The sequence below is a fragment of the Rhinopithecus bieti genome, unplaced genomic scaffold (assembly GCF_001698545.2).
Source record: "Rhinopithecus bieti isolate Rb0 unplaced genomic scaffold, ASM169854v2 scaffold_27006, whole genome shotgun sequence".
Lineage (NCBI taxonomy): Eukaryota > Metazoa > Chordata > Mammalia > Primates > Cercopithecidae > Rhinopithecus > Rhinopithecus bieti.
Genome location: NW_016813373.1, coordinates 1352757 through 1423724, shown reverse-complemented (window position 1 = coordinate 1423724; position 70968 = coordinate 1352757). Strand labels below are relative to the sequence as shown.

Below are 70968 nucleotides of genomic sequence, written 5' to 3'. Positions count from 1 at the left end.
TTCTTTGCCTCAAGAGTCCCTGAAAGGCTCAGGTACTGGAGGAATCAGCAGGAAGGTGGGCAAGAGGGATGCTGATGGAGGCATGACTGTTTCAGAGCCTACTGAGAAGTGTTCACTTCACCCTTCCCTCCACTTCCCTAAGATACCATCTGTACGAACCCACAGATTCCTTCTCCTTTTCCTTTTCTGTAAACCTGAACTCTTCTAAAGGCTTTAGGTCTGGGAAATCCAAAGCCAGGGAAATCTGCAGGCTACTTTTGCTTTTCTACTGTGTACAATCCTTGCCTGACAAAATCAGGTGCAGAATCAGCTATTTGCTTGAATGAAAGGAAATAGGAAATTTTAGGTAGAACACACACACACACACACACACACACACACACACACACACACACACATTAATATTGCCAAATATCATCTAGCTACTTACACATAAATACTTTATGGCTTGTGCATTATCCATTTTTTAGTATTATACCTTATGCAGTATTTCCACCTTAAATAAATCTGGGGGGTAGAGCAGACACAATTATTCCCTACCATAGTGCAGATAAGGGGAATTGAGTCACAGAAAGGTTATATGACTTGTCCAAGGTCAAACAACATGTTGCTCTCTAACCAGAACAACAGTCCTGGACTCTGGGCTCCAAGATCAGTATTTCAGCATTCTGTGATGAATGCTTACTGCTCTTCAAAAATATGAGCAGACAGACAGAAAAAAAGAGGGAATATACTATATGATGCCATTTATATACAACTCTAAATAATGCAAACTAATCCATAGTGACAGAAAGCAGATCAGTTGTTGCCTGGGGCTAGGAGGGTGGGGAGGAGGGGAGCAGGGATTACACAGAGGCATGAGAGACTTTCGGGGTAGTGGATGTGTCCACTCTTTTGATTGTGATGATTTCACTAGGTGTTTGCCTATGTCAAAACTTGTCAAGTTGTCCATTTCAACCATGTTTACTGTATGTTGATTATCCCTCACTAAAGCTATTTTTAAAAATATGGGCATAAATGACTCACTTGCTGGGCCTTCCTGCCATAGTCATTTCCACCTTTTTAACATTTACAGAACATCCAAATACATACTAGACGTATAGAGGGAATATATGCAGAGGGGTACAATATCCCCCTGCCTTCATGGGAAAATGCTTAAAAGAGAGGGTTTCAAACAGGGAAGTAAAGAGAACAGACATTTACCGAACATCAAACATATTATCTTTTTCTATCTTCACTAAGCTGCACATAATGGATATTATCATCATATCCATTTTCCTGGTAAGGACATTCTCAAGCCAGTAATAGCTGGGGTTTGAGGGAGCCAATAACTAACACCTCTGCTTTTCACTCACTTCCTGAGTTCAGAACCTTTTGACACAGGAGTCAGACATCTGATGATGAAAACATCATCTTTATTACAGAAAAAGCTGGTTTTGAGGACTTGGTTAAGAGCTACATGCTGCCAAATGGGTCTGCTAATAGATTCTCCTGAATTGAACTTAATTCTTAAATTGCAGACTTCCTCTCAGGCTCCACTAAACTTACCGTAGAGTAGGAACTGTGGGTCTCCTGGGGACAGGCTACTCCTGAAGAGAAGTGGGTATGTCTGGTTCCTTTTTCTCAACTCACCAAGCAATGAGTTGCTACTTGTATGGGTAGGGCTTACTAAATTTAGGGGGAAAGTTGGGGAGAGAGGCCACAATTATAACTTTAGGGCAACCCCTTCTCATGAAAACACAGGAATCAAAAAGAAGTGTTCCCTTGAACGGTTAAGTGAGATTCAGACCCAGATTCATGTGCCAAAGCATTTATTACATCCATGGTTTTCATTCTAAAAATTTTGTGCAAACTAATTCATGTGCACCGAGTCCTAAATTAAATGGACTAAGGGATATTGGATTTGAAGGAACACAGTGGTGAACTTTTTGCTAATGGGTAACTTTTTATATTCTTTCATTCATTTAAATAGTTTTCGTGCACCTACCCTGCAATAGGCCCTGAGCCCATCACTAGGCAGGCCAGGATAAATGTTCTGGCCTCTCCCTGTCCTCCGGGAGTTGGAGGACTCGTCAGCCATCTCCAAGTTTCAGCTCTGGTCTCAGCTTTCTTTTTCAGCACATATTCCGTTGACTGATTCCTTTTGTGCCTGCTGTAACCAACAAATAGGATTTCTCCTTGAGGCCTCGATACATGTACCCCACTCCCTTTCTCATCCCTTGACTTTACTTATACTGTTTCCTATACCTGGAATCCAATTCAATTAAGCAAACATTTTTGAGCATCTGCTGTGTTAGAACTGTGAGAGATAGAACTACAAACAGGAATAATATCTAGCTACAGGATTCTGTAAAGCTTGGCCTTTAACTGTCTAAATCCTACCCATCCTTCAAGGTCCATTTCCTCCATGAAGTCTTCTTAGATTTCTCAATCAGCTGTAATCACTGGTATTTGCCTCAATTGTAGCTTTGAATGATGCTTTCACCTGCTGACTGAGGACTTCTCAGCCACATTTGCCCAAGGGAGCACAATGGGAACATCCCATAATTCCATGACTCACCTCTATAGCCAGGTCCCTGAAAATCAAGTATTTCGTTCCCTTCCCTAAAATGTTGCTGCCCAGCATACAATGTGCAGGAAAGGACACAATACATGGATGACAAAGACCGCCACCTACTTGACCTCTCCCTACACCTTGCTTGGCTACCTCCCCCCAAGTTCACCTTTGCCTCAGTGGCAAAGGAAGACCCTCCTGTTGCCATGGCTATTGGTCCTCTCTCTGTACCACTCTCCTGCCCTCCCACCACAGCCTCTGCACTTCAAGCTTGAATGAGCCTCAGCTGCAAATGCTCTCACCTCCCACTCCAACCCAGGACCTCAACTTTTCCGGTCCTTCCTTTCATCTCTTCCCATAGTCCTAACCCTTCCCTAGGAAGCCAGAGCTGCTCTGTCCTGGGCCCAGAGCCAGGTTATATTTTGATGCAACCCTAGGGACTCTTCGGGGTTTTTTCCAGGCTTAGACTTATCAAATGTCTTGCCAGACCAGGGAATATAGTCAGATCTATTTTTCTGCTGCCTATACAGGAGGGAGAAGTGGGGGAGGCCCCTTCTATTATTAGAGAAATTTTGGTTTGCAACAGAATTCAACTCAAACCAGCATGAATAAAAGGAAGTTTTGGTGAGAATATTGGAACACCCCATGGAATCTGTGAGCAGAAACAGTGAGCAGAACCCTAAGGAACACAGAAGCCCCATCTTTCCTCCTTTTTTCAGTTTCTCTCTGTGCACTACCTTTCTCTTTTCTTGCAGATAGTTCTCCGTTTACCAGTTCACATTCCAAAAAATGGTCAATAGTTCCCACATTTACATCATCAGTCTTAACACAAAGACACCGAGAGGGAAACGAATCTATCCCTCAGCCTGGGATCCAAAATTCCCAGGTAAGAGACGGATTGGCCCAGGTTAATCTGAACGTGCCCACTCTGGTCAAGGAGGCAAGATCGCATTATCAGAGCACAGCATTTCTGCTGCAACCACGTGGATGCAAGAGGGGAAGAGAAACTTTCTAGAGAGGGGTACTGGGGCCAAAATCCAAAAGGTGTCTCCCAGACCCTCTCATGGAGCAAATTTTAACAGCCACTTCTGTAGGAAACTGGCCCCCCTCATTCTACATCTAGCCACCTAGACGATATTGCTGATAATATGCTATTTACAGTTGTATCTTCTGCACCACCCCCCACCCCTCCTTAATCTCCTGGAGGACAGGGGCATGCTTAAGGTTGTTTGTGCCCTCCAGTGCTTATCCAGTGCCTGCACTCAGCAGGTTCATCTCATGTCTGCTGAGAGAACATGTACCAAGAATTGTTCTGGGCCCTTGACACATTAACTCATCTAATCCTTGAAATAACCCTATGAGGTAGGGACATGTGAGGAGGGCGAGGAGGGTATGTAACTTGTCCAAAATCACACTGCTAGTTGATGGCAGAGCCAGGATTCAAACCCAGGTGGTCTGGCACTCTGCTCTTGGCTCCTGGCCAGTAGACTTCGTTGCCTCTCCATCAGCTGTTTGGTGAATTTCTACCTTGATCCTCAGGTTTTCTCAAAAGAGCCAAATCTGTAGATGCACATAGGCAGTGGTGTTTCTGAATAAGAAGGGAAAATAGGAGTCAGGAAGTACTTGGCCCTTCCAAGATGGAATTGGCTACTCTTTCTTTCATACCCATATCTTACCTGTGCACAGGTAGCACCTGGAACTTTTTCCTTCACTGATTTGTTTATGTGTCTGTTTTACATACATAACCAGTAGGGTTTGTTTTTAAACTTTATTTAACATAGTTTTATTTTAAATAAAAGTATTGCTGGGCAAGTGGTTTTAAGTTGTATATGTAGAAAAAAAATAGTAAAATTATCTCTTATTCACCTCCCCTCTGCCCCACCTCCCTTTCCCCAGTGGAAACCACTTTCAACGTTAAGGTATTCATCTGGTACTTCCCCTATATTTCTAACTCACAGAGTATGTGGCTGTCTCTTGAGTCATTAATTTCAGACATTAGTTATAGACTTCCTATTATGGTAATGAAGTTATTAAAATCATGTACATTTTCCTCTTTTCTGTTAGCTCCCTAGTCCCCCAATTTCTGGTTAACAAAGCTTTTGTAACTGTGATTATACAAATATTGTTTACTATTAAGCCGGGTAATATATCATAATTACCTGTACATTCTTGCATATTTCTTTTCTTTTTTCCTGGAGTTAGTAATTGCCTCTAATTTTTATTTGTTTAGTTTTCTATCAGCACCTGACTAAGCCCTCCCATGTGCTCCCACAGCTCTGTGAAACATGGCTCAATAACATTTCCACATTGTCAAGTCTGTCAGATTTTTTTTTTTGCCTCTGAGACATCTTTCCTGGAGCTCTTTGATGTCTTATTCAAGGTTGGCTGCTCTCTAGACCCGTTGTTGTCCTACCCTTCCTTTGCCTACTTCCTGAGAACTCCTTCCACCTTCCTCTTATCTCTCGAGTTCTGTCTTTCACTCCATCCTCTTTCTTGTTTCATGGACTTACATATTTTCTAGTGTAGCTTTCTAAGGCTACATGGCAGATCATTTTCTTGAGACTTTTCTGACTGAAAATCTTCATTCTCTGCTCACTCTTGAATTGGGTGACATAGAATTCCAGGTTGAAAATAATTTTCACCGGGTATGGTGGCATTCACCTGTAATCCCAACTACTCAGGAGGCTGAGGCAGGAGAATCACTTGAACATGAGAGGCAAGGGTTGAAGTGAGCTGAGATCGCGCCACTGCACTCCAACCTGGGCGACAGAACGAGACTCTGTCTCAAAAAAATTATTATTATTATTAAAATATAATAAATAATAATTATTATTAAAAATGTTTTGGATAATAATAATAGATTCATTATTATTTTCACCACTTAGAACCTTGGAAGTGTTCAATGTTACCATTGAGAAGACTGATGTCATTTCAATTCCCGTATATTGTTTGCGGTCTGTTCCCCAATCCCCCTCGATCCCCGGTCTCTAAGTTCTTAGGACCTCCTTTGTATCCTAGGGTTCTAAATTTATAATGATGTCTGTTTTTATATTCAATATAAGCTGAGTGCTTGGTAGCCTGGTCAGTGTGGAGACTGACACTTTGGAGATGGCTTGCTTAGAGCATTTCTTTGATTATTTCCTCCCCACTGTTTTTTTCTGGCATTCCTATTAGTTAGAAATGAAACATCTTGGCTTTATCCTTTAATTTTCTAATTTATTATTTCCTAATGTCCCTTTTTTTCTGACTTTCTGAAAGATTTCCTCAACATTGTTTTTGAACACTTCTGTTGATTTTTTTGGTATCATATTTTAATTTCCAAGAGGTTATAATTTTCTCTGTTTCTTAGAAAACAAAATTCTGTTCTTGTTTTATAGATGCAATATTTTCTCTTATTTCCCTGAAGATATGAATGATGGGTTTTGTTTTGTTTTAATTTGTTTCCCTTCTATTCTGTTTCCTGAATTGTTTCTGTTTCTCTTGGTTCCTTTTTATCGTTTATTTTAGTCTCTTTCTTTGAAGTTCAGGGCTTTGCTCTAAGGTCTGGTGATCCTTGATTGTTCACTCATACTTAAAACCAAGGCAATAAGAGTGTGACCTCTGCGTGTGTAAGCAGGACTTTTACAGCAACTCACTGTTGTTTTCCATGGGGAAGACCAAATGTCAGCATCTGGTCTCTTCTCTGGAGTGGTTTGATCTCTCCATTGGAAAGAGATTCTGTTGGGGCTGGGACATGAAGGAATAAATAGCTTCTGGATTATTAAAGCAGAAGCAACCTGGGTCTGTTTTCCAGGGCATCCCTGGGGACTCAGCGAGAAGCTGGAGAGGAGTGGCTGAGAGGGCAAGGGGTCCATAGACAGCACTGCAAGAGGTTCATACAGACCAAGAGAAATAACGGAGTAGCAGAGAGCCATCAGACCCGAGCAACATGTAGAGAGGGATTGGCTATCTCAGCAGAAACCTGAGTGGACAGAAGACCAAATACCAGAGGATCACTCACACTCACTATTTGGTGCCTTGGCATTGTATAAAGCCTCATAATCTTGGTACCACTCATGGAGAGGTACCTTGGGAAGGTCTGATTTCTTGTTTGTTTGTTTTGTTGCCTAACAGTCTGCACAGGGAAAACTTTGAGAAATCAAGTTAAGCTATAGGAAATAGAAAAAACAGTTTGTGGACTGAGATTCATAATTGGTATGCACCATTTGCATTTAAACAAATGCCAAGTGTATTAAGTAATAGTGACGTTAAATAAATTCCTAGGCTCCAAATGCAGGAGTTCCGAATAGGCTTCTTAGGCTCCCTGACTGGCCCCAGTCTCTACATTCTGGGTCTAGGTTGTATCTCTCATTGGAGGAGGCTGAAGAATGCTTCTCCCTGCATCACTGTAGCCATATATCATCTGGGAATCACCAACTCTACAATGGGAAAGCTAAATAAATGCAGCTGAAGCTGTTGACATTTCTGGAGAGAATTTCAATCTTTTCGTTTAGGAATCACACATGTGATATACATAGGCATGCACACATGAACTGGGTTCTTAATTCTAGCATTCATGGGAAAGATGGGGGAATCAAGCTCACTTTCTTCCCAAACCCTGCCCAGGGGTCTCTAGGCAGGGCCCCACTGCCTCTGGAGATGTAATCACAGTCCCAAACAGGAATCCACGGCAGGAGTCTGTCAGTTCCAGAAAGGCGGGGTGAAAAAGAGAGATGAATTCAGAGCAGTGAGGCACACAGGAAGATGCTGAAAGGGACTGGACTCTCTCCTGAGTGCTAGTGAGCAGCAGCCCTCGCTCCCCTCCTCCATCTCCCTGAAAGCCCCAGCGCTGAGACAGTGTGTCACCATATTTTCAGCAATTCTGCTAAGTTGTGTCTCAGAGAAGGGAAAGAAAAATCTCCAGAGGTTTGCATGTTTGATTCACACCTAACACAGCAGCTGTCTGCTGCCAGGAGAAACACTTCTGTGTAGATTTCCAGCAGCAGCCAGAGACAATGCTCAACCTTATTGTCAGTTTGCCTGTCGTGTTTTCTCAGGTCTTGGGGAAAAGTGTGAATGATGAAATGCCACCCCCCACCACTTGCTAGAAATGACTCAGGCACTGGCACTTTGGGAAAAAAATATGTGCCCAGGGGAGGGCACATAGCAAGAGGGGGCAGCAACCTCTCCACCACACCCAGAGGTGATATGTTTCTCTCTTCATAGTTGCACACAGATTGCAGTTCAATAATAGTTCGTGCTTATCTCACAGGTGCTTAAACAGTGCCTCATTAAAATCTCATGGCAGCCTCATGATGTATACTAAAGACTCTGCTCTATATTGCAATGACAGAAACCTAGTCCTGAAAGGTTGGCTGGGGTAGCCCACATCTAACCAGTAATAGAAAGGCCCAGAAATCCATATTTATTTTTTACTGCTTCTGTCTGTCCTCTTTTTCCTCATTCTTTTTGATCAGATTACCCATTTTAAAGGACTGATATATTACTACACCACTAAGTATATGCATGCAACCTGATTAGTAAAAGCCAAGAAAAAAAATCAAATTCACAATACAAATGTCTTAGGGGATGATCTTTTTTATCAAGCAGTAATTTTTTCACTTTATAAGATGATCCCCTTGGGAATCCATTAATGATGAGCTTCCTTGGTATATTTAAATATTGATTTATAGATTGCTGCTTGCCAAGAAAAGTAAGGAAGTGGGGGCAATAAAACCTTAAGCTAAAGTGCCTGGTTGTCAATGAGAGCTGAAGAGCAGGTGGAGATTAACAATGGTTTTTGAAATGATGATGTAATCCTATCAGTATAGAATCAGTTCACAAACATTCAACTCACATATGCGTTTGTGTAAAGTGAGCCCTACCTGTAGCAGTGTAAACCCATAGAACCTCAGAGGACCTTTATGGAAGCTATGAGGGCTACAGGTCAGCGGGGTGGAGGAGTCTACCTTGACACAGGAGGAACCAAGTGGCCTCACAGAGCTCATCTACCTGGGAGGCTGGGAGGGCTGCAGTGGTCAGGGTGTCAGGAGGGTTTGTAGGTGGTGGGCAGGGTCAGGGGCTGTAGAGCCCATGGTCATGAATTCAGATGGAGTGTCCCCTCTCCTGACGTGTCATGACTGGGATTTTGGAGCAGGGATTACTTCTGTGCTAATTTTTTTTGCCTTTCTCCTTAGGAGGGAGTGTGTGGTCCCCAGAGCATTACAAACCTGAGTTCAAATTTGGGCTCCACCTCTTCTTACTCCAGAGAACCTGAACAAGATTCCTAACCTCTCTAAGCCTTTAGATTCTGCATTTGAAAATGGGGAGAGTAGTAACTACCTTGCAAGGGGTACCATCAGAAATGAAGGCTTACTTCTGTGGTACATTTGCACATAAACAGGCACTCAAAATTAGTAGCTACTATTTTTTATTGGAAGAGAGGCTGAAATGCTATCGGGAGGGGAGAGAAAAGGCTGCACCAGCCAAACTGGGTAGTGTGTGTTTGAGGGGCCTTCAATAGAGTGGATGAATTGTAAGACCCCCTCCCCACCAAGCCCTCCCCCTCCACTGTGTCCAGGTCTGCATGCTCAGCAGCACTGGGAATGGTGCCAGAGGCTGCGCGTTTGCCCAGTACAGCTTGGAATTTTGCATCAGAAGCAGCGGGGTGCCGATTAGGCACACTCAGGAGGTGATGATGCAATGCAAAGAAATGGGGTGGTGGAGAATACGCTGTAGGGTCAGCGGTGGCTGCCGCATCCGGTTTAGGGGCGGCAGAGCCAGCGGGGTGTCTGGGGAGTTCCAGCGTTGGTTGTGGAGTAGGATGTGGTGTCTAGCTTTCAGCAGTATCACCTGTTTTGTCCTCATCAAAGTGGTTTAGTGGAGGGACTTTTGGCTGCCGAACTTCCCTTTGTTCTTGTCTGTATTCTGAGACATCCTGATAATTCCGTGGGTTACCCCAAACTCTTAACATAGTTTTTTCTCTTTAAGTCAGAGAGTCCATTTCTGCCCTTATGAACAGAAACTTCATCCCAAACCATCTTACTGAAAGTAGTTCTTCCTTTTACTCACTTCCTTTATGGCATGAATCTCCACTGACAATTATTTTATCAATTTGAAACTTGTTCACGATCTTTCTTCACTTCCAGAATGCAAGCTACTTGAGGGACCTCGTCTGCTGTTCTCACCATGCCTCTCCCTGCCAGGCTCCTAGGAGCTGCTTGGCTTCGGGTAGCGGTTAAGCCCACAGAGGCTGGAGCCAAGACTGCCTGGCTTTGAATGATGGCTCTGCCTTTGTGAGATTAACAGCCCCTACTTAGGGTTGTGGGAATTAAACTAGTTAATACACGTGAAGAGCGCCAGGCACGTAGTGCTTATGAATGAATGCACTTAGCAGAAATTCAGTTGAAAATAACGGTTGTTTTTCAGGATTTTAAGATCTTTGTCCCATCACCTCCACCCCCACAGTCTGGGAGCGATCCTTTCCCTAGGGTCAGGCTGAAAGTTTGCTAGATCGGAATTTCGGGTCTGCTGGGTCACAGAGCCAAGGGCCCAGTCTTCAAGGTGATGCTCCATTTCGGAGCACTTTATGCAGCCCACGTTTTGTTCTGTAACAATCCCAAACTGGCCCTGCGAGCCTGGGAAGTCGAGTTTCTCCGAAACCACTGAGTCCGGGAGAGCCCCGCGGCCTCCCGCCCTTTCTCCGCAGCCTGAGAGGGCCCTTGGGGCCGCCGCTGCTTCCTGGAAGAGCTGCGCCTTCCGGAGTCGCAGGCCGCGGAGCTCACGGGAGCTTCGGAGCAGAGCATCTCGCGCGGACAGGGCTGGCGATGGGCAGCCGACCAAAACGCCGCGTTCCTGGTGACTGCTTTTCCCTGGTAGGCAGGCGTTCACTGCTCCGCAGCCGCAGCTCTTCCGGGGCCGAGGGCTGCGGCGCGTGAACCGACTTGTGTGTCCTGCGCAAGCTGCTGATGGCGCCACCCAGCCTGGGGCGGCAAGCCGCGAATATTTGCTGCTCTATTTTAAGATTCCCTGTCCTGTCTGTTTCCGAGCAGTTGTCACTTGGTCAGAGGAAAGGGAAAGCGGGGGTGGAGACAGTGAGGCCCAAGCCTCGGGCGCTTATTACTTCCAGCTGAGTGGAAATTCCCATCCCTCGGAGAAAACAAGCGTGGCCCCTCTCCTCCCACTCCTCCGCCCCCTCCCCCAAAACTGAGTGAGTCAATTCTTCGCTGGTCAGGGCAAAGTCTCGCTCATTTTAATAATAAAAATAAGGATAATGCCGCACTATTTGCATAACATCTCAGACTTTTCAGAGCACTTAAGCACTTTTTAAATACTTTCCTTTTTTTTTTTTTTTTTTTTTGGAGACGGAGTCTCGCTCTGGAGTGTAGTGGCGCGAGGCTGGAGTGCAGTGGCGCGATCTGGGCTCACTGCGACCTCCGCCTCCCCAGTTCAAGCGATTCTCCTGCCTCAGCCTCCAGAGTAGCTGGGATTACAGGCGCACGCCACCACGCCCAGCCATTTTTTTGGATTTTAGTAGAGACAGAGTTTCACCATATTGCCCAGGCTGGTTTTGAACTCCGGAGCTCAGGCAGTCCGCCCACCTCGGCTTCCGAAAGTGCTAGGGTTACAGGCTGGAGCCACCGTGCCAGGCCTCAAAACACTTTTCTCCACTTATTGGTCAAGAGACATTATTACTCCCTGTTTGCAAGTGAGAAAACAGAGGCACAGAGAGTTTAGTGATTGGACATGGTCACACAGCCAGTTAATCAGATGACCAGTCACAGAGGCTGGATCTCCTGAGTTTTAAACTGAGCTGTCATTCAGTCCATAGCCATTTATTGTCTTTCCTCCCAGCCACGGTGCCTTTCCTGTGCTCACAAGCTTCTGTGTTATGGAGAATGAAGCATCGAAGGGGTAGTGTATGGTAACTCTGGTGTCTTCCCACTCCGGTGGCTTATTAATTCTCAAGTACAGCCTCGTAGGAGAGGACATTCAGACATGCAAACAGTTATTGAGTGCCTACTGTGTGCAGCTACTGTACTTTTTTTACACAGTTTATGGGAGAAAGTTTCTTAGCACGTAATTACAATGAAATGTAATAAAGTTGTTGATAAATGCACAATATTAGGGAAACAGAGAAAGAGGTAATCCTCATTGTCACGGGGCAGCCTTTAAAGCTTTTCCCCCAACTTTTTATTGTACAGATTTTCAGGCATGAAAGATTGTTACAATGACTACCACTTCGATTCAACCAGTATAGATAGGTAGATAGATAGATAGATATAGATACTGCTTCAGAAGCAAAAGTTTTTCTCTGATCTTCTCTTGCCCTCCTGTGTCAGTCTCATTCTCCCACAAGGCAAGCCATAGGAACTAGGAACTAGAATTCCCCTTCTCCAAGGCAGCCATAGAAACCAGAACCCCTTTTCCCAAAGTCAGCCCTGAAACCTAAAATTATTACTCTATTTTTCTCTTCATCTTTCTGTGTAAAAACTGACCATAAAGAAAAGATCTGATCTACGTTGTTCCAGAGAGGGTCCTGCCCCACACCCAGAAGGAAAGTGTGAAAGGAAAATATCCTGGGCCCCTTCAAGCTGGGAACCACTCAGGGCCTCCCATTCTATTCAGTCATCCCTCTGCTCACAGAGATAACAAAGATAGATGCATATTCTGATTGTCTCCTTTGGAAAGACTTATCAGAAACTCAAACGGGAGAAATGAGAGAAGAGAGACAGACCCTCTCATATTGTTTTATATTGTTTTATACTCAAAAACGAAAAGGAAAGCAAAACAAAAGGCAGGTAGCCCGGCGCCTAGGAACCAGACCCGAAACCAAGGAACCAGATCTGAAACCAGGCCTGGGCCTGCCTGATCTAAGCCTGGTAGTTAAAGATCCAGCCCTGACCTAACCGGTTATGTTATCTATAGATTCCAGACATTGTATGGAAGGACATTGTGAAACCTCCCATTCTGTTCTGTTTCACCTCTGACCACTGGTGCTCGCAGCCCCTGTCACGTATCCCCTGCAGTAAACACAATGACAGTCACTAACAATTGGTGTGCACACTTCCTCTGCGCTCTACATTTATGGCTCTTATAGTCCTCATCTCATTTCATCCTCACAGTAACCTCTGAAGAAGGTCCTCTGACCATTGTTTTACAGATGGGGAAACTGAACATAGAGAGGTTAATGGAGGAAGGGACAGAAGGATGGTGCCATGATTTGGTACTGGGTCGTGTGACTGCAGTGTCCATGCAGTTAGCTACGCATTCTGCAGACTTCCTCCATCCCCAGCTCCCATGTAGCAAGACGAGCCGCTACACGGTATTCCAGAGCAGCATGTACTAGGGAGAACCCAGCTGTGTCAGACAGTAGGACGATTTCAGCCAGCTTGGGACATTGATGTCTGGTCTTCCTCTAGGCCCTATCTTAGAAAAAGGAAGCTACCATTTTTAGGGCCCTCCATGATCCAACACTGGGCTCCGGGCCTTACAGACACCACCTGTACAGATGGGGAAACAGACATTGGTGGGTAAGGAATCTCCCCACATTGACACACCTAGTAAATGGGAGTGCCAGGCTGGAAACCCAGTTCTATTCACAAGGTCCATCCCCCTGGCTTGCTCAATCGATCACGACCCTCTCACATGGACCCCCTTAGAGTTGTGAGTCCTTAAAAGGGACAGACGTTAAGCACCTGACCAGCTCGGATTTTAAGACGCTAGCCTGCCAGTGCTCCCAGCTGATTAAAGCCACTCCCTTCACTATCTCGGTGTCTGAGGGGTTTTGTCTGCAGCTTGTCCTGCCACATGGGAGCTGGGGATGGAGGAAGTCTGCAGAATGCGTAGCTAACTGCATGGACACTGCAGTCAGATGACCCAGTACCAAATCATGGCACCATCCTTCTGTCCCTTCCTCCATTAACCTCTCTATGTTCAGTTTCCCCATCTGTAAAACAATGGTCAGAGGACCTTCTTCAGAGGTTACTGTGAGGATGAAATGAGATGAGGACTATAAGAGCCATAAATGTAGAGCACAGAGGAAGTGTGCACACCAATTGTTAGTGACTGTCATTGTGTTTACTGCAGCCAGGGTGTTTGGGACGCCTGGGGACTTGGATCCAGAAAGTTCCCTTGTGGTCACACTTGGAGCAGCACTACAGCTAGATGGCTGGCAGAGGAGGCGTGGCTCACCCAGTCTCAGTCACACAGCTCACCGCGTGTGCCGCGCTGCTCAAATGTGTGGGGCCTATTAGGGAGAGCTCATTTCTTTTTCTGCAAAAACATCATGCACCCCTGCTGTGTTTTTCGCTCTGTCCACCTGGGCCCGTTTCTAGGACAGCTGCTGTGTCAGGGGCTGAGGGCCTGGGAGCTTGTGAAAGGACCACCTGTTCCCATTGCTTTCTCCCACCCTCCTTCCCCGCCCCCACTCTGCCAGCCCAGCCTCCCAGCTGCTCACACATCACACCACGTTTCTCCCTCTGCTTAGGTGTTGTGAGCACATTGTGAGAGGCACGATCCCTTCCAACTTGTTGCTGCATTACAGCGAGTGTTGGTGCTTTTGTGGAGCCTCCCCTGCTTTCCTATAAAATGGCTTTTCTTCTGTGACCCTGCACCAGACTGCCCCACCCCACCCCCTACTCTCCCTGTTGACATGGGGACTCGTGGAAGGTGACTTAAAGGAGGAGGAGAGACCCCACAGAAAGTAGGTCCTTAAATCCCAGGAGATGACAAAGCCCCTCCCATGCCTCTGACCTGACATCTCTGCACGTGTGTGTGGTATTCACATGTTGGGGCTTGCTGTTCCTGGGGTCCTTATGTCTCATCTGTGGCCTGGCTAAGCACTTAGAAATCTCTGACTAGAACAAGGAGGAGAAAAGGCCTGAAGTAGCAGCCAAGGTCCAGAGGGAGAAATGCTCAGAGGCTAGGGAACATGGGGACGAGACGAGGCATTGAATAGCCCTGGGGATGGACCTTGTGAATAGAACTGGGTTTCCAGCCTGGCACTCCCGTGGGGAGATTCCTTACCCACCAATGTCTGTTTCCCCATCTGTACAGGTGGCATCTGTAAGGCCTGGAACCCAGTGTTGGATCATGGAGGGCCCTAAAATGGTAGTTTCCTTTTTTCTAAGACAGGGCCTAGAGGAAGACCAGACATCAACCTCCCAAGCTGGCTGAAATTGTCCTACTGTCTGACACAGCTGGGTTCTCCCTAGTACATGCTGCCCTGGAATACCTAGGAGAGGAAGAGGAAGGAGGCAAGGTAAGCTGGGGGCTTTTCACACTAAAGGCCGCCAGAGGGGTAGGAAGAGTTAGCACAGGTGCCATGTGTGTTTGGTGTCTTGCTTCCGACTCACGCTGGGCTCTGGAGCCACTGATGTCTGCTTGACCCTTCCCTGAAATTCCCCAAATTTTGCTCCAGTTTGCTCTGCACTGGAAGACTGCAAGCCACAGGGGGAGGGGAGCATAAGAGGGCTGCAGAGTAATAAGTTTCACTGCATAATTCAGCCCTCCTGGGACCCATTTCCAGAAAGTTGACTGGCTGAAGTTTAGCTGAGAATGCCTGCAATCTGGAGGATCTGAGGGAGGCAGAGTTGACAGTTAATCTCCGAGGATATTCACCATGTTTGGAGTGGGATTCATTCACTCTTTATTTAATGAGTGCCTCTATTGTGTCAGACACTGCACTAGGCACCAAGATTTGGGGCTCCAGACCTCCCTGAGGCCATTTTAGACCTGTCCAAGTAAGGACCCACATCTCAAAGACAGCTTTGGAATGGAGGAGAGAACACTGAATGCCTTTGGAAACAGAGGTAGTCTGATTGTTGAGTTTTCCAAGAAATGAGGGTGGGTGGTCACTCATAGAGTTTCTCCTCTGTGAAGGTCTTTCAGTTCCCTGCCCCTACACACACACACACACACACACACACACACACAATATTTGAGAGTAAAACAATGTTCCCTCCCTACCTATTCTATATACGTGTTCTTCCCTTGACACAACAGTTAGACCAAGGAGCAGAATGCTTTCCTCTTGCCCATGATGTTACACGTCAGCACTGGCTGTTGCCTTGGTTAGAGAATATGGTGTGGGTCAGAATCCCTCCTCTACTCCCAGATTAGAGGTGGCACCTGTTAGATTTCTTCTGGTGCTTATTTCCCTCTAGAGATAGAGGCACCATCTGGGGTATAGTACCTGTCTGACTTTCCAGTTCTAAAATAAAAAAGTGCTCCATCTTCAGTTTGCAAAGGACTAGGGGACAGGAAATATAAACATCGCCTTTCAGTCATTTGCAAATCCCAGGCCTCACATTTCCGCCCCCCCCACAATCTTGCATTTTGACTGGCTTCTCAGGGCCTTGGAAAATTATTGAATGAGTGAAATGCAGATTCTAATAAGCCTTGTTTCTAAGTCTTAGTGAATGGAAATGAGATGCTCTCAGAAAAATGACTTTTGTGACAAAGGTGAAGAAGGCTAGGAGGAGGTATGGTGGGAAAGAGGAAGACATTTAGAAACTCAGGCTTCTGAGGTAACTCTCTTACTTCAGAAATGGAAGTGTTAAGGTGAGATGGGCCCATTTATTACTGCCGACTTATTTGGTACTTTAGGGAATGCAGCAAGGTATGGCAGGGATGGGCAGGGGTTTGCAGGCGAGAGTGGAGACAGCATGGGCTGGTGAGCACAGGGAGAGGTGGAGGAAGCTTGGTGCTGGCAGGCAGGGAGAGGTCAGGAGCCTGGAGGGAGGTAGACTGTCAGGTTATGGGGTGGGGTGAAGTGGACCTTACAGTCAGGCAGATAGGCTCACGGGTGTCAGACCACAAAACACTAAGATATGGGCCTGGAAAGGGCCAAGCCAGCATGTGAGAACCAAGAAAGCATAAACCTCAGAGGGCCAGGCACCATCCCCCAACTCTCAGGTTCCCAGGAGGATGGGGAGGAACACAGGTCTTGGGTTCTGACACATCCCAAAGACTTTGGGAGCTGCCCCTGGGCTCCCTCCCAGGTGGGAACCAGGCTTTTCCATGAGCAAAGGAAGATGGGACAGCATGGGCTGGAAAGCGTGGCAGGGGAACACAGAGCTGAATTCTGAGTTTTCCTGAAAAAGAGATATAAAAACCCACATGCTAACTGAGGGACTTGAGCAGAGAAAGGGACTCTCCACAGCCATACTCGGGAACTGCATACACAAGGGACTGGGAAATGAAGCAGCAGAAAAATCCAGAGCCTGTGATGACATCACAGCTAAGGGCAAAGACAGGAAGTGGAAAAATGTGAATGGGGAGAGAGGAATGGAGTGAGCAAGAAAGAGGATACAAAGAAACAAAACTGCAGAAGACAGAAGGATGACCTGGAACATTGTGCCATGATTCCCCAAGGATGTACTTCATTCTTCTCATAGCAAGCCAATTCTGAGTTCTAGAAAACACCACATGGCATGCCGACATAGTGTTTGCTTAGGAACCCAGGTCCTGGAGTTGGACTATCTGAAATCAAAACCCAGCTTGACCACTTACTAGCTTTGTGGCCATAGGCAAGTTATTTACTCAATGTAAACAGAGTTTACTCAAATGTAAAATGGGGAAAATATATTACTCATCTTATGAGTGTAATTGTGAGCATTGAAAGAGATACTTCAAGTCAAAGCACACAGAACAGAGCCTGGCACATAATAAGTGTTCGATAAATGTTAGCTTTTATTATTTGTGTTGAAACAGAAGCCATCTACCCAGCCAACATTTATGGAACATATGCAGAACTGAGCATGGTGATAGGGGCTAAAGATAAAAAAGATGACCAAGGCAATAATCCCTGCCCTCCAGGAGCACACAGAGGAAACAGACTGTATATCAATTCTATGAGCACAGGGCAACAGGGATGGCTCAAAGGAGGCCTGGTCAACTCTGCTTGCAGATGGGGGGATGTAGGGGGAATTAGGGATGGTATGAGAGAATATAAGGCAGTTGAGCTAGGTCTCAAAAATAGGTAGAAAAGTCAAGAAGAGTCAACACCAATGTATGGTTCTGGGACTTAGACTAGTGGTCACCTCTGTTTGGGGGAGAAATTTGCTGGAGCAGGCATGAGGAGTGGTGGAAGCCGTAGCTTGATTACATATTGGTTACATGGGTGTATACATTTGTCAAAACTCATTCAATTGTACTCTTAAGATTTGTGCATTTTATTATGTATAAATTATATCTCAATATATAAGTAAAATCAGTTTATTGAAAAATATATATTTTTTAAATGAGTAGTACAGGAAGGGGAAGGACCTTCAGGCCAAAAGAATTTTTATGCTCAAGGGTTTGTGGGTATAAGGCAGCATGATGCCCAGGGTAATGTGCCAATTGCTGAGTTTGGCTGGAATTTAGGGTGTATAAAGGATGTGAGACCAAGTGGTTAGAGCCTTAGATGCCTTACAGAGGAGTCTAGACATCATCCTCCAAGTCTAGGTTTGGGGGAAGTGGGAAGGGAGGGAAAAGAAGAAACCAGAGAGGACTAATATAGCAGCAAAGCAAGCTGCACCCAATACCCTAAACAGTAATCATTAATCATAGTAAAAGTCATTTCCTACAACCAGGCTGAACTTGGTCAACTTCTCCTATCCAGAAGGAAAGGGTGCTCAAAGTTTTTGTCATGAACCAGCAGGGAAATGTCCCCAGTGATTGCCTATTTCACTTCTGCTGGAGGTGATCACTGCCTCCTCATTCAGCTGCCTCAGGATATGCTCTTAAATCTAAAAGTGGCATCCAATTGTGTCCCACAACCCTAAGTGCTTCTGCAGCGTTTAATAAATTCCTTAGTCTTTCTGCACCTTTGCTGTACCTGCAAATGATAATAGCTTTTCTTGTTTCTTTCACTTTCATGCCTCCTTCTACCTCTCCTGCTTCTCACTGGCTACCATGGCTCCATCACTTCTTTTTCAATACTGTCAGTCCTCTCTGATCAGCCTCTTCCCTTGACATCTGTTTCTGTGACAAACAATAATCTCCTTTCATTTTCCCTGCTCCCCACCATGCAGTTCTGTTTCCTTAGCTAGATCATAAGGTCCTTGAATTTAGGGAAGAGTCTTAAAAGCTATTGTTTTCCCACCAACTTGGGAATATAGTAAATACATAAGAAATATGTGTATGATTGATTTCTACATAAGAAATATGTAGATTGATGATGGAATTTGGAGGACCTAGACCACTGTGGGGATCATCTGAGCTGAATCAGAAAAATGGAGGAAGTGTTCTCATTTCCCCTTACTATTTTCAGTAGACAAAGATCCCCACCTAGACTTCTGCCTCCATGGAAAGGATAGTGCTGGGGGCTGGGAGCTGAAGGAGATGAAAGGCAATATGGCTGGGACGCTGTGGGACATTTAATCTTGACCACAGCTTTGCCCAGACTGCTGACCCTAGATGACCCAGGGTGCAGAGCCATGCCCCCATGCTGCCATCCATTAAAGAGATCACAGCTGCTCTGGGAGTGCTGGGCAAAAATGAGGTCAGGTTTTGTCAAAGCCAGTGCAATTCATAAGCGAGCTCAACTTGCTGGATTTACAGCAACTGTCGAGTCATCCTGCATTACCGAAACTGCAGATATGAACCGACCTGCTGGGAAGAGAATTTGGGATAAATTGTGAACTTCAAAAAGTTTCTGCCTGGAAACTGAAGAGGTAACCATGGCAACAAAGAGGCAGGTTGAACTCGGAGAGGGCCGTTCATCTAGAGTAGGGAGCTCTGTGCTCTCAGATTTGCTGGTCTGTGCACTGTGCATCAATTCCTTTGTTTCTTTTGCAATGGAGTGATCTTGGTTCACTGCAACCTCTACCTCCCGGGTTCAAGTGATTCTCTTGCCTCAGCCTCCCAAGTAGCTGGGATTACAGGCACCCACACCATGCATGGGTATGTTTTTGTATTTTTAGTAGAGACTGGGTTTCGCCATGTTGGCCAGGCTGGTCTTGAACTCCTGAACTCAGGTGATCTGCCTGCCTCAGCCTCCCAGAGTGCTGGGATAACAGGCATGAGCCACCGCTCCTGGCACCATTTATTTTGCTTTCTTTTTCAGAGCAGGAGAAAGTACTAGCTCAGGAATTGGGAGACAGGGTCCAATTTCCAGCCATTTCCAGTTCCAGTACACTTAACTAAGAGTGCCTCAGGTATTCTTAGTTTTGTTGTGTATAAGCAAAATGGAAATTAAAAACTTCTTCTGGCTACTTGCAGGGATGCAGAAAGGATGAAAAGGTTTGAGATTTCCAAGTAATTATTTTATTGTTGTCACATGACCATGTACAGGCTGATTCAAACGCAGCGCTACGGAGGGTGAAACTGGGTTTGATCCACCCATCAATTCGTATTTGTCAAATGGAGAAAAGCTGTCTCACAGACAACACCCACATCCCAGCTGTGTGGTAAAAGCATGCCTTGGGGCCTCAGCTGCACCAAGTCAAACAACCTTCACCTGGCTTACCAACTCCTCCAGCAGAATGCCCTGCTGATGGGGCTGGGATGGATGAAGGCACCAGAGAAACACAGATGTTCAAAAAGCCATCCTTCCATTGTCTGTACCCCGCAGCTCTGCTCCCAACCCTTGCTCATCACCAATTCCTGCCTCAAGCCATTCCAGCCCTGCACATATGAGATAGGAAGAATGAGAGGCTAGGTTGGCAAGACGGGGTGAAGGTGGGATGTTGGCATCTGAGATAGTGCTGCAACAGGAGTGTTGTGCCAAACCTCTATTGACTCTAGTGGGGATGGCACCAGGTTCAAGAGGCCAAAAAACAGACCCAGAGCCAGCAAACAAGACATTAGGTTTTACTGGGGGCTGACATGCAGAGGAGAGAGTCCGGTATCAGCAGATTGGACAGGAGAACTTCATAGCCCAGAAGCAGCAGGCTGGGCAGGAGAACCGCAACTGTTTGCAAAAGGCATGCAGTTTGTATAGCATTTCCATTTAGCACCCTTCCTTAACAGCTTCCACCTGGCAAGCTTCATGCAACCCAAACTCAGGACCTCCATTCCCTGTATGGCTTGTGTTCCATGGGCCGGGTTGGGGGCTCAGGTGTTCCTCGTAGACAAGGAATGAATCTCCAGGTTGGCTACTCTGGATTCCCGAGCTTGGAGCACACATTCATATATGTTGCCATACAGTGCCATTCTCAGGGTATGCTTCAGTTATTGCTACCAGGTGTGCTTGCCACACGGGAAGGAGCTGCTGCTGTGCCTGCCTCTGTTCTCCACTAATCAACCAAGAGGTTTGGGAAGGGTAACAACTCTGTCAGGTGGTATGTACCTGTAGTCCCAGCTATTTGGGAGGCTGAGGCAGGAGGATCCCTTGAGCCCAGGAACCAGGGGTTCAAGACCAGCCCGAACAACATAGCAAGATCACCTCTCTGAAAAAAACAGAAACAAAAAACCTCTGCAGAGTGCTTAAGTTTTGACTAACTGGGTCAGCCTCTACAGGCCCTGGTTCAACAGCAACTCTCCATTGACAAATGACCCTGCAGTGTGTTCTGATTTTGACCTCTGTTACTCCAGAGACCTCAACCACGACCTCACAGTCTCCCCTTCCCTCTTTGTGTTTTTTTCCCTTTCCTTCCCTTGCTGCCTTTTCTCAACCTTCTCACCAAGCCCTCTTAGGTGGGGAACCTCTTCTTCCCTTGTTTCTCTTTTCTGACCATTGACTTCCAGGAACATAGAGCAGGCCTTGCTGGGGAATAGCAACTCTTAGATGCTTCTTATGAAATAAAAACCAGTACTGTATTCCAAGAGGCACAAAAAACTCACTATTTTTCCTTATTGCTAGCAATCCCAGTATCCCTATTAAGTAAAACTGAAAGCTATTATAAAATTTGATTGAGTGCTGACTACATGTTGAGCACTGTCATATAAGCACCTTGTATGTTGTCGCGGATGCTGTGCTGTGCCACCCAGATCCCGTCTTGGGGACGGTGGCCATCATTTCCCAGGGTGTTAGTCTCTCTCCAGGAATAGATCGACAAAGGGCACTGCATTAAGATTAGGCTGTCTTCTTGGGCAGCTGTATGCAATGAATGGTCTTTATGGGGTTACCAGGGCCTTGTCCTCTTGCTTCAGTGGACAGTTCCAAAGGGCCAGCTGAGCTTCAGGGCATTCCCTGGAACCAGCTGGGGTCTTTGTTGAAACGGCATGGCCTTCAACTCCTCCCTCTGCCCAGACCTGCTTCCTTTACTCCCTCTTAATTCTGATAACTCTCCCCAGTAAACCTCCTGCATGCAAGTGTCTACCTGAGTCTAGTTCCTAGGAACTCAAACTAAGAATTAATTTCTTTAGTTCTCACAACCACCTTATGAAATAAGTTGTTCTCTTCGTAGAGACAAGGAAATGGGGGCATAGAAAGGTTAAGCAGTCTGCCTAGTCTCCCATCAGTAACTGGCAGAGCCAGTTAACAGTCAACGGGGCCTTCCTGCAGCTGGGTCTTCAGCAGGTCACCTGGCAGAGCCATGACTTGAAACCTGAAAATCTAACTCTAGACCCTGTACTCTTAACCTCACATGCAGCCCCTTAATAGCAATCCCAATGCCTTTATGGGAAGGTGAAGAGAGAGGCAGGGTATTTATTACCTTTATCTCAGAGATAGAGACACTAAGGTAGCAACTGCCTAAACCCAGGATCGTCCACAGGTATAGCTGTGACCGGATTACTAACCTTTGCGGGTGTGTGGGGGGCGGGGGAAAGGGGGGAGCGGGGAGGGTGCAATGGAAAAAGAATGGTAAATTCACATTTGAATTTTGGAGCCAACACCTACTAGGTGCACATCTTTGAGCAAGTTATTTAATATGAGTCTTAGTTATGTGACTGGCACATAGTAGGTGTTCAATAAAATACTCATCCCTATCCCATTTGTCTGTCATCTCCAACTGTGATCTTGAGCAAGTTTATTTAGCTTTCTGATTCTCGGTTTCTTCAACTATAAAATGGAGATGATGATGAAGAAGAAGAGCTTACTTAGCCCCGTGTCCATCAGGGTAGGAGCCTCGTAAAGGGTGCTTATCGGTATAATTAGAAGCTGTTTTGCCAGGTTTGCACCCTGTGCGCCTGTGCTTCAGGACCCAGCAGGCTCAGACTTGCCTGCGATCAAAGCCCTGTGTGCCTCTCAGACCCACCACCCCCGTGCAAACTCTCCCAACACGACACCGCTGCGTGAGTTTCCTGCTGTTACTAGAGGTCGGCAGGTATTTTTCCCTAGGAAACTGGGTGTGCACGTCTCATCCCCGTGCCAATTCTCTTGCCGCTTCTCCTTCCACACGCGGCGTCCTCCGGGGGGAGGGTGCAGCTCCGCGTGCTCCAGCTGCGGCGAAAGTTGCGCCCGGCCCAGTCTGGCTGCGGGCCCCGCCTCCGCCTTCTCAGCGCCCAGCCCCGCCCTCCGATTGGTCAGCAGTGCCCAGCCCCGTTCCTCCGAGGGGATTAAAGCAGCGGCCGCAGAGTCTGGGTGATTGCAGGCTGCTAAAGCCAACCCCAGTTGATTAGCACCTGCTACCGCGCTTTGCTTCCTAGCGCTCGCGGAGCCTCCTGGAGCCTGCCACCATCCTGCCCACTACGTGCTGCCCCGCGCCCGCAGCCATGTGCCGTACCCTGGCCGCCTTCCCCACCACCTGCCTGGAGAGGTAAGGGGAGCTTGTCCAACTGCTTGGGGGAAGTCCCACCAACTCTTAGGGAGTGGAGCGGCAGGCCTGGGGACTTGGGTGGGCGCGGGGATGGGGCGCTGGAGGCTTAAGTAGAGAGGTAGAGGCGAACTTGATGCCACGTGCTTAGATTCCAGGAGCAGGGAGAAAGCAATGGGAAGGGAAGCAAGGGGCCTCTGCTTGCTGCCATCCCCATCCTCTGACAAACTGCAGTCGCGTTCAGGTGACCTGCTGAAGACCCGGCTGCAGGAAGGCCACGTTGACATTTCCAGGCAGAACTGAGCCTGCCCATTTCTTAAGCACTTGTTTTTCATTCCTCAGGCCAGAGCTGGGGGCATTGCCTCCTCTGCCCCTGGAAGGCAGGGAGATTTTTTTTTTTTTTGTGGGGTGTGGTGGGGCAGGGGGGATCCCACAGTTGAGGGTGTGTCCATATTCCAGAGAGCAACTCAACAGCTTCCAGTCGTTACTGGCTGGGAAGGAAAAAGTAAAGATGAAGGCAGGAATCAGTTTCCCACAGTTCAGAAATACTCCTGTAAAGAATGCTGAGTTCTTTTCTGAATCAACAGGCACGAAGAGAGATCAGTGTGACTTTAGGGAAAAGCCCATATATGCAGCGTGTGTATTACCCAGAAAGTGTAAGGTCTACCATGGCATAGCTCAAACATTGCTTTTGTTGCTTTGGGGTTGATGATGCTGATAAGCACAATTTGGGCCCTGGGAACAGCCAAGAGTTTCCAGGAACTCTTGAGGCTAAACTTTGGGTGGTACCACCCAGAGCTCTTCTGGGACACATAAACCTCTCCACACTGGCTGAGCAAATGAGAATCCTTTCATGTTCCTGATTTGTTTTTCAGAGCCAAAGAGTTCAAGACACGTCTGGGGATCTTTCTTCACAAATCAGAGCTGGGCTGCGATACTGGGAGTACTGGCAAGTTCGAGTGGGGCAGTAAACACAGCAAAGAGAAGTAAGTGTTGCTGACCAGCTCAGGGCTCCGAGAGGGAAGGGAGCGGGAAGGGAGTCATGAGGAGGGAAATACAAGGAGAAGCCAGGACACGCTAAGTGGATCTTGGCAACGCCTCCCTAGAGATTTTAGTGAGACTTGTTGCCGGTCTGTTATGACTACTTGGCTCATGGGTGAGTGGGTAGGTGGCTCCAGGGCTCCAAGTCCACCCACGGATGAGGGCACACAGGGCATGAATGCCTAGTTAAGCAGACTCTCCCACCTGGGGTTTCATTGCACATGCATCCAGGGCTAGGACAGAGTCCAAGACCACTTGAGGTTTTTATTAATGACTCTAGCATGCACCTTGCCTAGAAACCCTTTCATATTGGCTATCAACTGTACCAAACTCTGGAGTTATGTGTAGATGTAATCTCTATTTATGAGGCCCTTATGTCCTTGGGAAGGTGTACAAAACAAATCTTTGAGAGTCAGGGGAATTGAAATAATTTTTGGACAGAGAAGAGACAGGCTTAGAGATATTGACTGAAGACTAAAGAGTCCCTGGCTTTGATTTCTGGTTGCTGAATTGTCCTCTAGAAAACATTATTGCTTACCCTAAGTCCAACTAAGAGTTTGAGGTGTCAGCTTCAACAATCACCAAGCAAGCCTTTCTGTGAATTTTACGCAATTTTCCATCAGAGTTCTGGCTAGAATTTGTACTATGCTTTGGTTTGTTGATTTTTTTTCTTACTCTTTTTTTTTCTTTTTGTCTTTTAGTAGAAACTTCTCAGAAGATGTGCTGGGGTGGAGAGAGTCGTTCGACCTGCTGCTGAGCAGTAAAAGTGAGTAGGGGACTTTTGTGTCTGTCTCTGGGTGGCACGTGTATACTCATGTGCTTTGGAACCAGCTCCAGGACTGCTGAGAGCCTGGGCAGAATAATAGTAGTAATAATAATAATAAGGATCCCCTAGTGTGCCAGCCTCTATTCAACACATAAAGGCAGGTCCTTGTTCAAGAAAATTATGTTCTAAAAATAGAGCCATTAAGTGCAATTGCTTTCCTTTCTTCTTGTATTCCCTGCTGTCCCTCCGGCTGACCTGTTTCCTCCTCTTTCCCGCAACCCCAGATGGAGTGGCTGCTTTCCATGCTTTCCTGAAGACGGAGTTCAGTGAGGAGAACCTGGAGTTCTGGCTGGCCTGTGAGGAGTTCAAGAAGATCCAATCAGCTACCAAGCTGGCCTCCAGGGCACACCGGATCTTTGAGGAGTTCATCTGCAGTGAGGCCCCTAAAGAGGTTAGAGCCCCCATATGCCCAGTGAATCCTCACAACCCTGCCTGCTCCTTCCCCTCTGAGAGTGAGGGCTAGTGGGGAGGAAAGGCTAGGTGTAGAAGTAGAAGGGCCTTACTTGGCACAGGGGTGAGTGGGCTTCTGTGACCAGAGACTAGAAAAGCCAGGCTCAGTGCCACTCCTGGGTGCTTAACCCTATGACTCACGATGGGGCAGGATGGATTGGCAGGTTTTTCGGCTTCTATCCATACCCATCTTTATAAACCCATCCGTTTTTAGAGGCTCAAAACACTTACCAACTGGGGAGACAAGGTCAGCACAGGGACCTTATATAACCTGGCTCAGTCCCCAGGCTGACCTGCCTGAAGCCTGCAGGTCTGTAGTCTGTGATTTTTTTGTCTACCTTCCCTCCTGGCCACGATGCATGGCAGCTGCATTTGCTAAAGAATACAGCGCCACCTGGTGGAAAGATAAGAGTAATGCCTTACTTTTGTACCTTATTTTTGTTTTCTGACCGCTGATTAATTCCCCATAATTCTGTAAAGGTGTATTGAGCCCCAATTATATTCAAGACACTGTTACAGTCACTGTGTATGTCACAGTGAACCAAACAAAGTCCCTTACCTAATGAAACTTATAATTTGAATGGGGAAAGATGCCAATAACCAAGTAGACAAATATATGCCAGGTGATGAGCTATGCACTCATAAAAATACAGCAGGAAATGAGAGATAAGGAGTACCAGAGGTAGGGCCTGGGAGGAGGTAAGGTTTTCCATTCTGTAAAGGGAAGTGAGGAGCGGCTCTTTGATATGGTGACATATGAACAGAGATATGAAAGAATTCAGGGAGGGAAGAGCATTCCAACACAGGAAGCAGCAAATGCAATGGCCAGAGCCTGCCTGTCACAGTCACAGATGAGCAAGTGGACCTGCGGAGAGCGGGGCAAGAGCAGGAGATGAGGTCAGACATGAGGCAGATGGCCAGGTGTGGGCTCGGGGGCCCAGCAACCCCTTTAGCTCTTCCTCTGAAAGACATGAGGAGACAACAGAGGTGCTACCAAACTGAGTTGGGTTTTCAAAGGCTCACTGTAGCTGCTGGGTAGAGAACAGACCATGGTGGTGGGGGGTAAGGTAGCAGAGAGATCAGGTAGGAGGCCTTGGTGCAAATCCCAGGAGAGCCGATAGTAACTGGAAGCAGGGTTGCTGCAGAAGAAAGGGTGAAAGGGGATTGCGTTTGTATACACTATTGATAGATCCTCATGTTAATTCTGAGAGATTGGAGGACAGACATTGGATCAGATGTGGGTACAAGGCCAGAGCTGAAAAGCTAGTTAGCGATCAATTCAGGAGCACCCACTTCCTGATGCAGCATCTGGTGCTCTTTCCAATGCCCAGCCTGCCGTTGGCCCTCCCTCAGCCATGCCCACCCTTTTCTCCAACTCACCCTGTGCGTGTCCTCCTTCCCGCAGGTCAACATTGACCATGAGACCCGCGAGCTGACTAGGATGAACCTGCAGACCGCCACAGCCACATGCTTTGACGCAGCTCAAGGGAAGACACGTACCCTGATGGAGAAGGACTCCTACCCACGCTTCCTGAAGTCACCCGTTTACCGAGACCTGGCTGCCCAAGCCTCAGCCGCCTCTGCCACTCCATCCAGCTGCAGCCTGGCCAAGCCCTCACACACCTGAGTCTCCACAGCAGTGAGGAAGCCAGCTGGGAAGAGAGGTTGAGTCACCCATCCCCAAGGTGGCTGCCCCTGTGTGGGAGGCAGGTTCTGCAAAGCAAGTGCAAGAGGACAAAAGAAAAAAAAAAAAAAAAAAAGCGCTCCAGCAGCCTGTTTGGGAAGCAGCAATCTCTCCTGCAGCTACTGTGGGACCCATGCTGGAGAGGGGCCACCCACTTCCAGGACCTGTGAATAAGGGCTAATGATGAGGGTTGGTGGGGCTCTCTGTGGGGAAAAAAGGTGGTACAGGGTTAGCACTCGCTCTCGTTCTCACTGGAGAAGGAAGTGTTCTAGCGTGGTTTAGGAAACGTGGATAAAGGGAACTGTGAAAATGAGAGGAGGAAAGACACCCAGATCAGCTGTTTTGCCTGTTGCTTGGTTGACTCTGATCGCATCCTATTTTCCTAATTCCCAGACTGTTCTGGGCACAGAAGGGACCCTGGGTGTGGAGTCTTCCCCTTTGGCCCTCCTCACTGGCCTCGGGCTGGCCCAGAGTCCCTTAGCTTGTACCTCGTAACACTCCTGTGTGTCTGTCCAGCCTTGCAGTCATGTCAAGGCCAGCAAGCTGATGTGACTTTTGCCCCAGGCGAGATATTTATACCTCAAACACTGGCCTGTGAGCCCTTTCCAAGTCAGTGGAGAGCCCTGAAAGGAGGCTCGCTTGAACCACTCTCAGTGTTCTGGGTGGCCCCCTGCGGGTGGCCCCTGACCCTGTGTTGCAACAGGGTCCACCTGTGAGCAGGCCCCCCCAGGGGCCTTTTCCTGGATGTGCACTCTCTGAGTTCTGTGCTGTCTCTTGGAGGCAGGGCCCAGGAGAAGAAAGTGTGGAGGCCTCGGGGAGTGGCTTTTCCAGCTCTCATGTCCCACAGTGTGGAACAAGGCAGAAAAGGATCCTAGGAAACAAATCTCTTGGCAGTCCCTGAGAGTCCTGCTGAAATCCAGCCAGTGTTTTTTTTTGTGGTATGAGAACAGGCAGAAAGAGATGCCCCAAGATAGAAGGGGAGCCTCGTGTTTCTTTCCTGCGGACATGAGATGAACCACTGGAGTGGGCAGAGGTGGCCCAGGACCATGGCGCCCTTAGAGTGCAGAAGCTGGGGGAAGAGGCTGCTTGGAAGGGCAGGACTGGGGATAATCAGAACCTGCTTGTCACCTCAGGGCGTCACCGAACAAACATTTCCTAATGGGAACTCCTGCGGCAGAGCCCAGGCTGGAGGTGAATTACCCAGGGCAGCCCCCTTGTGGCCCAGGATCATCTACATTGTTCTCTCTGCACCATGAGCGCCTCCAGATTATTTAAGTGTATTGTATCATTGGTTTTGTGTGATTGTCATAACATTGTTTTTGTTATTGTTGGTGCTCTTGTTATTTATTATTGTAATCTCAGTTTGCCTCTACTGGAGAATCTCAGCAGGGGTTTCAGGCTGACTGTCTCCCTCTCTCCACCAGACTCTACCTCTGAATGTGCTGGGAATCTCTTGGAGCCTGTCAGGAACTCCTCACTGTTTAAATATTTATTTATTGTGGTAAATGGAGCTGGTTTCCTAGATACGAATGATGTTTGCAATCCCCATTTTCCTGTTTCAGCATGTTACATTCTTATAAAATAAAAACAAAAGTCAAATATGACATCCTGTCTCCAAATGCTGTGTGGGTCAGGGGAAAAGGGGAAGTGTTGTGGAGAGCTCTGGGGAGGAGCTGGCTTTTGGGAATTCCACAGGACAGGCGAGTGAGCTTCCACGGCACAGGCAGAAGAACAGGGAGAGCTCAATGTTCACCTGGTACCTGACAGAGTCAAGAGAAGGGGATGGGCTCTAGCGAGGACCACTGGTCAGTGACTTTTGAAGCTCATGACAGTCCCACTTGTGCTGGGTGTTGTGTGGATTGGACTGGGCTCAACCCACTGTCATTTCAGAGCCCATATCTTTTGCCCACCTGGCTGGGACTCAGCATGAGCCATTCCCAGTTCCGCCTGTAACAGTGCAGGGGTCAGTACCGCTTGGTCAAGTAGCAGGACATCATCAGTCAGATGGTGACTTTTGTAGGATTTTTATTTTTAAAAGTAATTTGTAATTACATTCAGTTACAAATCTTTTGTAATTTATATTCAAGAAATTATTTTTCTTTTTATAATTTCATAGAAGTATCTGAGATGAGGAATATGAAGCCACTCTGTACATGAGGCTGCTCCATTCCATGGGCCGAGGGAATAAGGGTTGAGCTGTGCTTGAAAGAATTTGGGGATAGGGAGACAGGCGCCGTGGCTCATGTCTGTGAGCACTGAGAGAGGGAGGCTGACGAGGGTGGCTCACTTAAGCCCAGGAGCTCAAGACCAGCCTGGGCAACATGGCAAAACCCAGTCTCTACAAAAAGTCAAACATTAGCAGGGTGTGGTGGCACATGCCTGTAGTCCCAGCTACTTGGTAGACTGAGGTGGGAGGATGGCTTGTGTGGGGAAGGTCAAAGCTGCCATGAGCTGAGACCACTCTACTGCATTCCAGCCTGGGGGACACAGTGAGACCCTGGGGGTAGGTTTGCAAGGATCAAAATCTGTTCTTCCTCTGCCAGTTGTCTGCCTGTTCTCCTTTTACATCCTACTGAATCCCTCTCCTTGTTTTCTGATTGCCACTACTTAAAAAAACAGTTTCTCCTCTGTTGAATCATCTGTTTATACACAGATGTGGACCTTACATGGACCTTTCTTTCTTCCCTATTGATAGTCTGAGTAAAGTGATCAGACTTCAGGAACATGGGGTAGAAAGCCCTATAGAATCACATCTTAAGCACAGATCTATGGAGTGATTCTGTGGGTGACACCAGGGAGGATCCTGAAATTAAGGGCCTGGGAAGGAAGACGGGGACCAACACTGTGGCAGGCCCTGACCTCTGTTAGTTCTTACAATAGCTCTGTGGAGTGGCTCTGAACACTTTATCATCCAGAGAAGGAAACAAGCTCTGAGAGGGAGGCACATGCTTGGGGCAGCCGGCCAGTGAGTGGCAGAGTGGGGATCTGAACTCAGTTATGCCGTGGGGGAGTCCAGTCTGTGAAAGATGGGTGGAGGAATATGACTGATAAGGGAAGAAAGAACGGAGGACCTAGGAAGACAGGGATGTACTAACACTCGACCTTTCTTACTACTTTCCTTCCATCTTTATGCCTTTAACATGCATGTATTGAGTGCATCGAAATCCCTCAGACCCAATGGGTCCAGCTTCTCCACGGGCTCACCGAGGCTTCCTTAGAGGACTCTCTCATCCTCTCCAATCTGAGATACCACAATTTCCCACCGGGTCTCCTTACCCCAGCCTCTCCCTGCGCTGGTTCATTTTCCACACTGTGCCAGTCTTCAGCTGTAAAGCACAGATCTGAGCACTTTGTGGCTATGTTAAAACCCTTCAGCAGTTCACTTTTGACTCTAAGATAAAGTCCAGCTTTAATCCTGACACACAAGGGGGTCTCTGACCTGACCCAAGTCCCTCTCCAGACGTATCTTCTGCCTGGACGGCCTTCACAGTCAGGCTTTTTCCTTCTCTCTCTCTCTTTTTTTTTTCTTTGTGTGTGTGTGGCTACACATGCTGTTCTGTCTGCTTAGAACACCTCTTTCTCCTCTTTTTTAGAAAAAATTGGGGGCCGGGCGCGGTGGCTCAAGCCTGTAATCCCAGCACTTTGGGAGGCCGAGACGGGCAGATCACGAGGTCAGGAGATCAAGACCATCCTGGCTAACACGGTGAAACCCCGTCTCTACTAAAAAAAATACAAAAAACTAGCCGGGCGAGGTGGCGGCGCCCGTAGTCCCAGCTACTCGGAAGGCTGAGGCAGGAGAATGGCCTAAACCCGGGAGGCGGAGCTTGCAGTGAGCTGAGATCCGGCCACTACACTCCAGCCTGGGCCACAGAGCGAGACTCCGTCTCAAAAAAAAAGAAAAATTTGGAGGTTGAGGCGTGAGGAGGAGAATGCCAACTTTCAAAATCCAGCAAAAACATCACCTCCTCAGTGAAGCCTTCCCAGATGTCCCCGTACAGAGTTAATTGCTCCCAACTTGCGTGATACTAAGACACACTGTTCTTACTTTGATTGTAGCACGTATGGCATTCCTCCATAACTTCCTTCTTCATGGCCCTTGCTCTCCTATTAAACTGAGCTCTTCAAGGTCAGGATCATATTATTTACCTTGGTGAGATGGGGCAGAAGAGACTATAGCAAAATGGTTCTTCAGTCCCAGCTGTGGAGTTAGAATGTTGGGTTGGAATCCTGGACATTCACCTTGGAAAGTTGCTTAAGCCTCAGCTTCAGTCCCCTCAGCTGTAAAATGAGGATAATAAGAGTAAGCTTCACTGGGAACACTGAATGAAATAAAAGTGTGCAGCACAATGTTGATGCCTCATGACTCCTGGCTATTATTATTATCTGATTCCCAGTACTTAGCACAGTGACTTGCATACAGTAGGCATTAGTCAAGTCAAAAAGTCTTTTGACTTTTTGAATAAAATGGCAGGATCAGAATTTGAACTCAGGATTCTAAATCTACTTTTATTTTTTTAGCTGCTTCAATACCATATTTCATCTGACGTTTACAGCATTCCAGAATTTCAGATAAAGAAATGGAAGGCTGGAGGCATTAAGTAAGCCAGGGTATTACAGGGACCGTGAGATTCCTGCAAACCAGGTCAGCCAACGCTGTTTTCAAATATGTGCCCTCTGACTGTGCAAGGCCACTTGTCTCTCACCTTCTACTGCCTCACTGTGGCCATTCCAGGCAATACAAGCTTTTAAAGCTTGGCTTCTTCCTTTGGAATTATACATCCAATGGCTTTAAACTGTTTCACTGTAGTTTTATTTATTAATGCATTCTAATAAACATGTGAAATTTTAATAGAAATGAGAATTAAGACAGCCCAGCAGGTATAGGAGTTAAACCGAGATTCTTTAGTTTACAGGGATGAAATTACTTTTAAATATGGAAGCTGTAGAGAAGAGAGAAAAAAGGTGTCGGGGGGCTGGTTGTCTTGATTTACAATGTTGGTGGTTTTCAAGTTTTGATCTGTAACCAGGAGAATGATTTAATTTAATGTTTGAGAAAAGCAACAATGTGTGGATTAATCTTATATTTGTAATGGAATGCCACTTAAGTGACTGTTCCGTGCTGAGAAGGAGAATTGCCTTAGCTCAGTTAATCTCACAGTTCCAAGGGGCAGCCTCACAGGCAGCTGGTATAACCTAATCACGGAGTCAGCAGGCTTGGAAGTTAGGCAATTGAATTAAGTTCCACATCTGCTATTATCAGCTGAGTAAACTGCAGCACATTACTCAATTTCTCAGAGCCTCACTTTTTCCTGTAAAATGTGAATAACAGTAATATTGTTTTCATAGGACTTTTGTGATGACAATGAGAATATTTAGGAAAAATATTTATCATAGCACTTAAAAGTAAGTGTTCAAAAAATGGTAGCTGCTTGTATGTGGCAGGCACTGTTCTAAATCCTTCACATATGTTAATTTCTGTAATCCTTATGATACTCCTATAAGTTAGCTACTATTATTATCATCCTTATTTTATAGACACAGAAATCAAAACCTAGAAAGTTTAACTAAATTGCCCAAATTCAAAGAGCTAGCAAGTAGCTATACCAGTTAGCCATTGCTACATAACATCAAACCATTCCAAACCATTCTCATATTACTGATGTGAGAACATCAGTATAATCTTTCTTTCTTTCTCTCTTTCTCTCTTTCTCTCTTTCTTTTCCTTTCTTTTTCTCTTTCTTTCTTTCTTTCTTTCTTTCTTTCTTTCTTTCTTTCTTTCTTTCTTTCTTTCTCTCTTTCTCTCTTTCTCTCTTTCTCTCTTTCTCTCTCTCTTCCTTCTTTTTTTTTTTTCTTTCTTTTCTTTTCTCTCTTTCTTTCTTCTTTTGGAGACAGGCTCTCATTCTGTCACCGAGGCGGGAGCGCAGTGATCAATTCAACCCTATTGTTTTCTCACCAAGATCCAAGAAGGGCTTTTGGTAAGTAAAATGCAATTTTTTCCTAAGCTTAGAGAAAATCTCTGCAGTCTCAGGGATCTTTCTTGTCAAAGGAAGAAAAGGTTAAGAACATTGCTTAATTCTAACATCTTGAGTGTGGGAAGAAGGGAGCCGGAAGGAAGGGGGAAGCTATCCTTACATTTCACCTTGGCCTTGGTTTCTCTCTTCAGGTTCCCAGACTGGAATTCACATCCGCTGCTGGGAGAGGTCTCTTCTGTTCTTGGTGATTCTGTCTTCAGAGTCTGGGCCTCTGAACCCAGCAGCGACTGGGGTCTCTTTGTGGACAGACTGATCTCTCCTTCTGCCAGGACAGTTGTCAGACTCTATCTGTCTCTTGGGGCACCCCCCTCCTCGATACTCCTGGCTCCCATGGAACAAAACAATTTTGCAGAATGCCAACAATAAGTAGATGATGTTGTCCCGTGACTACAGCGGAACAAGACAAAAATAAGGCCACTTCTTAATGAGGACTGAACACGAAGAGAAGAAAAGACGCCGTATCATCATAAAAGTAACCAACACCCCTTCTCCTGGGTAACATGAGCCACTGTTGTTTCTTCAGCAGTGACAGTGCTAGCTACACTTTGTTCCTTCTGATTCCTAGATGATCATAATGAAGGCACTGAAGTGTTTCTGCTTCCTGACACCACCCAATTGAGAACAAATCTCTATTTCCTTAAACCCTTCCCCAAATCACCTGACAAAAAACTTAAACCTACAGTAAGTATCCTAATTCCCTTTTAGAAGATATCCTGGGGCTGGGTGCAATGGCTCACATCTATAATCTCAGTGCTTTGGGAGCACAAAGCTGGAGGATTGCTTGAAGCCAGGAGTTCAAAATCAGCCTGGGCAACACAGTGAGAGCCCATCTCTACAAAAGAATTAAAAAATTAGCCGGGCATGGTGGTGCATGCCTTACTCGGGAGGCTGAGGCAGGAGGTTCACTTGAGCCCAGGAAGTTGAGGTTGCAGTGAGCTATATGAATGTACCACTGCACTCCAGCCTGGGTGGCACAGCAAGATCATGTCACTTTAAAAAAAAAAAAAAGTAGAAGAAGCTGAGCGCAGTGGTTCATGCCTGTAATCCCAGCACTTTGGGAGGCTGAGGTGGGCGAATCACAAGGTCAGGAGTTTGAGACCAGCCTGGCCAACATGATGAAACCCCGTCTCTACTAAAAATACAAAAAAATTAGCTGGGCGTGGTGGCAGACACCTGTAATCCCAGCTACTCGGGAGGCTAAGGCAGGAGAATCACTTGAACCCAGGAGGCGGCAGCTGCAGTGAGCCAAGATCATGCCACTGCACTCCAGCCTGGGTAACAGTGCAAGACTCCATCTCAAAAAAAAAAAAAAAAAAAAAAAAAAAAAAAAAAAGATACTCTGCAGTTCCTGGGATGAGTTCTCCCTTGCTGTAGTTGGTAATACATTTGCCTTGGTTTCACTGCAGGTATGGTTCTGCTCACTAGACTTTAACATATGTCATTATGACCAGAAGGGTCAGCATTCTCCAGGAGTTTTTACCAAATCATCTGTTCGGGACAAACTAACATCCACTGTTACCTCTATGCTACCACCCTGGTCTGTGCTACCATTGACTCTCAGTTGGATTATTGAAATTTTCTTCTAACAGATTTTCTGACTTCTCCCTTTGCTTTCAATCCCCAGGTTCTTCTCAGCACAGGACTGATAATGACCCTCTAAAGAAAAAAAAAGCAATGGAGATCATGTTACTCTTCTACTCCAATACTCCAATGGCTTCCATATTGTTTAGCGTAGAAGCCAAAAGCCTTACAATGGGCCCTAAGGTCACGCATGACCTGAACCCCTGCTTGTCGTCTCCCCTCCCTCACTCTGCTCCAGCCTCACTGGTCTCCTTGCTGCTGCTTGTTCCCACCAGGCATGCTCCCTGCTCAGGACCCGTGTGCTTGCTGTTTCCTCTGACTGCTGTGTTCTTGATGCAGACATCTGCCTAGGCTGTTGCTGCATCCTTCTCAAGTCTTTGCTCAAATGTTACCTTCTGAACAAGATCCTTCCTGACTGCTTTGTTTAAAATCACAATCCCCATCCTGGCACTTTTAATCCTCCTTATTCCACCTTATTATTTTCTGTAGATTTGTTGCCTACAATACACTACATTATTTACTTATTTTGTTCATTATCTGGCTTCAGTAAGAATAGGGGCAGGGGTTGGGAATGGTGGGTCACACCTGTAATCCCAGAACCTTGGGAGGCCGAGGCGGGTGGATCACTTGAGGTCAGGAGTTTGAGACCAGCGTGGCCAACATGGTGAAACCCTGTTTCTACTAAAAATACAAAAATTAGCCAGCCATGGTTGCTCATGCCTGTAATCCCAGCTACTTGAGAGCCTGGGGCACAAGAATCACTTGAACCTGGAAGGCAGAGGTTGTGGTGAGCCAAGATCACACCACTGCACTCCAGCCTGGGTGACAGAGCAAAATTTTGTCTCAAAAAACTCACACCTGTAATCCCAGCACTTTGGGAGGCTGAGGCAGGCAGATCACGAGGTTGGGAGTTCGAGACCAGCCTGACCAACATGGTGAAACCCCATCTCTACTGAAAATACAAAAATTAGCTGGGCGTGGTGGTGGGCACCTGTAATCCCAGCTACTCAGGAGGCTGAGGCAGGAGAATCGCTTGAACCCGGGAGGCAGAGCTTGCAGTGAGCCAAGATTATGCCACTGCACTCCAGCCTGGGTGACAGAGTGAGACTCCGTCTCAAAAAAAAAAAAAAAAAAAAAATGGGGACAAGCTGTTTCTCTGTGATGTTCAGTGATATAGATCAAATCCTTAGAGCAAGTTGCTTAACCGCTTTATGCTTCAGTTTTCTCATCTGCAAAATGGGGACAAAAATAGTACCGACGTCATAAGGATAAGATTAAACAATTTAATACATATATGAAGTGTTCAGAACAGTCCCTGGACCATATTAAAGAGCTATGTAAATGTTTGTCACTATTAACAGAATCATCCACATCTTCATCACTCTTACTACCATCTTACTCTGGTAGCAAAGCAGCATAGGCCAAGACGTAGAGGTAGAAGCATGTGACATAATGTGATGGGGAACTGGAGGGTAGCACTGATGATATCCATGAGGAGTAGGGACAGGGAGGGACTGTATTACAATCTGAAATCATGTATGTTGGGTTTTTCGACTGTTTATTATCTATTTCTCCCTATTAAAATACAAACTCCAAGAACTCCATGAGGAACTGGTGCAGTAAATCACTCTATGCCAGACATATAGAAGAGTCACTGATAGCATAGTCAGGGCTCAGTAAGTTCTTTTCTTTTTTTTTGAGATGGAGTCTTGCTCTGTCGTCCAGGCTGCAGTGTGGTAGTGCTATCTTGGCTCACTTCAACCTCCACCTCCCGGGTTCAAGCAATTCTGCCTCAGCCTCCCGAGTAGCTGGGATTACAGGTGCATGACACCACGCCTGGCTACTTTTTGTATTTTTAGTAGAGACGCAGTCTTGAACTCCTGAACTCAGGTGATCCGCCTGCCTCGGCCTCCCAAACTGCTGGGATTACAGGCGTGAGCCACCATGCCTGTCCAATAAGTATTAATTAAATGAATAATGGGTTAAGGATTTTGAACTTTGTCCTGAAAATGATGGTGAGTCAATGATGCAGGGTGGAATAATGGATGAGAAGCTAGGAAGCAAGTCATCAGTTTCTTGCTGTAAATGATGACAAGGACTCGACTGGTCATCCCTTTGCAGATGAAAGCAAGAGACTTGGTGTTGGGATGAGGATGAGGGGTGGCCTCCAGGTGGGGGTGCTATTTGTGGAGATGGGATAAATGGGAGGAGGGGCAGATTTAGGAAAAGATGAGTGTTTCCATTTGACACATATTCGAGATTTGTAGGTCTAAAGTGCAGCAGAGAGGCTGGGGTTAAAGAGCGAGGCCTGGGAGTCCCTGGTGTATAAGGGGTGGTAGAGGCCCCAGGTCTGGATGGCGACCCAGCCGGTCGTCAAGTGACCACCCACTACTTGCTGTTCACAAGTCTCAGGGCTTTGTCTCCCCAGCAAGGCTGGGTATTCTTTGGGGATGGAAATACTTTCCACTGCAGCAGTAAGTACACAGTACACAGCTCAGTGCTAGGAAGATAGTCAAGAACAGAACTTGTAGAGCAGAAAGGAACCTTCAAAACCAAGTTACAGGAGAGAACTGAGGCCTGACATGGTTAAATCACATGCCTGAGGTCACTCAGCTAAGCAGCCACAGAGCTGGCTGTAGGATAGGGTCTCCAGACTGCCAGTCCAGTGCCTTTCTGAGGAGGCTGCACTACCTCAGAGTTGTGAGTTGAGTGAGCTGAGGCAGGTGACAGGGCTTGGGCTTTCGGCTTACTTGGCTTCTGTGAGCCTGAGTTTCATAATCAACAAGATTGTCAGGGGTTAACTGGGATCATGCTGCATGTAAAGTATTGTGTCTGGCACACAATAGGTGCTCAATATTTTATTGTTTACTTTCCATTCCTCTGTTCCAAGAAGGCCAGAATTTGCAATGACAAAGAAAGAATGAAAGAGTGATGGACAGAGTTGACTGCTGCCACCTGAAAGACTGCAAGACTGAGAGGTGAGTGACACGACCCGGGGCATCACATTCCTCATCAGCAGACAGAAAGTGGCCATTGCTTTCCTCCAGAAGGTATGCAAGCAGAAGCTTGGCTCCTGGTGCCAGAGTGAGCCTGTGGCTGCTTTCCCTCCACTACCACATTCCTCACTCCTTTCTTGGCTCCGCCCTGCTTGCTCAGTGACGCAGAAGGAGGAAACTGCTCCGGCTGCAAACAGTTTTCCAGGCTTAGTGGCTGCCAAAGGAATAACCGAGACGTCTGAGTTCAGCAGGTAAGGCGGGCAGAAGGAGGAAAGCTAGAAAAGCTCGAGAAGTCGATCTTGAAGAATTCTTGGGCTTCGGAGACTGGAGAGGCCAGGTGCTGGAGAACTTGGGAAGTGGGAGGGGAGCTCCCAGCCCTTGGCTGCCCGGAGGGATCTTCCTCTAGTGCCTTTCCAGGGTTCTGTCACAGTCCACACATCATTTATCCATGTTCTCAGTTTCTCAGGCATCTCTGGTCGCACTGAGAAATGAAACCAAAAGCAGGATTGTCTGTTGCGGTGCTTCCGCGGGCTGGTCTCTTCTCAACTCTGATGTGCCACTCAGGGCTTCCTGATATTTCCTCTCCTTCTCGGCTCCTTTGTTTATACCAGCCCACCTCACATCTGATTGTAATGGGGACTGTCTACACAAACACTTTAGTTCAAAGATTTCATTGCCTGGTGATCGTGTTTGTGTTGCACAATTAATTAAACCTCTAAGAGGCTAATCAGTTAACCTTTGAGGCTTTGAAACCGTCAGAGTGGTGAGATTGCTGAAAAAGGGTTACTTTGTGAAATCTATAGCAGATACAGTTATTTAAATATTCAGGCAACAGTTTCGGGCTGATGATTGAACTGGATCTGTAATTCTCAGATCTGATTGACAGTTGGATGAAATTGATAGCTGCCAGTTGCCTATTCATGTAGTAGCTATTGCACATGTGTAGGGAGAATAGAATTCATTAAGCAATTTTTTTCTTCATAAAGAGATATAATTAACTCTAACATTCACTGAGAGGCTAATATTTTGTACTTTACACACATGACTGTACTTTACACGCATGACTATTTGTTTTTGTCTCTATTTCAGAAAGCAGAAAATTGAGATTCAACAATCCAAGGTTACAGGAAGTAATAGTAAAAAATTACACAGCCACAAGCTCAAACTTAGATCTCCCTAAGGTCAGAGTATGAGCTCTTTTCACTACTGCAGATACTCCTTGACTTATGATGGGGTTACATACAGATAAACCCATCCTAAATTGAAAATATTTTAAGTCAAAAGTACATTTAATACATCTAATCTACTGAATGTCATAGCTTATCCTAGCTTACCTTAAATGTGCTCAGAACACTTACATTAGGCTACAGTTGGGCAAAATCATCTAGCTCAAAGCTTATTTTATAATAAAGTGTTAAATGTCTCATGTATTTATCGAATGCTATGCTGAAAGTAAAAAACAGAATGGTTGTATGTGTACTTGAAGTGTGGTTTCTACTGAATGTTTATGGTTTTTCCACCATTGCAAAGTCAAAAAAATCATAAGTTGAACTATCATAAGTCAGATATTGTCTGTACTTTAAACAGGGGCACACGGTTGTACAAAGAGGACATGCATAGAGTCAGCAAACAGAGTGATCAACCTTCATGGTGACATGAGAAATGCGAAGGGAAAAAAAGCCAAGAAATATATTTTTCCTATTGAATGATTCTTTTTTTATTGATAAATGATTGATGTGCATATTTTCAGGGTCTTCTTTTTTTTTTTTTTAAGAAGCCACCTATCTCTGGTAAGAATATATTTATATGACATTGAAAGCAATTTGTTAATACAGGTTAAAAATCCTAAATGCAATCATATCTTTTGAATAGTCATTCAATTCTTTGAAGTCTATCATATGAAATCTATCATAAGATCTATCATAATAAAATAAACTAAAATAAGCTGAATTTGCTGCAACATCATTTAGAATTTTTAAATTTTAAAAAACCCTTTAAAACTTATTTTTGAAAACCACTCAGTAATAGAGAAATGAAACAACTGTATGATTTCATATTACACAGCCATGAAAAATGTTTTACAAGACTTTGCAGTAACATAGGAAATGACTTATGGTATGGCATTAAATGAAACAAAGTAGGATACAAAGTTACTAACAGGGTATAATTCCAAATGTCTTAATAAATATATAGAAATACGCTAAAATATTATCATTGGCTGTTTCTGGGCATTGGGACTAGAGAAATAATTTTCTTATTTTGAATTTACATATATTTATAATATTCTGTAATTTAAAAGTTTTATAAGAAATAAATATATATATTTAGAAAAATGCTAATATAATTAATTTCTCTAATCCAAGTGTTTTCTCCCTATTGTAAAATTACAAAGCACCTCTCTTTGTCGCCAGGTGGAATATCAGAAGACTGAGAACATTGTTCCTTCCTCACACTGCTGCTCTGTTGCCAGAGAATCCCAATTTACACTCAAAGCTTCTTTGATTAAGTGCAAGGAGGTAAGTTTGCATTTTCTCAAGGAAAAGGCAAAAGTGGTAGCAGGTGGCATTTACCGTCATGGAGACCAGGGATCATAACAACCCCCAGGAGGGACCCACGTCCTCCAGTGGTAGAAGGGCTACAGTGGAAGACAATCACCTGCTGATTAAAGCTGTTCAAACCGAAGATGTTGACCTGGTCCAGCAATTGCTGGAAGGTGGGGCCAATGTGAATTTTCAGGAAGACGAAGGGGGTTGGACACCTCTGCATAACGCAGTACAAATGAGCAGGGAGGACATTGTGGAACTTCTGCTTCGTTATGATGCCGACCCTGTTCTGAGGAAGAAGAATGGGGCCACGCCTTTTATCGTCGCAGCGATTGCGGGGAACGTGAAGCTGCTGGAACTTTTCCTTTCTAAAGGAGCAGATGTCAATGAGTGTGATTTTTATGGCTTCACAGCCTTCATGGAAGCCGCTGTGTATGGTCATGTCAAAGCCCTAAAATTCCTTTATGAGAGAGGAGCAAATGTGAATTTGAGGCGAAAGACAAAGGAAGATCAAGAGCGGCTGAGGAAAGGAGGAGCCACAGCTCTCATGGACGCTGCCAAAGAAGGACACGTAGAGGTCTTGAAGATTCTCCTTGATGAGATGGGGGCAGATGTCAACGCCTGTGACAATATGGGCAGAAATGCCTTGATCCATACTCTCCTGAGCTCTCACAATAGTGATGTGGAGGCTATTACGCATCTGCTGCTGGACCATGGGGCTGATGTCAATGTGAGGGGAGAAAGAGGGAAGACGCCCTTGATCCTGGCAGTGGAGAAGAAGCACTTGGGTTTGGTGCAGAGGCTTCTGGAGCAAGAGCACATAGAGATTAATGACACAGACAGTGATGGCAAAACAGCACTGCTGCTTGCTGTTGAACTCAAACTGAAGAAAATCGCCCAGTTGCTGTGCGACCGTGGAGCCAGTACAGATTGTGGGGATCTTGTTATGATAGCCAGGCGGAATTATGACAGTTCCCTTGTGAAGTTACTTCTCTCTCATGGAGCCAAAGAACATTTTCACCCTCCTGCCGAAGACTGGAAGCCTCAGAGCTCACACTGGGGGGCAGCCCTGAAGGATCTCCACAGAATATACCGCCCTATGATTGGCAAACTCAAGTTCTTTATTGATGAAAAATACAAAATTGCTGATACTTCAGAAGGAGGCATCTACCTGGGGTTCTATGAGAAGCAAGAAGTAGCCGTGAAGACGTTCTGTGAGGGCAGCCCACGTGCACGGCAGGAAGTCTCTTGTCTGCAAAGCAGCCGAGAGAACAGTCACTTGGTGACATTCTATGGGAGTGAGAGCCACAGGGGCCATTTGTTTGTGTGTGTCACTCTCTGTGAGCAGACTCTGGAAGCGTGTTTGGAGGTGCACAGAGGGGAAGATGTGGAAAATGAGGAAGATGAGTTTGCCCGAAATGTCCTGTCATCTATATTTAAGGCTGTTCAAGAATTACACTTGTCCTGTGCATACACCCACCAGGATCTGCAACCACAAAACATCTTAATAGGTGAGCCCGCAATTCCAATTCTCTCTTAGAAATTGTGGGATCTTTGTTTATGAAAGGAAAAGTTTTTCATTGCAGGGAGTAAAGGCCTAGAGTAAATGTGGATGATTCAATTTGAGGATCATTACAAATTCATAATTACAGTGCAGTGTCTCCTGCTACCAATTATAACTGGGTTCTGTTAGTCTACATGGAGGCTGGTTGATGCCAACAGAATACCAGGCTAGCCTTATATTGCCATTGGCAAAATAAACAGATGATGGCCTGTCATAGATCAAAGTAGCTCTAGAAATTTGAGAATCCTAGAGGTGAGTTCCTTCAGACAAGGTGGCAGTAACCATGAAGTTTACTGGCAAAATTGAGGTCAAAGTTGAGGATGTCGGGACAACATGTGACGTAGTGAAGACACAGAATCCAAGGCAGAACAAGTCAGAATCCACTGGTCCAAGCCAAACAAAGGAAAGAAAAATAGCATTTTCTTTTAAATGTTAAAAGAAAAGCAGAGCTGAGCGGAAAGTCCCAGGAAGCAATATGGTACAGGGTAGCAAGCCAGGGCTTCGGCAATGATTAGGGTGACTTGAAGCCTACTTTGTAGCTTTATAACCTCAGACAAGTCACTTGATACTGTGAGCCTCAGTTTCTTCACTTGAGACTGATAATGCCTCCTTCATCAGTTTGTTATGAGGTCTAAGTGCGATGATGAAGTGGTAAGGCATTTGATACATCATAGGTGCTCAGGAAAGGCTGTTCTTGCCTAAAGGTCTAAGCAGAGTACGTACCTGATCCATAGACATGCACTGAGATTTAAGCTCAGTGTAAGGGAACAGCTCCTTTACAAATCTGTGCTTTTGGCCCCTGGAACTGCATGAACGAGGAGCTGGTTAAATTTATCCTCATCCCATTCATGTCCTTTGTAGGGACGTGGATGCAGCTGGAAACCATCATTCTCAGCAAACTATCACAAGAACAGAAAACCAAATACTGCATGTTCTCATTCATAGGTGGGAACTGAACAATGCAAACACTTGGACACAGGAAGGGGAACATCACACACTGGGGCCTGTCGTGGGGTGGGGGAGGGGGGAGGGACAGCATTAGGAGATACACCTAATGTGAATGACGAGTTAATGGGTGCAGCACACCAACATGGCACATGTATACATATGTAACAAACCTGCACGTTGTGCACCTGTACCCTAGAACATAAAGTATAATAAAAAAAAAATTTATCCTCATCCCTTCCTACCCCCTGACCTGGAAAAAATAAAATGTAAGTGCTGCTCTTGGCAGGTACCTAATAGATCAAATGAAACAACGCACATGGCGGTGTTTTGAGGGGTGAATGGCAATACAGATATAAGGTTTATTATTGCCTTCCACGGAGATGATGATTTTTACAGCATGTTACATGTTTATGTAAATCAATTGACTCTCACTTTATGGAGAATGAGTACTTTCTTTTTTTTTTTTTTTTTTGAGGCAGAGTCTCGCTCTGTCGACCTGGCTGGAGTACAGTGGCCGGATCTCAGCTCACTGCAAGCTCCGCCTCCCGGGTTTATGCGATTCTCCTGCCTCAGCCTCCCGAGTAGCTGGGACTACAGGCGCCCGCCACCTCACCCGGCTAATTTTGTATTTTAGTAGAGACGAGGTTTCACCGTGTTAGCCAGGATGGTCTCGATCTCCTGACCTCGTGATCCACCCGTCTCAGCCTCCCAAAGTGCTGGGATTACAGGCTTGAGCCACCGCACCCGGCCAGAGAATGAGTATTTTCAATGTGCCTCTGCACGCTTTTCCTTAGATTCTAAGAATGCTGTTCACCTGGCAGATTTTGATAAGAGCATCAAGTGGACTGGAGATCCACAGGAAGTCAAGAGAGATCTAGAGGTAAATTCTACAATCCAGTTTACCTTTCTTCTTACTGCCTCCTTGTTCTTTCATGTAGTAGTCAGGGTTCTCTAGAGGGACAGAACTAGTAGGACATATGTATATATGAAAGGGAGTTTATTAAGGAGAATTGACTCACACGGTCACAACATAAAGTCCCACAATAGGCCATCTGCAAGCTGAGGAACAAGGAAGCCAGTGGTGGATCAGTCTGAGTACCAAAACCTCAAAAGTAGGGAAGCTGACGTGCAGCCTTCACTCTGTGGCCAAAGGCCTGAGAGCCCCTGGCAAACCACTGGTGTAAGTGCAAAAGTCCATAAGCTGAAGAACTTGGATACTGATGTTTGAGGGCAGGAAGCATCCAGCACAGGAGAAAGAGGAAGGCCAGAAGTCTTAGCAAGTCATCTGCTCTTTCATTTTCTGCCTGCTTTATTTTAGCCATGCTGGCAGCTGATCAGATGGTGCCCACCCAGACTGAAGGTGGGTCTGCCTCTCCCAGTCCACTGACTCAAATGTTACTCTCCTTTGGCAACACCCTCACAGACACACCCAGGGATAATACTTTGCATCCTTCAACTCAATCAAGTTGACACTCAATATTAACCATCACAGTTCTTTACCTTATTTCCTATGGGCAATTGGAGGGCTTTCTATTTTAACCAGGAAAAAAAGAACGTTCAAGGCTTTCCCCATCTTGCTCACTGTCCTGACTCCCCTGCAGGCCACGGCATTTCCTTGGGCTTCTCCTTCAGCAGAGCTTTCAAGATGACAAGGGGAACGTGCAACAGCTTGGGTCGGTGCGGAGTTGGCTGTCGCTGTGTCCCCTTACTGTATCTCTTTGAATCTCTCTTCCTCCATTAGCTTAATAAGTAAATAAACTGAGCATGCCACATCTCCTCTCCAGAAGAGAATTTCAAATATCTCCTATATTCATTGAGGAGTTATTTTTCTACCTAAGAACAAAGTAAGTGAGGTTTCTTTCACCACAAATTCAAACTCGTGGGCTACGCTCTGAAGAAGGCTGGATACTAAGGTTCTCTGAAATCTCCTGGGAGGAGTGAGGTCAATTCCCAGCTTGAAAGAACCTAAGCTTGGCCAAAAAGATGACGACTCTGAAATAGCTGTTGCTCCTGAGAGGGCATGGAGATTGGCCGCTATAGACCAAAGCTCCCAGGCTGATTCTGACCCTTTCAGGGTAGGTCTTTCCTGGAGAGTTTTGCAGGGTGCTGCACTTTCAACCCAATGGACAAGACTCTCCATCCATATGTCTGGCCTCCTGGTTTGGTGGCATCAGATTTCAGCTCCTTCCTTGACTGGTGGCTAGTGCAAAGAGTTCCTTAGGTGACCTTCTTCTTGGCCTTTCCTCCTGGCCATGGCCTAATCCCTGGGGTCATCACTGCACCTCTCCTGGCCTGGACTGACTTTTTTATTTGCTGCGTGATATAGCCTCAGACCCGAAGTCCCAGTTCCCAGCCAGGCTCCCAGTTCTCCCTTTGTTTAAAGCATTCTCCCTTTCCTTAATTTATCTATATTCTATCCATACATTTGAGGCCCAGCTCAAATCTCTCTTCCTCTGAGCAGTCTGCCCTAACAACTGTGACTCATATGTATCTTTTGCTCTTTATAAAACTAAGTGGTATGGGCTACATACTGCCTTGAAGAGGTCTCTATGCACAAATCTGTGTCTTCCCTCCCTAACAAGCCTACAAACTACTTCAGATTCCTCCTATCATCTTGTTTGCTAATAGCCTGCACCACTCCTTCCAGGGTAACCCTAATAATTAGTAAGCACCTTTGGCTTGATTTTTGGCTTTTGTGCAGGACCTTGGACGGCTGGTCCTCTATGTGGTAAAGAAGGGAAACATCTCATTTGAGGAGCTGAAGGCTCAAAGTAATGAAGAGGTAGTTCAACTTTCTCCGGATGAGGAAACTAAGGACCTCATTCATCGTCTCTTCCACCCTGGGGAACATGTGAGGGACTGTCTGAGTGACTTGTTAGGTCATCCCTTCTTTTGGACTTGGGAGAGGTAAGTAAAACTTTGAGCAGATGCCACAGGCCTCCAGGATGGAGAGGGTGAGGTGGTGCAGACAGAAGTCTGGGCTGCATATCAGGAGACCCAGGCTTTTTTCTCAGCTTGGGATTTACTGGCTGTATGTCCTTGGAGAGATGACTTAACCTCTCTGGAGTCTGCTTTTCATTTCTGAAGAATAAGGGGGGAAAAAAGAGATGCTTGCCTCTCCCATCATGCAGAATTTTTGAAGACATGGTTGTATTACTTTTATTAAAAATCAAAATCTGGCCAGGTGCGGTGGCTCACGCCTGTAATCCCAGCACTTTGGGAGGCCGAGGCGGGCAGATCACAAGGTCAGGAGTTCCAGACCAGCCTAGTCAGCATGGTGAAACCCTGTCTCTACTAAAAATACAAAAATTAGCCGAGCGTGGTGGCAGGTGCCTGTAATGCCACCTACTTGGGAGGCTGAGGCAGGAGAATCGCTTGAACCCGGGAGGTGGAGGTTGCCGTGAGCCAAGATTGTGCCACTACATTCTTGTCTGGGGGACAGAGCAAGACTCCATCTCAAAAAAAAAAAAAAAAAAGAAAGAAAAGAAAACACAAAACGCCAAAATCTAACAGTTTCCTTTTTCTAGAAAAGGAAAAGGAGGGATAGGGTGATCATGATCATTTAGATCATTTAGTCATCTTCAGCCGCTATAGGACGCTTCGGAATGTGGGAAATGAATCCGACATCAAAACACGAAAACATAAAAGTGAGATCCTCAGACTACTGCAACCTGGGCCTTCTGAACATTCCGTAAGTTTTGACAAGTGGACGACTAAGGTATGAATAATTCCTACAGCGCAGGGGTTATTCCAGGAATAAGAATTTGTGTAATGTTTCATGTTAGTTTTCCTATCTTATTTTATACCAGTGGCCAACCAGAGCCTGAAAGAGGTGATTTCCTCTCCTGCCCTCCCCATCCCTATTTCCTTAGGCTCCCCACTGGGGTGTCTACTTCCACTTTCAGAAGCTGGCCCTCTCTCTGTCCCATTCAGACTCATGCCTCTCTGATAGACTTTTATTCAGGACCCCCCTGGATGGCCTTATTCCAGCCCACGAGCCATTCCCTCACACTTGGCTGATAATCCTATTACCATTATGGCAAGAGCAGCTGACTAAATAGAACTTAATCTAAGGGAAGTGCTTCACCATGAGGCGTTTCAGTCCGGGTACGGCCTGGCTGCCTCCACTGCCTGTGAACAGCCCAGCTCTCAGGATCCACACACAGACCTACATTGTGCCTGAAGAAATAGACTATGAAGAAAAGATGATCTTTCAAATTGCTCTCTTTAAGAAAAGTTCCATGTAACTTGCATTAAGTATAGTGGAACTCTACAAAAATTATTCACCATCTCAATCTAGTCAGTACTGTCAGAACTTTCATTATTAATTAACAAACATATATACAATACCAATTATGTGCTAGACCACCCATGCAAGGCCCTGAGCATACAAAGCAGAATACAGTGTGTCCCTGTGGGGCTGAGAAGCCCATGGAAATGATGCTGTGGGATGTGTGCTGGGCATCCCAGGGACATGTGCAAAGCACTATGGGAGAACCCATAATCTTCAGGTCTTGGAAACCAACAGCTTCCTATCCTAGGCCTGACCTGGGTTACTGCTTCTCCTGATTCTTGTTTTGCTTTCCTTCCCTCACTGGTCTCTAGACTGCACATCACACTCATAATTACTGGCTTATGGTCCATTTTCCTGTAAGTTCCATGAAGGCAGAGACTACCCATTGTCTTGTGAGTTATTGTATCCCTGGCGTGGAGTAGATGTGCCATAACTCTACTAAACGAATGTCTATCAAACTTTGGCTAAAACTTTAACTTATAGAAACAAAGGAATTTGAAAGCAGCTGTGATAGTGATAGCTAATGATTACATAGTGCTTGATTATGTAGCAGCCATAGTTCTTGGGACTTTACATGAGTTACTACATTTAATCCTTATCACAACTGCTGAGACAATCATCTATATTTTGCAGATGAGCAAGCTGAGGCACAGACAAATAATTTTTCCAACTACACAGAACCAGTAAGGGGTGCACCAGGATTTGAAGCTGGGAAGGATGGCTGCAGAGGCCATGTGCTTAAGCCACACCACTACACAAAGCTATGATGGCATCAAGTCTACCAACTCATTTATTCACTGAGGAAACTGAGGCTCAGAGACCACACTCAAATTACTCATGCCCGGACAGTCAGAGATTGGCAGAGCTGGAAAGAGGAAGTTGTTCTTTTATTCCCAATGTATTGGTTCTTTTCCTGAAATTCCATGAGCTTATATTGAATTTTGATAGACTTCAAGTTTTACCTTTTAATCCCCATTTTACACTTTGTTTTCCTGCTGACTTGCCCCTTTTCATGGTGACACAATTAATTTTGTTAGCATAGGTCTGGAGCCCAAGTTTTCCAGCTTGTATGACTGTATTGGTTCTTGACTTGCCCCATCCTGCCACACATACGTGCTTGACATTTCTCACGGGTGTTCTGCACAGAGTGCACCTGGCCAGTCTCAGCAGCATCCTCACTAGCATTGCTCTTTCATCAGTCCTAAGTGACCCACTGGATTCTTGACTGTTGCATTTTGATCTTGTAGCCCAAACTCTGAGAGCCATCTATGGCTCTGTATCTATGAGGGTGACAAGCACAGAGAAAGAGGATGACATTACTATGATATGAAAGGAGTTGCCCCGGGATACCTGCAGGCAAGGAGAAACAAGTAACCTTGTTTAAAATATAAACTTTAGAGGGTACTAGTACAGTTTTGTTACATGGATATATTGTGTAGTGGTAAAGTTGGGCTTTTAGTTTAACCATTACCTGAATAATGTACATTGTACCCATTAAGTAATTTCTCATCCCTCTCCCTCCTCCAACCCTCCCACATTTCCAAGTCTCCAATTCTATTATTCCACTCCATACATCCATGTGTACACATTATTGAGCTGCCACTTATAAGTGAGAACATGTGATACTTGACTTTCTGTTTGTGAGTCATTTCACTTAAGATAATGGCCTCTAGTTCCATCCATGTGGCTACAAAAGACATGATTTCATTCTTCTTTTTTATGACTGAAATATATATATATAATATATATATTTACTATATAATAATATTATATATATTATATAAACATTTTCCCTTTATCCAATCATCTGTTGATCGACACTGACGTGTGATTCCAGTATCTCTCTGCTATTATGAATAGCTGCTGTAATAACATATGACGGATGCAGGTATCTTTGATAAAAGGTTTCTTGGGCCTGAGCCTGCCAATCGGCTCACGGCCTGTAATCAGCAACTTTGGGAGGCCCGATGGTGGGTGGCATCACTGATGGCAGGAGTTTGAGACCAGGCCTGGCCAAAATGGCTGGAAATCCTTATCTCTACTAAAATATACAACTGTAGCCAAGCATGTGGCACACGTCTGCCAATCCCAGCGCTACTTGGAGGCTGAGGGCATTGAGAATTGCTTCAGCCTGGTTGAAGCAGGAGTTTGCGGTGAGCTAAGATGGCCTGCCACCTGCCACTCCAGAGCATTTTTCATATGCTTTTTTGGCCTTTGTATGTCTTCTTTTGAGAAATGTCTATTCATGTCATTTGCCCTTTGCCACCTTTTTTAATGAGCTTATTAATTTTTTTATTGTTAATTGCTTTGAGATTCCTTTGTAAATGCCTGGATATCAGTCTCTTGTTGGATGCATAGTTTGCAAATATTTTTTTCCCATGCTGCCAGTTTGTTTGTTCACTCTGCTTTGTTTATTTCTTTGCCCTGCGTGCGAAGTTTTATTTAATTAAACCCATCCTCTTTTATTTTCGTGTGTTTGCTTTTGAGGTTTAGTATGAATTCTTTGCCTAGACCAATGTCCAGAAGGAGTTTGTTCTAGATTTTCTTTACTATTTTATAGATTTTCAGTCTTACATTTAAGTCTATATCCCATCTTGTAGTTGATTTTTGTATACAGTGTGAGAGAGAGTCTAGTTTAATTCTTTTACATATGGCAATCTAATTGTGCCCAGCACCCACTTACTGAATAGGGTATCCTTTCCAGTGTTGTGGTTTTGCTGACTTTGTCAAAGATCAGTTGTTGTTGGAGACGTGGCTTTATTGGGGTTTTGTTCTTTCGCATTGATTAGTGTCGTATTTTTACGAAGTACTGTGCGTTTTGGTTATCTTAAGGCCTGGCAGAATAATCGGAGGTATTCCATAATAGTGATACCTCAACTTTGTTCTTTTTCCTTAAGATGCCTGTGGCTATTGGGGGTCTTTTTGGTCTTCATTGAATTTTAGGATGTTTTTTCTTTTTTCTATTTTTATGTTTTTGAGGCGGTAGTCTTGCTCTGCGCCCAGGCTGGAGTGCAGTGGCCGGATCTCATCACTGCAAGCTCGCTCCCGGGTTCCTCCCATTCTTCCTGCCTCAGCCTCCGGAGTAGCGGGACTACAGGGCGCCCGCACCCAGGATTTTTTTTCTAATGCTTTGAAAAATGATGTGGTATTTGATAGCGATGTGTGTTGAATGTGTAGATTGCTTTGGACAGTGGTGATCACTTTAACATATATTAATTATTCCTTTTTTGGAAATATCCTAAAAAAACAAAAACAAACAAACAAAATAACCGTCACTTTGGCCATGGTTGCCAGGGCCTGTTTCAGTCTGAACGCCCTTTTAAGAAAGAAATGTAAGTCACAGTACGAATTTGAAAGGGTTGACCACAGGTAAAAATATGATAATAGTATAATAAGCAAATTCCTAGTATAGAGTCAAGATTTTTCAACCATATTTATATATTTAATTCTTATGAAAACATTTACTTGGGAAAATACATGGAACACACATTGAACATATTATAATCTCACGTTCCGGATCAATTATATATATAGTTTTAATTTTTAAAAATTAATTTTTTTGCTGAGTGCAGTAGTCTCATGCCTGTACATGAACCGCCACTTGAGAGCCAGGGGGCGAATCACGAGGCAGGAGTTTGAGGGACCAGTCGGTCCAACATGGGAAACCCTGTTTCTTACTTAAAATTACAAAAAAAAAAAAAAAAAAAATTAGCTGGGTCGTAGTTGGCAGGGTGCCGTTTAATTCCAGCTACTCAGGAGGCTGAGGCAGGCAGAGTTGCTTGAACCTGGGAGGCAGTGGTTGCAGTTGAGCTGAGATTGTGCCACTGCACTCCAGCTCTGGCGACAGAGTGAGACTCCATCTCACAAAAAAAAAAAAAAAAAAGTATTATTTTAAGATGGAGTCTTGCTCTGTTGCCGAGGCTGGAGTGCAGTAGCGCAATCTCAGCTCACTGCAACCTCCACCTCCCAGGTTCAAGAGACTCTCCTGCCTCGGTCTCCCAAGTAGCTGGGATTACAGGCGGCGCCACCACGCCCAGCTAATTTTTGTATTTTTAGTAGAAACGAGGTTTCACTATGTTGGCCAGGCTGGTCTCAAACTCCTGACCTCAGGTAATCTGCCCATTTCGACCTCTCAAAGTGCTGGGACTACAGATGTGAGCCACCACGCCCGGCCCAGACACAATTATAGTTAGCATTTTGGTATACAGCATTTACTTCCCTTTTAAAATTATTTTGCTTTATTAATTAGTTGGTAATTATAGAATATATGAATATATTCAAATTTATATTTTGCCTTTTGGTATGAATATTCCATCAGGATTTATTTTGTGTTGCTACCACATTTGTGTGTGTGTGTGTGTGTTTTTTAGGTTAATGAAGATGTTATGAAAAAAATGAATGAGTTTTATAAAAAAACAGGCAATTTCTACCAGAACACTGTGGGTGATCTGCTAAAGTTCATCCGGAATTTGGGAGAACACATTGATGAAGAAAAGCATAAAAAGTAAGTATTGCTTTCATTCCTACAAATTATATGTGAAATGAGAACAATTTAAAAAATCCAATTCTAAGTTTATATCTATGATGAAAAAAAGAAACTTTATTTTGATGAAAGAAAAGTAATTCCTTCCCTCTGTGTGTAAAAGGGCTATCACTGTGGCCTTACAATTAATGAGGGACATGTCCAGCAGGCGTTCGTCTTCTTTGTTATTTTTTTGTTGGATAAATGGTAAAACAAATTGAACAGGAGCTAGTGACTCCCTTCTGTGAAGTAACACAGGAGACTGGACGGCTAGATAAAGTGAATGTAGAGTTACATACGTCTAAAAATAGCCCACATTAGTTAGATCAACTTTTGCTGACAAAAATGTTAGTTGTAAACTCACAAAAAAGTCTCGCAGTTCAGGGCTCTTCTAGATTTTGGAATTATAGGTAGAGGATTGTGGCATTGCACTATTTCCATTTTATGAATGAACAATCTAAAGTGCAGAAAGATTGTGGCCAAAGGTTGCACAATTAGTTGAAGAGTCAGGGGAGGAGTCTTGCTCTGTCAGATTCCAAAGTCCTTATGCATTCTGCAATAGAAATCAAGCGAGCAAAGAGATCTTCAGGGCCATATGCTGTGAAGTGGGGAAGAATAATTTGGGGCAAGCATGCTGAACCATCTGTGTTTTATTTCAGGATGAAATTAAAAATTGGAGACCCTTCCCGGTATTTTCAGAAGACATTTCCAGATCTGGTGATCTATGTCTATACAAAACTACAGAACACAGAATATAGAAAGCATTTCCCCCAAACCCACAGTTCAAACAAGCCTCAGTGTGATGGAGCTGGTGGGGCCAGTAGGTTGGCCAGCCCTCGGTGCTGATGGACTGATTTGTTGGAGTTCAGGGAACTACTTATTAGCTGTAGAGTCCTTGGCAAGTCACAACGTTCTGGGCCTTTTAACTCACCAGGTTGCTTGTGAGGGATGAGTTGCATAGCTGATGTCAGTCCCTGGCATTGTGTATTCCATATGTCTATAACAAAAGCAATATATGCCCAGACTACACTAGCCCATAAGTTTACCCACTAACTGGGATGACATTCTGCTAAGATTCCTTTTGTCAATTGCTCCAAAAGAATGAGTGCCTTGACCCCTAATGCTGCATATGTTACAATTCTCTCATTTAATTTTCCCAATGATCTTGCAACACAGGGATTATCATCCCCATTTAAGAACTGAGGAACCTGAGACTCAGAGAGTGTGAGCTACTGGCCCAAGATTATTCAATTTATACCTAGCACTTTATAAATGGACATGGTGTTATTGGTACCTCTCATTTGGGTACCTTAAAACTTAACTATCCTTCCAGGGCTCTTCCAGGTGAGTCCCAAAACATATATAGGGGCTCCAGGAAGCTCATTCACTCATTCATTCATTCAGTATTTATTGAGCATCTAGTATAAGTCTGGGCACTGAGTGCATGAATTCCACTCCTTCCAGAACCAACTGCATTGGTTTTCCATGACCTTAGGCAGTAGTTCTCAACTAGGGGGCAATTTTGCACTGCAGAGAGCATTTAGCAGTGTCTGAAGAAGTTTTTGGTGTCACAGCTTTGTGGGGCGCATGCTATGGCATTTAGTGAGTCAAGGCCAGGGATGCTGCCAAACTTACCTTGCACAGGATAGCCCCTGCAACAAAGAATTATCCAGACCAACTATCAATGGTGCTGAGGTTGAGAAAGTCTGCCTTAAGGGGTTGGGATGCTTTTGAACTCTCTTAGGACCCAGGACTGTGGAGTGTGTGGACCACCCCGCAGAGGAGAGACTCAGATTTGTTTACTCTTGCTGGATCAGTAGCGATGGAGTTCCTTCTGGTGTCAGCCCCTCAGGAGGCTTCCAGGCCTCCCTCACTTCCCCTACCCAGTCTAGGAGCTCTTTCTGGCTCCCAAGCACCCAGAGCTTTCCTCCGCCTTTTAGTTTTGGTTCCTCCACTGGAATATAGGCTCCTTACGGGTGATGGCTATCTTTTCTTGACTTTGTATCTTCACTGCCAAGCAAAAAGTCTGCCAAGTGGGAATGTTCAATAAATATGCATTGAATAATGAATGAACCATCTTTGTACATGAATAATAATACTGTCTTACATTTTCTGGTGCTTTATAATGTACACATTGCATCTGTATATTTTATTTTATTTAATTTTCAAAACAATCCTTTAAGGTCAACATTGTTATCCTTATTTTGCTAATGAGGAAACTAAGGTTAGAAACATTTTGATTTCCTCTAGGACATATAGCTAGGAAGCGTTACTATCTTGATTTGAACAAATTTTTTGGTGCTAAGTCTGATGTTCTTTCCATGAATCATTGTGGTGGTTTAGATGGAGCTTTGTCATGGGAATAAAACAGTACCTTAGGTTCTTTCTGAAAAGGAGGTATCTAGCAATGGATAAATAGATATCGCCGAATGAAATTTAATGTTGGTTAGGAACAGATTTAAGGCTTAAAAAATATTTTATGAGCAGCAAGATTGCTTTAACTTTTAAAATGAAGCTTTGGTTGTCTGATTGGTAATGAGCACCTGGATATGTCAATCAAAATGGCCATTTGTGAAGCTTACTCAATAAAACTTTAAATCATCTTATTTAGTCTGATTTTCTTTAAGTGACATTTCCACTTTAGGGAGTGGGTGATATCTACAATAGGAAATATTCACTAAGTAATTCCTGGGTAAGTTTTAAGAAAGGACATCCTGCTGTCTGAAAATGGGAAAAGGAGTTATTTTTGACTCTCTAGTAATTCTGGAACAATGTGGGCCTAGCATGTAGCGAGAGAAAGGAGGAAATGATCATTTTCCCTCTGCTTGAGTTCTCTGAGAGTTTCTGTTGACATTCTGCAAACATTTCTCATTCAGTTGTCATCACCACAAACGTTTCACTGAGCATGTAGTTCATATCAGGTCCTGTGTTAGGCAGGCTGATTCTGTACTCTTGCTCGGGGGTAGAAGCTCTCTCCCCATATGTTTTACTCAGCAGTTGGTGGCATTTACATGTCTCTCCAATAGGCCTGAGAGAGCAGAGGTCATATCCCAGTTCCTCACATGGTTCCTGGTATGTTATAAGTATGTAGTGTGTTTAAGTTATAAGATACTCCTTGAATTCATAGGTTGAGAAGAACATTTAACATTTGATTTTTGGTGGGTCTTTACTGGAGCTGCAGCCTAGGAGAGAGGTAAGTCTTGGAGCTGAGCCCTGGGTCAGCTCTTCCATTCTGTACTCCATCAGCTTTAGGAGACAGTGGGCTTTCAAGATGATTTGGGTAAAGAACAGCACAACCTTCCTCTGGAGGAGACCCTGGGAAATTCAGCTTTCCTTTTTCCTTTCTGTGGAGATTTTCTCTCAGGCTTGCCTAAGTGCCTAGTACAGTGCCTGGCATATACTACACACCCAGTTTTACTTGTTGCTGTTCTTAATTACTGCTATAGACTGAATTGTGTCCCTCCCAAGTCCATACATAGAAGCCCTAACCCCCCCAGTGTGTTAGTATTTGAAGATGGGGTCTTTGGGAGGTAATTAGTGTTAGATGAGGTCATGAGGATAGGGCCCTCATGTTGGGATTAATGACCTCATAAGAAGAGAGAAAGAGCTCTCCTTTCTCACTGCCTTATGAGCACACAGAGAGAAACTGTCCATCTGCAAGCCACAATGAGAGTCTTCACCAGGCCCGATGGACAAAAGTGACTAAGACAATCACCTGGCACATAATAGGCTTGCAGCAAATGTTTATGCTCTGCCAGTCTTCTCCTATCACATGAACAGAAATATATATATATATATATATATTTTTAAAGGTATGTTTTTTCATCACCTCCACAGTGTTTTTCATTGTGTAATATTTTCATTGCTTTATGGCTTATTTGCTTAGACTAAGACCAAAAGATGGGGCCAGGTGTGGTGGCTTACATCTGTAATCTCTGCATTTTGGAGGCTGAAGCAGGCAGGTCACTTGAGATCAGGAGTTCAAGACCAGCCTGGGCAACAAGGTGAAACCCTGTCTCTACTAAAAATGCAGAAAAAAAAAAAAATTAGCCAGACCTGGTGGCATGTGCCTGTGGTCCCAGCTACTCGGAAGGCTGAGATGGGAGGATAGCTTGAGCCTGGGAGGCAGAGGTTGCAGTGCACAGAGATCAGGCCACTGCACTCCAGCCTGGGTAACAGAGCCAGACTCTCTCAAAAACAAACAAACAAACAAAAGACGCTGCTGAGACCAGCTCGGTCAGGGAAACCCTAAACCAGCATTGCTAGAGGAATTAAAGACATACACACAGAAACAAAGAGGTGTGGAGTGGGAAATCAGGGGTCTCACAGCCTGCAGAGCTGAAAGCCCCAAACAGAGATTTACCCATGTATTTATTAACAGTAAGTCAGTGATAAGCATTGTTTCTATAGATTATAGATTAACTAAAAGTATTACTTATGGGAAATAAAAGGATGGGCCAAAATAAAGGGATGGGTTGGGCTAGTTATCTGCAGCAGGAGCATGTCCTTAAGGCACAGATCACTCACGCTATTGTTTGTGATTTAAGAATGCCTTGGCCGGGCGCGGTGGCTCAAGCCTGTAATCCCAGCACTTTGGGAGGCCGAGACGGGCGGATCACGAGGTCAGGAGATCGAGACCATCCTGGCTAACACGGTGAAACCCCGTCTCTACTAAAAACTACAAAAAACTAGCCGGGCGACGTGGCGGCGCCTGTAGTCCCAGCTACTCGGGAAGGCGGAGACAGGAGAATGGCGTGAACCCGGGAGGCGGAGCTTGCAGTGAGCTGAGATCCGGCCACAGCACTCCAGCCTGGGTGACAGAGCGAGACTCCGTCTCAAAAAAAAAAAAAAAAAAAAGCCTTTAAGCGGTTTTCCGCCCTGGGTGGGCCAGGTGTTCCTTGCCCTCATTCCGGTAAACCCACAACCTTCCCGCGTGTGTGTCATGGCCATCACAAACATGTCACAGTGCTGCCCAGAGTCTTTGGTTTTATGGGCCCAGTTTTGGGGCCAGTTTATGGCCAAGGATTATTGGGGCCGGCCTGTTTCCCAACCAAGACCCAAAGGATGGTACTAACAAACAGAGAGGAAGTGGGTGGGGGAAAAGCAAAGGAATTGGATTTTTGGAGCGCTCTAGAACACCAGTCAACCAGGATATCTATGTGATAAATATTGTATATTTATATTATTTATTAAATAATATTATTCAAAATAATAACATTACTATATTAGCCATTAATATTGGCCTATACAAATTTAACACAGGAATTGTCAGGCTTCTGAGTCCAAGCTAAGCCATCATATCTCCTGTGACCTGCACGTAGACATCTAGATGGACTGAAGCAACTGAAGACCCACAAAAGTGAAAATAGCCTTAGCTGATGACATCCCACCATTGTGATTTGTTTCTCCCCCACCCTTAAGAAGGGTCTTTGTAATTCTCCCCACCCTTGAGAATGTACTTTGTGAGATCCACCCCCTGCCCGCAAAACATTGCTGCTAACTCCACCACCTATCCCCAAACCTATAAGAACTAATGATAATCCCACCACCCTTGCTGACTCTCTTTTCGGACTCAGCCCGCCTGCACCCAGGTGAAATAAACAGCCTTGTTGCTCACACAAAGCCTGTTTGGTGGTCTCTTCACATGGACGCGTGAGACAGGAATCTTGAAATGATTTGATATCCACAGCAGAAGTGAACCCAAAGCAATGAGAAACATAAACACAGAGAATTTCATTCTTTCTGCTCACTGAAAATTCTCTCTTCTTGAGAATCAAGTCTTTTAAAAAATACATTTTGTGAAACTGAAATAATCAGCGAGGATTTTGTTTAGCTCTTTTAACAGGGACCAAATGACTGTGACTCGGACAAAATAGAAGATTATGTGTCTTTCATGTTAAAGCCTCAGCTGTTCAGCAGACCAGGAAGTAGGAAGTTATGCTCCATTAGTCAGTGAACAAATAAGACCAAAATCCCTGTCCTCATGAGTTGGGAGCAGGGTGGGGTGGGGAAGAAAACCAACATCCATAAAGACAGAGAATACTAGAGGGTAATAGTAAGCAGGAAGAAAGTTAAGCAAGGTAAGAGTTGGTAGTTAGGAAGAGTAGATGAAATTTAAAGATGGGGGTCAGGTGGGCCGCATCAAGAGACAGCCTACCAAGTGAAACTACAAGGAAGTAAAAGAGCAAGTGGTGGTGGTACTTGAGGGAAAGCAAATAGAGGGGATGGATAGTCAGTTCAGAGGCCCTGGGGCCTGTTCTTACCTGAGTTGTTTGAGGAGCACAAAAGCGTGGTTGCCATACAGAGTAGGCAAAGACCAGCAAGAAGGGAAGACAGAGGGGTCAGGGAACCAGAGAGGGAGGGCCCCAAAGCACATAGAAGGGTTTGGGTTTATACTGAGATGGGAAGCCCTCGGTGGACTGTGGGCAGAGGAGTGGCATGATGTAACTTAACACTTAAAGAATCACTCTGGGTCCTCTGTGAACAGAAAGCAGAGGGCAAGAGTAAAAACAGGGAGATCAGTTAGGAGACTATTACGTGCAAAGACTTTAGAAGCCAACACTGAGTGACAGCAGTTAGTTCATGCAAAGACTTTAGTAGCCAACACTGAGTGACGGCAGTGAGGTTGACTTCAAGTGGGCAGGCAGACTGGGGATGTATTTTGAAGGTAGAGCCAACAGGATTTGCTGACAGAGTGAGATATGGTGTGAGAGAGACGAGTCCAGGACAGTTGTCAGCCTTTTGGCCTGAGTGACTGCAAGAGTAGGCTGCTATTAAAGGAGGTGGAAAGGCTTCCAGAGGAGCAGGATTAGAGGGAAGACCAAGAGTTTCATTTGGGACATGCCAAAAGTGATATTCCTAATAGACATTTAAGTGTCATATAGGGTTAGATGTGTGGATCAGGAGTTCAGGGAGACTGGCTGGGGAGAAATTTGAGTCATCTAATGAGAGTATTAAAGGCCTCGCAATGAGAAATGATTATTGAGAGAATGAGTGTGGGAAGAAAATAACAGGGAGAAAGAAGAAGAGAGGTCAAATAGTTACTTCCATCACTTCTGCCTACGTTCCTTTGGGCGGAACTCAGCAACATGTCTTTACCCAGCTGCAAGGGAGGCTGGGGAATGAAGTTTCTACTTGGGTAACCAGGGGCGCAGCTAAAATGTAGCAGGTTCTATTACTAAAAATAAGAAGAGGAGAAGGGAAATAAGAAGAGGAACAGTTAGCAATGGTTTCCAACTTGGTGTTTTATGATGCATCCAATGGAAAAGGGAACAGAAGGCAGAGACAAAAGTGACAAGAATAGGAAGAACAAGAAGATGGGACTGGGCAGAGAAAGTTGAGGAAAAGGAGGTAGGCAGGAAATATGAAGGCCCGAATGCAGAGGAGTCTGAGTATATGAAGAAAAGAGAAGAGGTGAAGTAGGATAGAAAGAGGAGAAAAAAGGTTAGGGAGAGGTAGAGGAGGGAGGAAAAAGGGGATGGAGAAGTGTGACAAAAAATAAGACAAGAGATTAAAGTGGAAGCAAAGACAAGGGGTAGCAAATACATGCTAAAAAGGGGGCAACATAGTGAAACCCCACCTAAAAAAAAATAGCTGTAGTGGTGCGAGCCTGAGGCTACAGTGAGCCATGATCATGCCACTGAATTCCGGCCTGGGCAGCAAAGCGAGACCCTGTCTCAACAAATAAACAAACAAACAAACAAATAAAAATTGAAAGGAGAGCTTTGCCTTACAGGCGTCTGCCAGTTACCCACGTCTGAGTGGAAATTGAGGCTTATGTTTTACCAATTTTTTTTTTCTTTTTTTGAGACAGAGTCTCGCTCTGTTGCTCAGGCTGGAGTGCAGCGTTGCAATCTTGACTCACTGCAAGCTCCACCTCCCGGGTTCACACCATTCTCCTGCTTCAGCCTCCCGAGTAGCTGGGACTACAGGCGCCGCCACCACACCTGGCTAATTTTTTGTATTTTAGTAGAGACAGGGTTTCACCGTGTTAGCCAGGATGGTCTTGATCTCCTGACCTCGTGATCCGCCCGCCTTGGCCTCCCAAAGTCCTGGGATTACAGGCGTGAGCCACCACGCTCGGCCATGTTTTACCAGTTTTTATACTTGAATTAATCTCACTGATATGCAGTAAGTACTACTGGCTGTGTGCTGGGCCCTGAATACACAGAGATGAGGGAGCTTTTTTTCACTTCCCATAAAGAACAGAACAGCAAAATAGCACTTGTAGGATGTCACTTTTAAAAAAAATTTTGGATAAATGATGTGGGTTGAAAAAGACCAGAAGCAAAATAGAATTGAACTTTAAGACATAAGCCAATTTAAACATGAGTAATCAAATGTATTGTAAGTTTAATAGTAGTGTCCTGTGAGAAACCCAATTATGTTATAATTCATATTATTTGATAAATAATGCAATGAAAGCATCATAAATAAAAGACTCACACTCTTTTACTATAACAAGCTATTTTTTTGTATTTTATCTTGAACTCATTTACATGCATATGAGAGTTTTGCATAATTGACTCCCTAGTGTATTAGTTCATTCTGATGCTGCATTTTTACTTAGATAAAATTACTTATTTTACAAATATAGCATCATATTGATTTATAGTAATTATTTAAACTAGTATCTAATACTCTATCAGGTTAAAGTATCCAAGATTGTTTCCACATTTTCCTTTGGCTTATTTCTAGTTTGCTTCCACTTTTAATATGACTAATACTCCAAAGATCTATGTCACACATACAATTTCTTCCTTTATATATATATATATAGTTATTTTCTTCTTTCTAAATATTACTGTAAAAATGTATACATAATTATTACTTGAAATATGTGAAATACCTGGGTGTGTATGTATGTGTATGCTTAATTTTAATTAATTGTGGGAAAGTCAATTTTAGAAAAGAAGAAAGAATAAAATAAATAGCATTTTGTAATCTTGACACAGAGTAATCAATGTTAAACTTCTGGAATTTTTTTTTTTTGGACAGAGTTTTGCTCTGTCGCCCAGGCTGGAGTGCAGTGGTGCAATCTCGGCTCACTGCAACTTCCATCTCCCAGGTTCAAGCAATTGTCCTTCCTCAGCCCCCCAACTTCTGGTATTTTTAATATGCATATACATTATATTATTATGTTCATAACAATATAGATTCATGTATATGCATACTATTAGTCATAACTTGAGTCATAGCATAATGCAGCTTTTGTATCTGTGTTAACTTCCATTCTGGATATTTTCTCATATTATTAAATATTTGTCTGCAACATGCACCATGATTTATCTAACTGCACCCCTGTTACTGGAGAGTTAGCATTTTCATTCACTGCAATTAACAACAGTAAAATTAATTTGAGATCAGCCTTTGCACACATCTCTGATTAATTCCTTAAATATCTAGAACTTGAATAACTGGTTTAAAAGTCTTCATATTTTTAAGAGTTTGAAATATATTAGCATATTGTATTCTAGAAGGACTGTATCAACTTATAATTTTCTTTTCTCTATATGAGAATGTCTGTTTTCCCTCACACTTAACACGAGGCAGTCTCTTTATTTAAAAAACAAACAAACAAAAATAGCTCTATCAGTTTCATAGGTAAGAAATTAACTCTCCTGCTTTATGTTGGACTTTTTTGACTACTTCTGAAGCCAAATATCTACACTCTCTATTGGTAGATAATGATTTGTGTGACTGCTCATGTTCTTTCTCCATTACAAAAAATTTGAAGTGTTCACATTTTGTCATTTTTAAGGAGCTCTTTATATATTGAAATTATTCACTTTGTCAAGTATCTTTATGTAGTCTTCTTTCTAAATTGTACTTTTAATTTTGTTTATGAGAAACTTTGAAGAATAGAAACTTTAGATCATTAAGTAGTACAATACGTCATTATTTTTCTTTCAGTATTTTGCCTTTGTGTGATGCTTAGAAAGTCATTCCCTTTCCAAGATTATTTTCTTCACTTTGAATTTTTTAAATTGTTCTACCTTTTCAATTTAACTGAAATACTTTTGGCATGTGGGCTTACATCATTTTAAATTGTACATATGGGTGGAGGGTGGCCAAGAATTTCTATGAATATTTATTAATATTAGCTATGAAAAAGTGATCTGATATAAAAATGGGTTAATTAAGCAGTCATCCAAAGCAGACTTACCTGTAATGCCAATTTTAGTCTTAAGAATATGTAAGTCTCAATTTTACTATGTTAAATGGAAAGACATCCTATGTTCATGGATTGAAAGACTTAGTACTGTTAAGATGACAATACACTCTAAGTTGAACTCCAGAGTCAATGCAATCTTTATCAAATCCAGTTGACATTTGTTTATTTACTTATTTATTTATTCAGCAGAAATTAAGCTGATCCTAAAATATGGAAATACAACAGCCTCAACTTAGCCAAAATAATCTGGAAAAAGAAAAAAACAGAACAAATTGGAGGACTCTCACTCCTTATGTCAAAACTTATTACAAAGCTACAATAATTAAACAGTGTGGTACTGGCATAGGAACAGACATATAGATTAATGAAATAAAACTGAGAGTTCAGATATAAACCTTTACGTTGATCATAAGTTGATTCTTTGCCAGGAGTATGGAAGACAATTATATGGGGGAAAGAATAGTCTTTTCCACAAATGAAGATGGGATAACTGGACATACACATGCAAAAGAATGAAATTGATATCCCTCCTCACACCATACACAAAAATTAACTCGAAATGAATAATACACTTAAATATAGGAGTTAAAACTATAAAACCTTCAGAAGAAAACATAGGAGTAAATTTTTGTGGCTTTTGTTTAAGCAATGGTTTTTTAGATATAAGACCAACTGTACAACTTACAAAAGAAAAAATAAGAAAATGGACTATATCAAGACTTAAAAGTTTATGCTGCAAATAATGCTAAGAAAGTATAAAAACAACCTACAGAATGGGAGAAAATATTTACAAATCACATATCTGATAAGAAACTTGTATCCAGAATATATAAAAAGCACAACTTAAAATAAAAAACTAAAATAATCCAACTTAGAAATGGGCAAGGGATCTGAATAGACATTTGTCTAAAGAAGATACACAAACAACCAATATGCATACATAAAGATGTTCAATATCATTAGCCATTAAGGAAATGCAAATGAAAACCATAGTGAGGTTTCACATCGCACTCACCAGGATGGTTATAATAAAAAAGACAGACAATGACAAATTGTGCTGAGGTTGTGGAGAAATTGAAACACTTCTCATTCCTGGTGCAAATGTGAAACTGCTTTGGAAAACATTCTGGTAGTTTCTCAAAGTGTTAAACAGACTTATCAATAACTCATCAATTCTACCCCTAGATAGACACTAAAAGAAAATAAAAACATAAATCCACACGAAAACTTACACATGAATGTTTACAGCAGCACTATTCATAGTAGACAAAAAATGAAAAACAACTCAAATGCTCATAAACTGATAAATGGATGAATAAAGTGTGGTATATCCATATAATGGAATATTATTCAGTGATAAGAAGGAATGAGTATTTGTTATGATTTAGATTAATCTTGAAAACATTCTGTTAAGTGAAAAAAGTCAGTTAACAAAAGACTAAATGTTGTATGATTCCATTTATGTGAAATGTCTAGAAAATGCAAATCTACAGAGATGGAAAGTAGTTTAGTGGTAGCACAGAGTTGGGGAGCATAGTGAGGAGAAATGGGGACTGATGGCCAGTGGGTATGGGGTTTCATTTGGGGGCAACAAAAATGTTTTAGGATTAGATTGTACTGACTGTGAAAACCTGTGAATATAGTTAAAAACTATAGCTTATACAACCGAAAGGAGTGAATTGTATGGTGAATTGTATTTCAATAAAGTTTTTAAATTTTTAAAAAATATATTTTTTAATTTTATAGACAAGATCTCCCTCTGTTGCCCAGGCTGGAGTGCAGTGGTGGGATCAAAGCTCATTGGAGCCTCAGAGTCCTGGGCTGAAGTGATCCTCCCACCTCAGCCTCTTGAGTAGCTAGGACTACAGGTATGTGCCCTGACACCCAGCTAAAAAATCTTTTAAAAGATACAAATAATGTGACATTGCTGACATATTTTCATTCATGGAGTACCTACCTGCTACAACATTCTTTCTTTTTCTTTTTTTAAATAAAGATTGGGGAAAGATGATGTCATAGAAAAACCTTTAAATTTGACAGTGATGCTATAATAAACCAAGTAAAATGCCACAGAGATTGGGCTAAATTGAGAGAGTATGTAGGTGTGAGAAAAATTTACAAACATATTTCTTTGGAAGAAAGATATCACCCTGTTCATTTTTAAGAAGTTGGTAAAGTACATTTGCTGTCACGCTCCTGGAGAGAATCCCAGAGTCACTGCAGACTAAAGAGACTGAGGCAAACTGGCACTGTTCTTGAAGTCACAGAAATATTATCATCAGTAAGACAACTAAAGAAAACTCTAAAGCTGTCTATGTCACTAATTCCTAGCATAAATACACAGAGATCATTGAGAATGGCAGGGCCAGGAGCAGAAAAACCAATGCCACATGGATAACACTTCTTTTAAAAAGACCTACAGAACTGTAGCCAGTCCGGAGAAGGCTGACTGGACTGACCAAAGACAAAGTCCTCTGTGCCCATTCTGATTGCCTATCTCTCTCCTTTTTCAGCAATAAAGTGTATGTGATACAAATTAATAGTTCTGAATTCTGGCTGCAAGTTAGAATCACCTGGGCTCGACCCTAGACCAATTAAATCAGAACGTTGGGTGGGGCTTAGGCTCCAGCATTAAAAAATCTCCCAGGAACTTCCAGTTTCTCATCTGGTCTGTTAGGAGCATAGAAGTCATCATTCCATCTTTACAACAAGTAAATAGCTGAAAAATGAAAATATCAACAACTCTTCTTAGATCCTTCAGAGAAGTGAGGTCACAGGGCAAACTGTTGCCCCCAAACTGGGAGGACAGACAGGCAGAAACAGAGAATCAGAACTCACCAGAGCAGAAACCCACCTGAGTAGGAGCCGACATTGTGTAGGAAAGCCTGATCTGCAATGGCAGGTTTCTGGAGGCTCGGTGTGGACAGGTCTGAGAGACAAAAACTTCAGGGAGACCCTGTCACAGGGGGGCCCCACACTTTGTGAGATTTGCCTTCAGGAACTCTATGGTTATCAGTGAAGATCAGATAAAAGTTATTTCAGGCTCTGGGGAGGAAAAAAGTAACCATTTTGAAATATGCCAGAGCGTTCTGTTCTCGAAAAGACTTGCCCCAAGAGAAGAACCTATTTTACCAGAACCTAACATACTGGAGTTTTATCGAAGTCTAATCAACCTGGGGGAAGGAAAACACTCAACTCCAGCCAGTCCAGCCTTTCACATGGGGAAAGGAAATACTCAGCTATGGTCCCCCCTAGTCATTCTGTACCAAAGAGGGTAAAAAAGGAAAAACTGAGAAGCACTTGTAAAGTTCACAGCCCAGGGCACAGACTAAAAGATAAAAGCCTAGAACCTGATAATAGGACCACAGAATACTTTCCTTCCTCTTCCATTTTATGGCTACACTACTAAAAGCCTGTTTACCAAATTTGCTTTTACCCCAGTAGATCAGGTCCAACTTAAAAAAAAAAATTACAAAGCTTACTAAAAGACAGGCAACACAGTTTGGAAAGACAGAACAAGCGTCAGAACTAGGCCCAAATATGGCAGGAATGTTGAAATGATCAATGAATTAAAAACTATATATATATATATATATATTTGGTTTATATATACACACAGATATATATGTATAGATAGACAGATAGATAGATAGATAGATAGATAGATGAGAGGGGATTTATTAGGGAAATTGGCTCATGTAATTATGGAGGCTGAGAAGTTCCCCAACAGGCCATCTGCAAGCTGGAGACCCTGAGATGCTGATAGCATTGCTCAGTCCAAGTTCAAAAGCCTTAGAACCAGGGAAGCCAATAGTGTAATTCTCAGTCTGAGTCTGAAGAGACTTGACAACCAGGGGTCTGCTGGTGTAAGTTCTGGAGTCCAAAGGCAAGAAAGCCTGGAGTTTTGATGTTCAAGCGTAGGAAGATGGTGTCCCAGCTCTGAGATGGTGAGAGAAAGAGAGAGAGAGAGAGAGGAGAGAGAGAGAGAGAGAGAGAGAGAGAGAGAGAGAGAGAGAGAGAGAGAGAGAGTTTGCCTTTCCTCTGCCTTTTTGTTCTATCTTGGCCCTCTAACTGATAGGATGGTGCTCACCCACTTTGAGAGCAGATCTTACCGGCTCAGTCCACAGACTCACATGCCAGTCTCCTCCAGAAACACTCGTACAGACACACCCAGAAATAATGCTTTACCAGCTATCAAAGTAGTTCTTAATCCAGCCAAGTTGGCACCTAAAGTTAACTATCACAGGGCTCTAATGGAAAAGGTAGACAACATACAAGAACAGATGAGTACTGTAAGCAGAGAAATGCCAGATATCAAAAACACGGTAACAGAAATGAAGAATGCCTTTGATAGATTTATTAGTAGATTGGGCATGTCTGCGAAAAGAATCCCTGAACTTGAAGATTTGTCAAAAGAAACCTTCAAAACTGAAAAGCAAAGAGGAAAGAGATGGAAAAAAAAAAGTATATTCAAGAACTGTGGGACAATTCTAAAAGGTTTTACATACATGTTAACATACACATAATGAGAAGAATGGAAAGAGAAGGAAGAAAAGAATAAAAGAAATATTTGAAGCAATAATGACTAAGAATTTTCCCCCAAATTAATGTCAGACACTAAACCACAGATCTAGAAAGCTCTGAGAATATCAAACAGAAGAAACAAACAAACAAAGTACAAAGTTTAAATTACAGATCACTTGGTATTGTACATTCTAGGTGTTTTGACAAATGTATCATTAAATATATCCACCATTAGAGTAGCACATGGAATAATTACATTGTCCAAAAAAATCCTCAGTGCTCTGCCTATTCATTGGGCTCAAGAATCTTCCTATCCCCTTTGGATGATGATGTGTCAGAGTACCTTCATCGACTGTACCAAATGTACCAGTCTGGTGCAGGTTGTTGATAGTGGGGAGGTTATGTATGTGGGAACAGAGTATATGGGGACTCCCTGTATTTTCTGCTCAATTTTTCTGTGAACCTAAAACTGCTTTAAAAAAATCTATCTATCTATCTATCTATCTATCTATCTATCTATCTATCTATCAATCATCTACCCATCTATCTATAAAACTCCCCCAGGAATTTCAATGTGCAGCAAGATTGGGGGGGACCAAAGTTATTTTATGGTATACAAAAAACAGAAAAGAGTCAGAGTTAATAGTGGTAACAGGCATGGTTAACAGGCTTCCAGGGTTCAAATCTCAGATCTGCAATTACCAACTGTGGAACCTTGGATGTTTACTTAAACTTTCTAAGCTTTTGTCTTTTTACTCATTAAATATGAACATATTTACTTCACAGGTTTATTGGGAAAATGAAATAACACATGTGTGCACTTGTCCTTCCAGTTGCCTGCTTGGGTCTCTTCCAAGTGTACTTTCTTTCCTGCTCTAAAGCTCTTAAATAAACTTCCACTCCTGCTCTGAAATAAATAAATACATCAATAAATAACACATGTGAAGTGTTAGGCACTTGTCTTGCACATAGTAAATCTCAATAAATGCTAATTATCACATTCTGGAATCCTGTAATTATCATCACTCTCTCCACTACCCTTCCTGTCTACATAGGTTTTACTAAACCTCTTGTGGTTCTGAGAACGTGCTGGCCTCCTGCTCATGTTCAGACGATGTGTGCTTCTTCTATAGTCTAAACCACCTCCCAGCTCACTCCCTCCCCTTCCTGATTGTGTGTGGGATTGCTGTTTCTCCTCCTGCATTGGCTCAGGCATGTTCCCTGGAGGAAGTTTCCCTGACTCCAGTGTGGATTGTTTATATTTGCTGCTTATCTTCAATCTGCTGCTCCACATTCAGTATCTACCCTTCTCTACCCTGAGGTTTATCCCCACAGCCAACCTCAATGGACTACATCAATGGGTTTCCTCACTCTGGCTGATGAATGAATTCAACCAATGGGAAGTCTTGGTAGGAAATCCGAGAAAAGGAGAAGGACAAAGTTTGGGTACTTATTTCCCCCTTCCAGGGTTTCCTGGAGCTGTGAAGATTCAGTCACCTGAAAGTACTGCCCTTCATCACCCCCCAAAACACAATCTTGAATACCATAATTCCAAATATTGAAATCCTGAAAGATAAAAATTCCTAAAGGTCAAAATCTCTAACATCTAAAAACCCGAAAAATCACAGTTCCAAAAGAGCAAAATCCTTAGTGTTGAAATCCTGAAAGCTGAGTTCTGGGGAAGGGGTTAGTGAATTTTCCGTTAAACACAAGGTAGTTGCATCATTATTTGCATCAGGTTAGGCAAATCTATCACCTTACTATTGTCTTTATTTGAATTTGGCGGAAAATTCAGATAAGTTGGATTGACCACGCTACACAGCAACGACAAAAACTCCATTTAAAAATGCATCATTTTTCTGCATTGGCATTTCTTCCAACTGTTGAAATTCCAGGAGCTTTTCATGAATTAAAGCTGCATTTGCCTGAAGAAACCAGCAAAGTTACTGACAGATTTGAAAACAGTTACACACACAGTAGGATAAGAAGACACACAAAGGTATTGCTGTTTGCACACTAGATTGTTTCTGCCAAATTTGTGGTCTTATATATGAATGCGTGCAGAAGGGATTTACGAATACCCAAAGCAACATAGAAGCGTGGCATAGAAGATGATAAAATTTAACAGGGAGTACTCATGTCCATTTATATCAAATCATAGAAGAATTTTTAAAAAAGTAGTGCCATATGGAAAATGAGTGTGAACAATTCTCCAAGGAGAGACACACCCTAAAAGAATAAAAGAAAACAGCTATTCAAGATGATGCAAGACTTCAAAATATCATGATCATAAAAGTCGGTCCACTCTTATGGACTACCTCTGAGCAATTGCCCATAATATGTAATATACCTTTACATATGTTGAATTTTTAAAGTTTTTTTGTTTTGTTTTGTTCCCCTACTATTTTAAATTGTCACCATTTTTTTGACAATTTGTTATGTATTCCATCTTTGCATCGTTTCCAATACTGGGGTTATAAATTGCATAAAGACTTTTAGAGAATTCTAATTTGTTTTATGCATTTTTTGCAAATTTGACTCCTTCCTTGACTTTGTCCATGTATGCAAAAACACTGAAACTTTCTCAGTAAATAAAGAGATGTCCTTTTTGTATATCTGCTTTTATGACAGATAACATTTCTCAAGATCTTAGCTCTTTGGGCAACTGCGTATGTGGTAGTAGTGGCCTAGTGTGGTTTTTGATTGAGCTTGTCAAAATACTTAGGTTGTGTGTCATAATATTTCAGATGACTGCAGTTATAAAGCTGGGTGCACACCATTACCAAGCATAGTGATACGCATTATATATTTTGCTTTTGACTGACTTCCTTATGACTATGGTTCATCTGCTCATACTGTTATGTTTGTGTGACTGTCATTAGTATAGCTGAGTATTTACACTGACAAAAATGTTATTATTGTCTATTTTATCTTGTCAAGTGGCCTATGAAGAGTTCTGTTGTGTTTTTATGTCTCCCAAATACATCCCCTTTTAAAATGTAAATAAATGTTTTAAAGAATTAAATTTTTTTTTTTTTTTTTTTTTTTTTTTTTGCAGAATTGTGTTTTCAGGATTTTGATCTTTCAGGCTTGTGATTTTTTGAATTTTAGACTTTAGGGATTGTGATCTTTCAGGATTTCAGCCTTCAAGATTATAGTGTTTGGGATTGTGTCTTTCATGATTATGGCCCAAACCCCTGGCAAAGAGGTCTGATTTCCCAGTGCTGTCCTTGGATGCAGCTACCAGGCACCCTATCCTCAGAGCCCAGTGTTGGTCCTGGGGCCCCTGTGTAACTAGCTCTGGATACTACACTTTCCCTCACAACCTCCCTGCACTCTCCACTGCCTTTGTAAGTTGTCCCTTTATTAAACCACCTCAGATTACCCTAATCAGAGAGTGCCATCTCTCCTCTGCTGGGATCTTTCCTGTGTTCTTCTGGGGCCTCTATCCCTCCTCACTATCCATGGCACCACACTAGTCCCTAGTTCGCAGCATATGAATGGGTTTAATTTCCAAATTTCTTTGACAGATGATAGCTGGAAGTAGGATCATCATGTCTCACAGAAACGATACCATCACTGGCACTGAATTTGTCAGATGAGGCCATCAGTGCCCATTTAGACCAAGTATAATTGAAGTTTTACACCCAGCCGTCCTCTCCCCTCCTGAAGGTGCCCAGAGGACTTGTGGTTTCCCTTCCCTCCCCACTTTCTGTAGCCCCCTGGACTCTTCTTGCTCCTCCTTTCACCTGCAGGGACTCAGCACTCACAGCTCGCTTTCACCCTCAGAAAGTCCAGGATGGGGCCTCGGGAGGCAGGACTGGAGAACAGTAATTCCCCCACCAAAGCAGATGCTCCTCTCATCTCTGCTGGGACCCTATCCCAACCCCAGTCCCAGCTCCAGTGTTGAGTATTCATTCCCAGACCCATCCCATTTTGGTTGGAGGCGGGCAACAGGGGGTGTTGCTAGATCAAACATAGGATGTTCAGTTAAATTTGAATGTTAAGTAAGCAACAGATAACTTTTTTAGTATCAGCTAAATATGTCCCATGGAATATTTGGGCATACTTAGGCTAAAACAGTATTCATTGCTTATCTGAAATTCATATTCAACCCGGTGCCTGTATTTTTATTTGCTAAGTCTGGCAGTCCCACATCTCTTCAATCTTTTTTTTTTTTTCTACTGTTCCCATTTCCACCTACCCAAATCCATATTTTGACACACATACAATTCTTGAAAAAATGACTCGTATAGACTCTCTGATTTTCCTCTGACAGTTAAGCAAATTGTTGAGTCTTTGTGTTCAGAATCTCCACGTGACACCAAGAAGCATCGCATATTTTGAAGCCTCTGACAAGATGTGTAGTGCTGGCATTTTCCTGCCTCCATTACTTTGCCTGTAGAATGAGGCTTGCAATTCCTAGCCCTGCTGTCACATAGTAAGTGCGCAATAAAGGCTCACTAATATTTTTATAGCACGTATCTGTCAGTAACTCAGGGTGTGCGTGTAGAGGGTATGGAAAGAAGTCTTATTGCTCCCTATTAATAATAAACATATAACACACAGGTATCCTCTGAAAGACTACATATGCGTTAGGAATTAAACAGATCTTGTAGGGATTTGTTG

General features: G+C 43.9%; 3 protein-coding genes across 6 annotated transcripts; 2 read left to right on the top strand and 1 right to left on the bottom strand.

Moving 5' to 3' along the window:
• Nucleotides 1-8946: 8946 nt before the first annotated feature.
• On the bottom strand, nucleotides 8947-10679 carry LOC108512693 (uncharacterized). Its single transcript, XM_017848048.1, has 2 exons — nucleotides 10656-10679; nucleotides 8947-10546 (listed from the first exon to the last, which is right to left on the bottom strand). The coding sequence occupies exons 1-2, from the start codon at nucleotides 10677-10679 to the stop codon at nucleotides 9983-9985; spliced, it is 588 nt and encodes a 195-aa protein (XP_017703537.1). The 3' UTR covers nucleotides 8947-9982.
• A 12283-nt stretch (nucleotides 10680-22962) lies between these two features.
• RGS16 (regulator of G protein signaling 16) lies at nucleotides 22963-28765 on the top strand. Of its 2 annotated transcripts, none has more exons than XM_017848119.1 (5): nucleotides 22963-23163; nucleotides 24036-24146; nucleotides 24906-24967; nucleotides 25252-25418; nucleotides 26883-28765. In XM_017848119.1, exons 1-5 carry the CDS (start codon nucleotides 23120-23122, stop codon nucleotides 27102-27104), a joined length of 606 nt encoding a protein of 201 aa, XP_017703608.1. In that variant the 5' UTR covers nucleotides 22963-23119; the 3' UTR covers nucleotides 27105-28765. The 2 variants fall into 2 exon arrangements, with proteins under 2 accessions (XP_017703608.1, XP_017703607.1); XM_017848118.1 differs by having other exon boundaries at nucleotides 22965-23163; nucleotides 24903-24967.
• A 9137-nt stretch (nucleotides 28766-37902) lies between these two features.
• Nucleotides 37903-54247, top strand: RNASEL (ribonuclease L). 3 transcript variants are annotated; one of them, XM_017848121.1, is made up of 7 exons: nucleotides 37903-38021; nucleotides 40182-41824; nucleotides 43620-43705; nucleotides 45527-45732; nucleotides 46411-46516; nucleotides 51490-51623; nucleotides 52301-54247. In XM_017848121.1, the coding sequence occupies exons 2-7, from the start codon at nucleotides 40345-40347 to the stop codon at nucleotides 52485-52487; spliced, it is 2199 nt and encodes a 732-aa protein (XP_017703610.1). In that variant the 5' UTR covers nucleotides 37903-38021; nucleotides 40182-40344; the 3' UTR covers nucleotides 52488-54247. The 3 variants fall into 3 exon arrangements, with proteins under 3 accessions (XP_017703610.1, XP_017703609.1, XP_017703611.1); XM_017848120.1 differs by having other exon boundaries at nucleotides 46411-46543; XM_017848122.1 differs by lacking the exons at nucleotides 46411-46516; nucleotides 52301-54247 and having other exon boundaries at nucleotides 51490-51613.
• Nucleotides 54248-70968: the final 16721 nt, after the last annotated feature.

Coding starts and splice junctions, on each gene's coding strand:
- LOC108512693 (XM_017848048.1), bottom strand. CDS start 10,679: ATGGGAATTTCCACTCAGCTGGAA. Junction 10,547..10,655: donor GAATTTCCACTCAGCTGGAA/GTAATAAGCGCC, acceptor ATCTTAAAATAG/AGCAGCAAATATTCGCGGCT.
- RGS16 (XM_017848118.1), top strand. CDS start 23,120: ATGTGCCGTACCCTGGCCGCCTTCCCCACCACCTGCCTGGAGAG. Junction 23,164..24,035: donor CCCACCACCTGCCTGGAGAG/GTAAGGGGAGCT, acceptor TTTGTTTTTCAG/AGCCAAAGAGTTCAAGACAC. Junction 25,419..26,882: donor GCAGTGAGGCCCCTAAAGAG/GTTAGAGCCCCC, acceptor TCCTTCCCGCAG/GTCAACATTGACCATGAGAC.
- RNASEL (XM_017848120.1), top strand. CDS start 40,345: ATGGAGACCAGGGATCATAACAACCCCCAGGAGGGACCCACGTCCTCC. Junction 41,825..43,619: donor ACCACAAAACATCTTAATAG/GTGAGCCCGCAA, acceptor GCTTTTCCTTAG/ATTCTAAGAATGCTGTTCAC. Junction 45,733..46,410: donor TTCTTTTGGACTTGGGAGAG/GTAAGTAAAACT, acceptor AGTCATCTTCAG/CCGCTATAGGACGCTTCGGA.